At 57.0% G+C, this 68,929-nt stretch overlaps 1 protein-coding gene and 6 long non-coding RNA genes across 8 annotated transcripts in view; all 7 read right to left on the reverse strand.

The window, feature by feature from the left end:
* The window catches only part of LOC137454516 (uncharacterized), a 1,182-nt gene extending 209 nt beyond the window's left edge, over positions 1 to 973 (reverse strand). Inside the window, exons 1-2 of one of the 2 annotated variants that reach the window (XR_010990623.1) lie at positions 487 to 973; positions 1 to 82 (exon numbers count right to left, since the gene is read on the reverse strand). The exon at positions 1 to 82 is cut by the window's left edge and continues 209 nt beyond it. This is a non-coding gene — a long non-coding RNA (uncharacterized lncRNA). Of the gene's footprint in view, positions 107 to 486 lie in introns of both variants that reach the window. The other variant, XR_010990622.1, reaches the window with a different exon arrangement.
* A 22,199-nt stretch (positions 974 to 23,172) lies between these two features.
* Positions 23,173 to 25,900, reverse strand: LOC137454556 (uncharacterized). The gene is made up of 3 exons (XM_068164639.1): positions 25,859 to 25,900; positions 23,510 to 24,647; positions 23,173 to 23,213 (listed from the first exon to the last, which is right to left on the reverse strand). Exons 1-3 carry the CDS (start codon positions 25,898 to 25,900, stop codon positions 23,188 to 23,190), a joined length of 1,206 nt encoding a protein of 401 aa, XP_068020740.1. The 3' UTR covers positions 23,173 to 23,187.
* Positions 25,901 to 26,817: 917 nt separating this feature from the next.
* On the reverse strand, positions 26,818 to 33,012 carry LOC137454484 (uncharacterized). Its single transcript, XR_010990606.1, has 6 exons — positions 32,787 to 33,012; positions 32,615 to 32,693; positions 31,229 to 31,599; positions 30,526 to 30,627; positions 27,524 to 28,296; positions 26,818 to 27,000 (listed from the first exon to the last, which is right to left on the reverse strand). It is a non-coding gene; the product is annotated as an uncharacterized lncRNA (long non-coding RNA).
* A 3,871-nt stretch (positions 33,013 to 36,883) lies between these two features.
* Positions 36,884 to 42,257, reverse strand: LOC137454510 (uncharacterized). The gene is made up of 5 exons (XR_010990620.1): positions 42,032 to 42,257; positions 41,860 to 41,938; positions 40,474 to 40,844; positions 39,771 to 39,872; positions 36,884 to 37,541 (listed from the first exon to the last, which is right to left on the reverse strand). It is a non-coding gene; the product is annotated as an uncharacterized lncRNA (long non-coding RNA).
* A 3,891-nt stretch (positions 42,258 to 46,148) lies between these two features.
* Positions 46,149 to 50,127, reverse strand: LOC137454508 (uncharacterized). Its single transcript, XR_010990618.1, has 3 exons — positions 49,722 to 50,127; positions 49,019 to 49,120; positions 46,149 to 46,789 (listed from the first exon to the last, which is right to left on the reverse strand). It is a non-coding gene; the product is annotated as an uncharacterized lncRNA (long non-coding RNA).
* A 5,431-nt stretch (positions 50,128 to 55,558) lies between these two features.
* LOC137454511 (uncharacterized) lies at positions 55,559 to 60,932 on the reverse strand. The gene is made up of 5 exons (XR_010990621.1): positions 60,707 to 60,932; positions 60,535 to 60,613; positions 59,149 to 59,519; positions 58,446 to 58,547; positions 55,559 to 56,216 (listed from the first exon to the last, which is right to left on the reverse strand). It is a non-coding gene; the product is annotated as an uncharacterized lncRNA (long non-coding RNA).
* A 4,070-nt stretch (positions 60,933 to 65,002) lies between these two features.
* The window catches only part of LOC137454509 (uncharacterized), a 9,795-nt gene continuing 5,868 nt past the window's right edge, over positions 65,003 to 68,929 (reverse strand). The window contains exon 5 of the long non-coding RNA XR_010990619.1: positions 65,003 to 65,660. This is a non-coding gene — a long non-coding RNA (uncharacterized lncRNA). The remainder of the gene's footprint in view (positions 65,661 to 68,929) is intronic.

Below are 68,929 nucleotides of genomic sequence, written 5' to 3' on the forward strand. Positions count from 1 at the left end.
CTGTTTACTGCAGTCAGCTCTTCTTTATCATCAGACTGTTCTTCCGTCGTCAGCAGCCTGTTGTTCTTTCCTGTCCTGAAACCTTCCATACATACTTTCTGTTTTCCTTCAGGCAGAGTCCAAGGGCATGATATTGAACACATGCAAGTGCCAGGTTCTACACATTACCACAACAACCCCAGGCATTGCTACATGCTGGGGTCAGACTAGCTGGATAGGAACCAGGCTGGAAAGGGAGCGGTAAGGGAGTGGCAAAGGGCTGGGAGGGGCTCAGGAGAGTACTGGGAGGTACTGGGAGGCTGTGGAAGGACTCTGGGGGGGAGGGTTACTGGGGGGGAGTGAGGAGGCACTGGGAAAATTCTAAGGGTTAACTGGGAGGTACAGGGAAGGGCTCTGAATGGCACTGGGAAGAACTCAGAGACTGTGGAAAGACTCTGGGGCAGTGTGGAGGGGCTGAGGGGGGCACTTGGGGTTATGAGGAGATACAGTGCTCCCACTGCTCTCCCAGTTGTCTCCCAGTTGCTCCCAGTTGGGTTCCTGCTGCTTCCAGTTGTCTCCCAGGGCTCCAGAACTGACTCCAGCTGCTGCAGGTATGGCTCCCAGTCCCTCCCAGTGCCTCTCAGCCCCTACCAGCTTCCTCCCAGACTGGGAAAGGACTGGGAAGCACTGGGAGGGGTTCAGGACAGTACTGGAAGGTACTGGGAGGCTGTGGAAGACCTCTGGTGGGGGGAAGGTTATGGGGGGGAGACTAAGGGGACACTGGGAAAATTCTAAGGGTTAACTGGGAGGTACTGGGAAGGGCTCTACATGGCACTGGGAAGAACTCAGAGACTGTGGAAAGACTTTGGGGCGGTCTGGAGGGGCTCAGGGGGGCACTGGGGGTCATGGGGAGATACTCCCAGTGCTCTCCCAGTTGTCTCCCAGTTCCTCCCAGGGACCCCTAGTGCTCCCAGTTGGGTTCCCGCTGCTTCCAGTTGTGTCCCAGGGCTCCAGCAATGCCTCCAGCTGGTCCAGGTATGTCTCCCAGTGCCTCCTGGTCCCTACTGGTCTCCTCCCATACTGGGATAGGACTAGAAGGGATTGGGAGGTACTGGGAGGGACAGGAATAAACAGGGAGGGACTGGGAGGGGACTGGGAAGGGAGTGGGACAGTGTGGGAGGGGACTTGGAGGGACAGGGAGGGGACATAGTGGGAATGGACTGGGAGGCTGTAAAGGGCTGTGGGAGGGAAATGGGGGGCTGAGGGGGGGTACTGGGAATTCCTGGGTCATGCTCCCAGTGCTCCCAGTTGTCTCCCAGTGGGGATGCTACTGCTTCCAATTGTCCACCAGGGCTCTTGCCAGGTAGTGCAGGTATGACTGGGAGGGGACTGGAAAGGGATGGGGAAGGCACTGGTTGGGGACTGTGAAGGGACTGGGATGGAATGGGAGGAACTGGGATGGACTGGGAGGGGCTGGGATGGACTAAGGGGGCACTGGGAAGAGACTGGGATGGGAGTGGGAAAGGACAGGGAGCAACTGGGTGTAGTGGAATGGGAATGGGAGGGAACTGGGAGAGACTGGGAAGGACTGGGAGTGCACTGCGACGGGACTGGGAGGGGAGTGGGGAGCCAGTGGGAGGGGATTGGGAGGGAACTAAGAAGGGAATGGGAAAGGAAAAGAGTTGGAAGGGACTGGGAAGGGACAGGGAGGGGATTGGTAAGGGACTGGGATAGAGTGGGATGGATCAGGGAGGGAATTGGAAAACGACTGGGAGGGTACTGGAAAGGGCTCAGGACAATAGTGGGAAGGACTGGGAGGCTGTTAACAGCTCTGGAGGGGAATTGGGGGGGCAGTGGGAGGCTGTGGAAGGATCTGGGGTAGGGAGGGTTACGGGGGGGAGTGAGGGGGCACTGGGGAAGTCTAAGGGTTAACTGGGAGGTACTGGGAAGGGCTCTACATGGCACTGGGAAGAACTCAGAGACTGTGGAAAGACTTTGGGGCGGTCTGGAGGGGCTCAGGGGGGCACTGGGGGTCATGGGGAGATTCTCCCAGTTGTCTCCCAGTTCCTCCCAGGGACCCCTAGTGCTCCCAGTTGGGTTTCTGCTGCTTCCAGTTGTGTCCCAGGGCTCCAGCAATGCCTCCAGCTGGTCCAGGTATGCCTCCCAGTGCCTCCTGGTCCCTATTGGTCTCCTCCCATACTGGGATAGGACTAGAAGGGATTGGGAGGTACTGGGAGGGACAGAAATAAACAGGGAGGGACTGGGAGGGGACTGGGAAGGGAGTGGGACAGTGTGGGAGGGGACATAGTGGGAATGGACTGGGAGGCTGTAAAGGGCTGTGGAGGGAAATGGGGGGCTGAGGGGGGGTACTGGGAATTCCTGGGTCATGCTCCCAGTGCTCCCAGTTGTTTCCCAGTTGTCTCCCAGTGTTCCCAGTGGGGATGCTAGTGCTTCCAATTGTCCATCAGGGCTCTTGCCAGGTAGTGCATGTATGACTGGGAGGGAACTGGAAAGGGATGGGGAAGGGACTGGTTGGGGACTGTGAAGGGACTTGAAGAGGACTGGGAGGGGAGTGGGAAGGCCACTGGGCAGGACTGGGAGGGACTGGGGAGGAACTGGCAGGGACTGGCAAGGGACTGAGAAAGGATTGGGAGGAAATGGGTTGAATGGGAGGGGATTGGGAAGGACTGGGGAAAACTAGGAAGGGACTAGTAGGGGACATGGAAGGGACTGGGATGGAATGGGAGGAACTGGGATGGACTGGGAGGGGCTGGATTGGACTGGGGGGGCACTGAGAAGAGACTAGGATGGGAGTGGGAAAGGACAGGGAGGAACTGGGTGTACTGGGATGGGACTGGGAGGGAACTGGGAGAGACTGGGAAGGACTGGGAATGCAGTGCGACGGGACTGGGAGGGGAGTGGCAAGTGACTGGGAGGGGAGTGGGGAGCCAGTGGGAGGGAAATGGGAGGGAACTAAGAAGGGAATGGGAAGGGGAAAAAGTTGGAAGGGACTGGGAATGGAATGGGTAGGGAGTGTGAAGGGAGTGGGAAGGAACAGGGAGGGCACCGGGACAAACTGGGAGGGGACTGGCAATGGCACTGGGAGGACCTGAGTGAAATGGGAGGGGACTGAGAGGGAATGGGAGGAACTGGGAAGGATGGGGAGGGAACTATGAGGGGAATGGGAATGGACTGGGACAAACTGGGAGGGGACTGGTTGGGAACTGGATGAACTGTGAAGGGACTGGGAAGTGACAGTGAAGGGACAGGAAGGGACTGGGAAGGGACAGGAAGGGCACTGGGACAAACTGGGAAGGGACTGGGGGGGGGACTGGGAGGGGACTGCTTAGGCACTGGGATGGGAATGTAAAAGGGACAGGGAAAAGAGTTGGAAGGGACTGAGAAGGGACAGTGCGGGGAGTTTGAGGGACTGGGTGGACCAGGAGGGAATGGAAAGGACTGGGAGGGTACTGGGAAGGGTCTGGAAAAAGCCTGGGAGAAACTGGGAGGGGACTTGGAGGGAACTGGGAGTGGACTGGGAGGGAATGGGAGGGCACTGGGAAGGACTGGGCGGACTGGGAGGGGACCGGGAGGGAATGGGTGGAACTGGGATGGAGTGGGAGGGAACTGGGAGGGCCTGGGAAAGGACAAGGAAGGGGAGTGGGAAGAGATTGGCACAAACTGGGAGGGGACTGGGAGGGAACTGGGAAGGGAAAAGGAGGGCAGTGCAAAGGGACTGGGAAGGGACAGGAAGGGACTGGGACGGGACTGGGAAGGGCCTGGGACAAATTGGGAGGGGACTTGGAGGGAACTGGGAGGACCCAGGAAGGGACAGGGAGGGGAGTGGGAAGGGACAGGGACGGGACAAGGAAGGGACAGGGAGGGGAGTGAGAGGGAGTGGGAGGGAACTGAGAAGGGAATGGGACGGGCCTGGAACTAACTGGGAAGGGACTTGGAGGACCTGGGAGGGCACTTGGAAGGACTGGGAGGGCACCGGGAGGGAGTGGGAGGAAACTGGGAGTGCCTGGGAAGGGACTGGAAAGGGACTGGGACAAACTGGAGGGGACTGGGATGGAACTGGGAAGGGAAAAGGAAGGGACATGGAAGGGACAAGAAGGGTAGAAGGAGGGGACAAGGAGGGGACTGGGAGGGGAGTGGGAGGACAAGGAGGGTACTGAGAAGGGACAGGGACAAACTAGGAAGGGCCTGGAACGAAGTGGGAGGGGACTTGGAGGACCTGGGAGGGCACTTGGAAGGAATGGGAGGGGACCGGGAGGGAGTGGGAGGAAACTTGGAGGGCCTGGGAAGGGACTGGAAAGGGCCTGGGACAAACTGGGAGGGGACTGGGAGGGGACAAGGAGGGGACAAGGAGGGGACAAGGAGGGGACAAGGAGGGGAGTGAGAAGGGACTGGGAGGGGAGTGAGAAGGGACTGGGAGGGGAGTGAGAAGGGACTGGGAGGGGAGTGAGAAGGGACTGGGAGGGGAGTGAGAAGGGACTGGGACAAACTGGGAAGGGCCTGGAACTAAGTGGGAGGGGACTTGGAGGACCTGGGAGGGCACTTGGAAGGACTGGGAGGGGACCAGGAGGGAGTGGGAGGAAACTTGGAGGGCCTGGGAAGGGACTGGAAAGGGACTGGGAGGAAATGGGTGGACTGAGAGGGGACTGGGAGGGAACTGGGAAGGGACAGGGAAGGGGCAGGGAAGGGATTGGGAAGGGACAGGGACAAACTGGGAAGGGACTGGGAGGGAAGTGTGGGGGAACTAGAAGGGTAATGCAAAGGGACTGGGAGGGGAGTGGGAGAGTCTGGGTGGAGTGGGATGGACTGGGATGGAACTGAGTAGGCACTGGGATAAACTTTGAAGGGACTGGGAAGGGCCTGGAACTAACTGGGAGGGGACTTGGAGGGAACTGGGAAGCGACTGGGACAAACTGGGAAGGGACAGGAAGGGAACTGGGAAGGGACAAGGAATGGACAGGGAGGGGACTGGGACAAACTGGGAGGGGACTGGAAGGGAACTGGGAAGTAACAAGGAATGGACAGGGAGGGGAGTGGGAAGGGACTAGGACAAACTGGGAAGGGACTGGGACACACTGGGAGCGGACTTGGACGGAAGTGGGAGGACCCGAGTGAAATGGGAGGGCACTGAGAGGGACTGGGAGGGCACTGGAAAGGGAATGGGAAGAGACTGGGAGGGGCCTGGGAGGAACTGGGTGGACTGGGAGGAGACCGGGAGGGAATGGGAGGGACTGGTAGGAAACTGGGAGGACCAGAAAAGGGACTGGGACAAACTGGGAGGCGACTGGGTGGGCACTGGAAGGCTAATGGGAAGGGAGTGGGAGGGGAGTGGGAGGGTAATGGAAAGGGACTGGGAAGGGAGTGGGAGGGGAATGGGAGGGTAATGGAAAGGGACTGGGAAGGGAGTGGGGGGGAGTGGGAGGGAATGGGTGGACTGGGATGGACTGGGTCAAACTGGGAAGGGACTGGGAAGGGCCTGGAACTAAGTGGGAGGGGACTTGGAGGGAACTGGGAGGGAATGGGAGGAGTCTGGGAGGGCCTGGGAATGGACTGGAAGAAGTGGGTGGACTGGAGGGGAATGGGAGGGAATGGGATGGAGTGGGAGGACACTGGGAACGGCCTGGGAAGGGCCTGGAACTAAGGGGGAGGGGACTTGGAGGGAACTGGGAGGGAATGGGAGGGCCTGGGAAGGAACTGGAAAGGGCCTGGGAGGGACTGAGAAGGGACTGGGTAGGTCCTGGGACAAACTGGGAGGGAACTGGGAATGCACAAGGAAGGGCAGTGGGAAGGGACTGGGAGGGGATTGGGAGGGACCTGAGAAAGGACTGGGACAAACTGGGAAGGGACTGGGAAGGCCCTGGAACTAAGTGGGAGGGGACTTGGAGGGAACTGGGAGGGAATGGGAGGAGTCTGGGAGGGCCTGGGAATGGACTGGAAGAAGTGGGTGGACTGGAGGGGAATGGGAGGGAATGGGATGGAGTGGGAGGACACTGGGAACGGCCTGGGAAGGGCCTGGAACTAAGGGGGAGGGGACTTGGAGGGAACTGGGAGGGAATGGGAGGGCCTGGGAAGGAACTGGAAAGGGCCTGGGAGGGACTGAGAAGGGACTGGGTAGGTCCTGGGACAAACTGGGAGGGAACTGGGAATGCACAAGGAAGGGCAGTGGGAAGGGACTGGGAGGGGATTGGGAGGGACCTGAGAAGGGACTGGGACAAACTGGGAAGGGACTGGGAAGGGCCTGGAACTAACTGGGAGGAGACTTGGAGGGAACTGGGAGGACCTGGGAGGGCACTGGGAAGGACCGGGAAGGAATGGGAGGGGGTGGGATGGAGTGGGAGGAAACTTGGAAGGCCTGGGAAGGGACTGGAAGAAACTGGGTGGACTGGGAGGGGACTGGAAGGGGACTGGGAAGGTCCTGGGACAAACTGGGAGGGGACTGGGATGGAACAAGGAAGGGACACGGAGGCGACAAGGAGGCGACTAGAAAGGGACAAGGAGGCGACAATAAAGGGACAAGGAAGCGACACGGAGGCGACAGGGAAGGGACAGGGAGGGGAGTGGGAAGGGACAGGGAGGGGAGTGGGAAGGGACAGGGAGGGGAGTGGGAAGGAACTGAGAAGGGACAGGGAAGGGCCTGGAACTAAGTGGGAGGGGACTTGGAGGACCTGGGAGGGCACTTGGAAGAACTGGGAGGGGACCGGGAGGGAGTGGGAGGAAACTGGGAGGGCCTGGGAAGGGACTGGAAAGGGCCTAGGACAAACTGAGAGGGGACTGGGATTTAACTGGGAAGCGAAAAGGAAGAGACATGGAAAGGACAAGGAGAGGAGAAGGAGGAGACAAGGAGAACAAGGAGAGGACAAGGAGGGGAGTGGGAAGGGACTGGGAGGGGAGTGGGAAGGGACTGGGAGGGGAGTGGGAAGGGCCTGGAACTAAGTGGGAGGGTACTTGGAGGACCTGGGAGGGCACTTGAAAGGACTGGGAGGGGACCGGGAGGGCCTGGGAAGGGACTGGAAAGGGACTGGGAGGAAATGGGTGGACTGGGAGGGGACTGGGAAGGGACAAGGAGGGGACAAGGAGGGAATCGGGGAGGGACGGAGGGGAGTGGGAAGGGACTGGGAAGGGACAGGGAGGGGATTGGGATGGGACTGGGACAAACTGGAAGGGGACTGGGAGGGAAGTGGGAGGGAACTGGAAGGGTAATGCAAAGGGACTGGGAGGGGAGTGGGAGAGACTGGGTGGAGTGGGATGGACTGGGATGAAACTGAGAAGGCACTGGGATAAACTTTGAAGGGACTGGGAAGGGCCTGGAACTAACTGGGAGGGGACTTGGAGGGAACTGGGAAGACCTGGGAGGGAATGGGAGGGAACGGGAGGGACTGGGAAGGGACGGGAAAGGGCCTGGGAGGAACTGGGTGGACTGGAAGGGGACTGGGACAAACTGGGAGGGGACTGGAAGGGAACTGGGAAGTAACAAGGAATGGACAGGGAGGGGAGTGGGAAGGGACTGGGAGGGGATTGGGAAGGGACTGGGACAAACTGGGAAGGGACTGGGACACACTGGGAGCAGACTTGGAGTGAAGTGGGAGGACCCGAGTGAAATGGGAGGGCACTGGGAGGGACTGGGAGGGCACTGGGAAAGACTGGGTGGCCACTGGAAAGGGAATGGGAAGAGACTGGGAGGGGCCTGGGAGGAACTGGGTGGACTGGGAGGGGACCAGGAGGAAATGGGAGGGACTGGTAGGAAACTGGGAGGGCCAGGAAAGGGACTGGGACAAACTGGGAGGCGACTGGGAGGGCACTGGAAGGCTAATGGAAAGGGAGCGGGAGGGGAGTGAGAGGGTATTGGAAAGGGACTGGGAAGGGAGTGGGGGAGAGTGGGAGGGAATGGGTGGACTGGGATAGACTGGGTCAAACTGGGAAGGGACTGGGAAGGCCCTGGAACTAAGTGGGAGGGGACTTGGAGGGAACTGGGAGGGAATGGGAGGGCCTGGGAAGGAACTGGAAAGGGCCTGGGAGGGACTGAGAAGGTCCTGGGACAAACTGGGAGGGAACTGGGAATGCACAAGGAAGGGCAGTGGGAAGGGACTGGGAGGGGATTGGGATGGGACTGGAGTGACCTGAGAAGGGACTGGGACAAACTGGGAAGGGACTGGGAAGGGCCTGGAATTCACTGGGAGGGGACTTGGAGGGAACTGGGAGGACCTAGGAGGGCACTGGGAAGGACCGGGAAGGAATGGGAGGGGGTGGGATGGAGTGGGAGGAAACTTGGAAGGCCTGGGAAGGGACTGGAAAGGGACTGGGAGAAACTGGGTGGACTGGGAGGGGACTGGAAGGGGACTGGGAAGGTCCTGGGACAAACTGGGAGGGGACTGGGATGGAACAAGGAAGGGACAAGGAAGCAACACGGAGGCAACAAGGAGGCGACAAGAAAGGGAAAAGGAAGCGACACGGAGGCGACAAGGAAGGGACAGGGAGGGGAGTGGGAAGGGACAGGGAGGGGAGTGGGAAGGGACAGGGAGGGGAGTGGGAAGGGACAGGGAGGGGAGTGGGAAGGGACAGGGAGGGGAGTGGGAGGGAGCGGGAGGGAACTGAGAAGGGACAGGGAAGGGCCTGGAACTAAGTGGGAGGGGACTGGGATGGAACTGGGAAGGGAAAAGGAAGGGACATGGAAAGGACAAGGAGAGAAGAAGGAGGGAACAAGGAGAGGACAAGGAGGGGAGTGAGAAGGGACAGGGACAAACTGGGAAGTGCCAAGAACTAAGTGGGAGGGGACTTGGAGGACCTGGGAGGGCACTTGGAAGGACTGGGAGGGGACTGGGAGGGAGTGGGAGGAAACTTGGAGGGCCTGGGAAGGGACTGGGAGGAAATGGGTGGACTGGGAAGGGAACGGGAAGGGAACGGGAAGGGAGTGGGAGGGGACTGGGACAAACTGGAAGGGGACTGGGTGGGAAGTGGAAGGGAACTGGAAGGGTAATGCAAAGGGACTGAGAGGGGAGTGGGAGAGACTGGGTGGAGTGGGATGGACTGGGATGGAACTGAGTAGGCACTGGGATAAACTTTGAAGGGATTGGGAAGGGCCTGTGACAATCTGGGAGGGGACTTGGAGGGCACTGGCAGGGGACTGGGGGGGGACTGGAATGAGACAGAGAGAAACTGGGAGGGAACTCTGAAGGGACTGGGAACGGACAGTGAGGGCACTGGGACAAACTGGTAGGGGACCGGGAAGGCACTGGGAGGGGACTGGGATGGAACTAAGAAGGGACTGGGAAAGGCCTGGGACAGAGTGGGAGGAGACTGGGAGGGGATTGCGATGGGACTGGGAAGGAACTGGGAGGGGATGGCGTACTCTGCAAAGGGTATGGGAAGAGAGTGGGAGGGCCTGAGTAAAATGGGAGGGGATTGGGAAGGGACTGGGATGGATAGCGAGGGGCTTGTGGGGACTGGGAAGGACTGGGAAAGCACTGGGTGGGGAATGCGAAGGGACTGGCAGGGGACTGGGAAGGGCCTTGGAGGGCACTGGGAAGGGAATGGGAACAGACCAGGAGGGGACTGGGATGGACAGGGATGGGCTGGGATGGACAGGGAGGGGCTTGGAGGGACTGGAAGAGAATGGGAGGGGTCTGGAAGAGAATGGGAGGGGTCTGGAAGAGAATGGGAGGGGTCTGGGAGTGCACTGGGAAGGGACTGGGAGTGCACTGGGAAGGGACTGGGAAGGGACAGGGAGGAAAGTGAGAATGGACTGGTAAGGGCCTGGGACAAACTGGGAGGGAACTGGGAGGGGAGTGGGAGGGACTGGGTGGACTGGGAGGGAATTGGGAGGGACAGGGCAGGACTGGGAGCTTGCTGGGAGGGACTGGAAAGGGCCTGGGCGAAACTGGGAGGGAACTGTGAAGAGACTGGGAAGGTATGGGGAGGGCACTGGGACGGACTGGGAGGGAACTGAGAAGGGACAGTGAGGGGAGTGGGAGGGACTGGGTGGAACAGGAGGGAATGGGAGGGACTGGGATGGAGTGGGAGGGACTGGGAAGGGGCTGGGAAGGGACAGGGAGGGAAGTGGGACAAAGTGGGAGGGGACTGGGAGTGCACTGCGAGGACCAGAGTGAAATGGGAGGGGACGGGGAGGGAATGGGAGGGCACTGGGAATGGACCAGGAGGGGACTGAGAGGGAATGGGAGGAACTGGGAATGACTGGGAGGGCACTGGGCGGACTGGGAGGGGACGGGGAGGGAATGGGAGGGGCTGGGATGGACAGGAATGGGGGGGGAGAGACTGGGAAGGACTGGGACGGAATGGGAGGGAACTGGGAAGGGAATGGGAAGGGAATGGGAAGGGACTGGGAAGGGACTGGGAGGGCCCGGGATGGAGTGGGATGGACTGGGATAGGACGGAGAAGGGACTGGGTGGGAATGGGATGGACTGGAAAGGACCTGGAGGGGACTGGCAAGGGACTAAGAAGAATTGGGAGGTAGTGGGAGAAATTGGGAGGGACTGGAAGGGAACTGGGAAGGGACTTGGCTGGGAATGGGAGAGTACTGCGAAGGGACTGGGATGCAGTGGGAAAGGACTGGGAATGAAACTGGGAATGGACTGGGAAGGGACTGGGACAGTGAGGGAAGGGACTTGGTAGGGATAGCAAAGCGATTGTTACAGACTGGGACAAGCTGGGAGGGACAGGGACAAACTGGGAAGGGACTGGGAGAACACATTGCAGTACTGGGAGCCCTTGAGGGAGATCTTGGAGTTCCTGGGAGCACTGTTGTTGCTGCGAGGTCACCGAGAATGGGATCGGAGAGGTTTTACTGGCAGCACCGCGTGGGACAGGAGGTCACTCACTGCGTTCCTGGGAGGACTGGAGAGGGATTTTGCAGTTCCCGGGAGCACTGGCAGAGACTGGGAGGCGCTGGGTTCACCCTGGGATCGCTGGGCGAGTCTGGGGGCATTGGGGTCAGCCTGCAAGAGCTGGGAGAGACAGGAGAACAGCTCGTGAACTGGGAGCAGACTGCTCCCGACCGCGGCAAATCGACACCCACCCCCACCCCCCCCTCGCTGCTGCCCACCCCCTGACCCGTGGCAGAGTCCTGCAGCAGGGACAAAACAACTCCAGAGAGCAGCAGAGTCTACACTGAGATGATGCGGAGCGGAGAAAGCAGAGGGGACGAGGGTTACGCTGGCTAGGTCAGAGCCGAGGGGGCGAGGGCGGCGCCATCTTGGGAAGGGCAGGCGCCGTCACGGGGAGGGCGGCGCCATCTTGGGAAGGGCAGGCGCCGTCACGGGGAGGGCGGCGCCATCTTGGGAAGGGCAGGCGCCGTCACGGGGAGGGCGGCGCCATCTTGGGAAGGGCAGGCGCCGTCACGGGGAGGGCGGCGCCATCTTGGGAAGGGCAGGCGCCGTCACGGGGAGGGCGGCGCCATCTTGGGAAGGGCAGGCGCCGTCACGGGGAGGGCGGCGCCATCTTGGGAAGGGCAGGCGCCGAAGGGAGCCGAGCCGAGCCGAGGAGCCGAAGGGAGCCGAGCCGAGCCGAGGAGCCGAAGGGAGCCGAGCCGAGCCGAGGAGCCGAAGGGAGCCGAGCCGAGCCGAGGAGCCGAAGGGAGCCGAGCCGAGCCGAGGAGCCGAAGGGAGCCGAGCCGAGCCGAGGAGCCGAAGGGAGCCGAGCCGAGCCGAGGAGCCGAAGGGAGCCGAGCCGAGCCGAGGAGCCGAAGGGAGCCGAGCCGAGCCGAGGAGCCGAAGGGAGCCGAGCCGAGCCGAGGAGCCGAAGGGAGCCGAGCCGAGCCGAGGAGCCGAAGGGAGCCGAGCCGAGCCGAGGAGCCGAAGGGAGCCGAGCCCAGCCGAGGAGCCGAAGGGAGCCGAGCCCAGCCGAGGAGCCGAAGGGAGCCGAGCCCAGCCGAGGAGCCGAAGGGAGCCGAGCCCAGCCGAGGAGCCGAAGGGAGCCGAGCCCAGCCGAGGAGCCGAAGGGAGCCGAGCCCAGCCGAGGAGCCGAAGGGAGCCGAGCCCAGCCGAGGAGCCGAAGGGAGCCGAGCCCAGCCGAGGAGCCGAAGGGAGCCGAGCCCAGCCGAGGAGCCGAAGGGAGCCGAGCCCAGCCGAGGAGCCGAAGGGAGCCGAGCCCAGCCGAGCCGCCGAAGGGAGCCGAGCCCAGCCGAGCCGCCGAAGGGAGCCGAGCCCAGCCGAGCCGCCGAAGGGAGCCGAGCCCAGCCGAGCCGCCGAAGGGAGCCGAGCCCAGCCGAGCCGCCGAAGGGAGCCGAGCCCAGCCGAGCCGCCGAAGGGAGCCGAGCCCAGCCGAGCCGCCGAAGGGAGCCGAGCCCAGCCGAGCCGCCGAAGGGAGCCGAGCCCAGCCGAGCCGCCGAAGGGAGCCGAGCCCAGCCGAGCCGCCGAAGGGAGCCGAGCCCAGCCGAGCCGCCGAAGGGAGCCGAGCCCAGCCGAGCCGCCGAAGGGAGCCGAGCCCAGCCGAGCCGCCGAAGGGAGCCGAGCCCAGCCGAGCCGCCGAAGGGAGCCGAGCCCAGCCGAGCCGCCGAAGGGAGCCGAGCCCAGCCGAGCCGCCGAAGGGAGCCGAGCCCAGCCGAGCCGCCGAAGGGAGCCGAGCCCAGCCGAGCCGCCGAAGGTTATATAAAAGGTTAATCTTTTCCCATGTTAATTCTTATTTTATACAGAACGGTTAATTTTTCCTATCAGGCTCAGCCAGCCTCTGTTCAGAGGGTTTTCCATTCACATAAAAAACAACCAATCGACAACAAAATCGATACGTTTTAAAAAGCCACTCTTTGCATATGATAGATACACACTGCACATACCCCATTTCAAAGCCTCCCTTCTTACCAATTAACACTGTAGTATAGAGGTTTTACTTCGAGCAGTGCTTTCTGGGCCAGATGTAAGCAGCTGAAGACATTTATTACATTATACAGCAAAGTCATATAGTCTAATCAGAAGGCACACGTGGCACATCCCAAATGGGCATTTTCTGCTGGCATACGTGTAATTAAGGCATACAATAGGTTGCAATAAAACTATTTTAACACATCCAACCTGTTATAAAATATGCATTTTTTTTTTTTAATATATATAATGCTTCTCTTAAAACGATTTTGAATACAAAGAAACAAAAATCTCATTCTATAATATCCCTATATCAAACTCTTATCCTAACACCTTAGTACCTTAGTACAATCACTAATTACTTAATACTTATAAATACTAAATACTTACTATTCATTATGCTTACAGGTAAAACAACTATTAAAAACAAAAATAAATCTCTAAAACACATCACAATCAGAAATAATGAAATAATCATTGTTGCTTTAAATCAGAACACAACTTTCATAGACTAGAGAGGTTATCAGAACGGGGGGGAGAAAGGGGGGGGGGGGGGAGGCGGCCGGCTAGCAAAGGCACCATGAGGACAAAGAGGGGGGGGGCAAAAGGGGGGTGGGGAGGAAGCCACCGAATTCACACCAGCTGCCCTTCCAGGCAGCCTCCAGGTCAAATGTAGGATTCCCTGAAGGCATGGAGACTTCCATAGGAGGTAATAGCAGCAATTTTGAGCTACATTGATGTTTTTGAGCCTAAAACTCGAGGTGCTTGTAGCAGATGCCACTGTCTCTTCTCACTCCATATTGCTGGATGTCAGTGCATACAACTTACAGCAGCAGTTCCTAAAGTACACAAAAGTATCTGGCAATCAGTGTTTCTTACAGGCTTCTAGGACAGTCATCTTCTCCCAAGTCATGCTTTTTGCCTAAAGTGTCCCTTCTGTCCACAATTAAAACACATGGAAAAAACTTTTAAGAGTTAGTGGGGGGGTGTCCAGCAGCAGGGGGGGAGTGGGCTGCTGTTGCTATTGGCCAGGTGCCAGTGACTGCAGCTTCAGGGGTGCAGGTGAGCTTAGTGGCCATGGTGGGGGAGAGGGGCTGGGGGGCGTAGATGTCAAAGAAGAGCTTTGTTCTGGTGAAATGGCATTACTATTGTAACAGCTTTATAATGCTCTGCTAATTGATCTAAAGAATCTTTAATTAGTCCCTGTGTTGTAAGGGAAGATGTAACAATTTTGTTTACTTTTGTTGCCGCCATCCCTCCCCGCTCCCATGTCTTTTCATTCTACTTTTTTTTTCCCTCCAGGATGTAAGTAAATGACTCTGAGTATCAAGTTATCTTCTTTTGTTCTTTGATTACCCATACGTGCTCATCAACAGGAGGCACCGACCCTCAGTTTCCCCAGTCACTTACCTCTGTCCGGGGTGACCATTTGTTGTAGTATTGATGTTTTAATTACTTCGAGCAGTGCTTTCTGGACCAGATGTAAGCAGCTGAAGACATTTATTACATTATACAGCAAAGCTATATAGTCTAATCAGAAGGCACACGTGGCACATCTCAGTTGGGCATTTTCTACTGGCATACGTGTAATTAAGGCATACAGTAGGTCGTAACAACAAAACTATTTTAACACGTCCAACCAAACTCTGCCCAGTTTCTCTCCTTCAGTTCCAAAGTGTTTACATTACTCTCAGAGTCAAAGGCAAAACATAGCTTTCTCTGACTCGAGCAAAGGCAAATCTTCCCCATAGTCTTCCAAAGCTATCCCAAAACATCTTCCCACATAATACCATTCTTCTACATCCACTTAAACAGGAGAGCTTCTGGAATGTAAAAGCAAATTCTAGGGAGAGCAAAACAGGGTTTCAAAGCATAAATATAACATGTGTATCACATAAAAACAGTAGACCTTCCTTTTTGTCTGTCATGGGAGGGGGGGTTGCCCTTCTTTGTTTCTTTGGGGTTTTTTTCTTTTTGTTTCTTAGTTTTCAATACAAATGGAAAAACCTTCAAAGAGGGCCGCACTCAGCTGCTCCCCACACACAGGGGCAAGAGAAGCCCCTAACTGGTCAGTGTTGCCACCCCTCTTAAGGGGATCGGTTGGCACCTAAGGTGCACCTGGGGGTATCAAAGGGGAATTTGGGGGCACATAGAGGGATCAGGAGGGCCTCTGGAGAGTCTCCCAAATGATTAGTTGGATATTTAGGGTTATTTGGACCCCCGCCACAAAGGCCACTACTGCAAAGCTTTCCCCCCACCACCACAACTAACCCTAACCATCCGACTAAAATACCCACAGGAGACCTTCCATTGGTCCCCACATGCCTCTATATTCCCCTTGACTTCCCATTCAAATTAAGAAACTAAAAATAAAACCAGTGATGTTTCTTTTGTGTGTCTTGTGGGGTTTTTTAGTTTGCAAATAAGAGTAATTTCAAAGCCTTTTTGCATCCACATTACTATTGTTCTGCAATCTCTCGATTAAGAGCACAGCTTTTTCTCTGCTGGAATACCTCACACTAACACATTTTTTTCATGGTTTTCATCCCCTCTGAGAGCATTCAGGCAGCTTTTTTGGGCAGCATCCCCCGCCCCTCACTCACCTGCTCCTCTCCTGCATCATGACCCACCCCCATGTGGTATCATGGAAGGAAAGACAGACAGCTGAGGGGCTGCCCTGCTTTTTATCGCGCTGGGGGAGGCGGCGCCGCGCTGGGGGAGGCGGCGCCGCGCTGGGGGAGGCGGCGCCGCGCTGGGGGAGGCGGCGCCGCGCTGGGGGAGGCGGCGCCGCGCTGGGGGAGGCGGCGCCGCGCTGGGGGAGGCGGCGCCGCGCTGGGGGAGGCGGCGCCGCGCTGGGGGAGGCGGCGCCGCGCTGGGGGAGGCGGCGCCGCGCTGGGGGAGGCGGCGCCGCGCTGGGGGAGGCGGCGCCGCGCTGGGGGAGGCGGCGCCGCGCTGGGGGAGGCGGCGCCGCGCTGGGGGAGGCGGCGCCGCGCTGGGGGAGGCGGCGCCGCGCTGGGGGAGGCGGCGCCGCGCTGGGGGAGGCGGCGCCGCGCTGGGGGAGGCGGCGCCGCGCTGGGGGAGGCGGCGCCGCGCTGGGGGAGGCGGCGCCGCGCTGGGGGAGGCGGCGCCGCGCTGGGGGAGGCGGCGCCGCGCTGGGGGAGGCGGCGCCGCGCTGGGGGAGGCGGCGCCGCGCTGGGGGAGGCGGCGCCGCGCTGGGGGAGGCGGCGCCGCGCTGGGGGAGGCGGCGCCGCGCTGGGGGAGGCGGCGCCGCGCTGGGGGAGGCGGCGCCGCGCTGGGGGAGGCGGCGCCGCGCTGGGGGAGGCGGCGCCGCGCTGGGGGAGGCGGCGCCGCGCTGGGGGAGGCGGCGCCGCGCTGGGGGAGGCGGCGCCGCGCTGGGGGAGGCGGCGCCGCGCTGGGGGAGGCGGCGCCGCGCTGGGGGAGGCGGCGCCGCGCTGGGGGAGGCGGCGCCGCGCTGGGGGAGGCGGCGCCGCGCTGGGGGAGGCGGCGCCTGCTTTGTCACCTCACGCTCAGCTTTCCATGGGTTTTATTCCCCTCCAAGACAACACGTTGAGTTCTGAGCAGCTGAGGAGCCCTGGGGAACACCTGTACAGAAATGTTCCTCCAAGAGCTGTCAGAAAAACGTTCGTTCCGCCAGCAGGCAGCTCTGGCTTCAGAGCAAAAGCCTTCTGTGATCATTCTGTTTAGCTCAGCACCAGCTGCAGCCGTCAGTATTACCAAACTACACAGTAATGGCCTCCTCCCGGTGCCCTCCCGGTCCCAACAGTTTCCTCCCACCAAAGGACTGGCAGAGAACTGGAAGCGACTGGGAAGAAACTGGGAGGGACTGGGAGGGCACGAGGTGGAATCTGGGAGGGAAGGAGGAGGAAACTGTCAGAGACTGAAAGAAAACTGGGAGGAAACTGGTAGAGACTAAGAGGTAGTGGAGGCTCAAGTGGGAGGCACTGGGGAGAACTGTGAGAGAGCTCCGAAGGAACTGGAAGGGACTGGGAACAACTGGGAAAAAAAGTCCCAAAGAGGACCCTAAATGGGCCCAAATGGCCCCAAAGTAAACAGAGCCCAAACTGGGGTGATCTGGACCAATGGAGCCAGTGGAAGCACTTCCCACCTAAACTGTACTGACCAAAGAGAGCGCGGCTCTGCTTTCCCACTCCGGGAAATCTGCCACGCTGCAAGATGAGAAGGAGACTGGGAGGGATTGAGAGGAACTGGGAAAGGACTAGGAGAGACTGGGAGGGGACTGGGAGTGACTGGGATGGGACTGGGAGGAGACTGGGAGAGGATTGGGAGGGATGGGGATGGGGACAGGACTGAGAAGGGACTGGGAGAGACTGGGAAGGGACTGGAAGGAGATTGGGAAGGACCGGGAGAGGAATGGGAGGGACTGTGAGGAATTCCAAAGGGAATGGGAGGGAATGGAAAGGAAACGGGAGGAACTGGGATGGAAGTTGGAAGGACTAGGGGTGACTGAGAAGGACTGGGAAAGAACTGGGAGGGACTGGGATACCACTGGGACCCTCACAAGTCTATGGCACCAGATGGGATCCATCCCAGGGCAGAGAGCTCTGGCAGATGAGCTCCAAGCCACTGTCCAACATTTGCCACCAGTCCTGCATGACCACAGAGGTCCCAGGTGGCTGGAAGCTGCCAGTGTGATGCCATTCACGAGAAGGGCTGGAGGGAAGAACCTGGGAACTCCAGGCCTGTAAGCCTGACCTCAGTGCCTGGCAAGACTATGGAGCAGATCGTCCTGGGGGCAATCACAGCAAACCTGCAGGATGGGCAAGGGCTCAGGCCCAGCCAGCAAAGATTTGGTGGGAGGGGCAGGTCCTGCCTCACCAACCTGATCTCCTTCTATGCCCAGGTGACTGCCTGGTAGGTGTTGGGAAGGCTGTGGATGTAGTCTGCCCAGACTTCAGCAAGGCCTTTGACACTGTCTGCCACAACAACCACCTGGCTGAGCTGACAGCCCACATCCTGGACAGGAGCACTCTGTGCTGGGTTAGGAACTGGCTGGAGTCCTGGGCCCAGAGAGTGGTGGTGAATGGTGCCACATGCAGCTGGCAGCCGGGCACTAGTGGTGTCCCCCAGGGATCAGTGCTGGGTCCCATCCTGTTCAATATCTTTATTGATGATCTGGATGAGGGGATCGAGTCCATCATCAATAACTTTGCAGATGACACCAAGCTGGGGGCAGGAGTTGATCTGCTGGAAGGTAGGAGAGCTCAGCAGAGGGACCCTGACAGGCTGGACAGATGGGCAGAGTTTGGAAAGCATGCATGGACTCCCTGGTTGGTGAAGCAGCAATTGTTTAGTGGTACAGAACAAGCAGTGTATGTAGGAAAAATCAAGCAGGCTAAGCAATTCCCTGGCATTCTTGCACCACTGCTGCTAATTGAGTTTTCTCCTTTGATATGCAGCTCTCCATTATTATCTTCATCCCATATCAGGTTGAGCTTCTCCAGCACGGAGGCGAGCGTCCTTCTGTCTCGCGCTTCAGGCTGTTTACTGCAGTCAGCTCTTCTTTATCATCAGACCATTCTTCCGTCGTCAGCAGCCTGTTGTTCTTTCCTGTCCTGAAACCTTTCATACATACTTTCTGCTTTCCTCCAGGCAGAGTCCAAGGGCATGATATTGAACACATCCAAGTGCCAGGTTCTACACATTACCACAACAACCCCAGGCATTGCTACAGGCTGGGGTCAGACTAGCTGGAGAGGAACCAGGCAGAAAGGGACCTGAGGGTGCTGGTTGACACCAGCTGAACATGAGCCAGCAGTGTGCCCAGGTGGCCAAGAAGGCCAAATACATCCTGGCCTGCATCAGGAACAGTGTGGCCAGCAGGAGCAGGGAGGTCATTCTGCCCTGTGCTCAGCACTGGTCAGGCCACACCTTGAGTTCTGGGTCCAGTTCCTGGGCCCCTCAGTTTAGGAAAGATGTTGAGATGCTGGAAGGTGTCCAGAGAAGGGCAACAAAGCTGGGGAGGGGTCTGGAGCATAGCCCTGTGAGGCAAGGCTGAGGGAGCTGGGGTTGCTTAGCCTGGAGAAGAGGAGGCTCAGGGGAGACCTTCTTGCTCTCTACAACTACCTGAGGGCAGATTGTAGCCAGGTAGGGTTTGGTCTGTTCACCCAGGCACCCAGTACCAGAACAAGAGGACACAGTCTCAGGCTGTGCCAGGGAAGGTTTAAGCTAGAGGTGAGGACAAAGTTCATCCCAGAAAGAGGAACTGGCCATTGGAATGTGCTGCCCAGGGAGGTGGTGGAGTCCCCATCCCTGGAGGTGTTCCAAAAAAGAACTGGATGTGGCACCTGGAGCCATGGTTTAATTGTGAGGAGGGGATAGGGATGCAGACATAGGAGGGAATTGATGAGATCTGAGGTCTCTTCAAACCTGGTTGATTATGTGAGACTGGGAGGTACTAGGAGGAACTGGGGGTTACTGGGAAGTACTAGAAGGTACTGGGAGGCTGTGGAAGGACTCTGGGGGTGGAGAGTTACTGGGGGGGAGTGAGGGGGCACTGGAGAACTATAAGGGTTAACTGGGAGGTACTGGGAAGGGCTCTGAATGGCACTGGGAAAAACTCAGAGACTGTGGAGAGACTTTGGGGCAGTCTGCAGGGGGTGAAGGGGTCACTGGGGGTTATGGGGAGATACTCACAGTGCTCCCAGTGCTCTCCCAGTTGTCTCCCAGTTCCTCCCAGTGCTCCCAGTTAGGTTCCTGATCCTTCCAGTTGTATCCCAGGGCTCCAGAACTGACTCCAGGTGCTGCAGGTATGGCTCCCAGTCCCTCCCAGTCCCTCCCAGTGCCTCTCAGCCCCTGCCAGCCTCCTCCCAGACTGGGAAAGGACTGGGAGGCACTGGGAGGGGCTCAGGACAGTAGTGGGAAGGACTGGGAGACTGTGGAAGGACTCTGGGGGGGAATTGGGGATGCTCAGTGGGGTACAGAGGGTCACTGGGAGGCTGTGGAAGGACTTCCTCGGTGGAACTGGGAGGGCTCAGGGGGGCACTGGGGGTTACTGGAAGGTACTGGGAGGTAGTGGGGAGTACTGGGAGGCTGTGAAAGGACTCTGGGAGGGGAGGGTTACTGTGGGGGGAGTGAGGGGGCACTGGGGAAGTCTAAGGGTTAACTGGGAGGTACTGGGAAGGGCTCTGAATGGCACTGGGAAGAACTCAGACTGTGGAAAGACTTTGGGGCGGTCTGGAGGGGCTCAGGGGGGCACTGGGGGTCATGGGGAGATACTCCCAGTGCTCTCCCAGTTGTCTCCCAGTTCCTCCCAGGGACCCCTAGTGCTCCCAGTTGGGTTCCCGCTGCTTCCAGTTGTGTCCCAGGGCTCCAGCAATGCCTCCAGCTGGTCCAGGTATGTCTCCCAGTGCCTCCTGGTCCCTACTGGTCTCCTCCCATACTGGGATAGGACTAGAAGGGATTGGGAGGTACTGGGAGGGACAGGAATAAACAGGGAGGGACTGGAAGGGAGTGGGACAGTGTGGGAGGGGACGTGGAGGGACAGGGAGGGGACATAGTGGGAATGGACTGGCAGGGACTGGCAGGGACTGGGAGGGGACTTTCACAGCTGTCTCCCACTTTTGTCCCAGTTGGGTTCCTGCTGCTTCCAGTTGTCTCCCAGGGCTCCAGGTCTGACTCCAGGTGCTGCAGGTATGGCTCCCAGACTCTCCCAGAAACTTCCAGCCCCTACCAGTCTCCTCCCAGACTGGGAAATGTGTAGGAGAAAATGGGATGGACTGGGAGGCTGTAAAGGGCTGTGGGAGGGAAATGGGGGGCTGAGGGGGGTACTGGGAATTCCTGGGTCACGCTCCCAGTGCTCCCAGTTGTTTCCCAGTTGTCTCCCAGTGGGGATGCTACTGCTTCCAATTGTCCACCAGGGCTCTTGCCAGGTAGTGCAGGTAGAACTGGGAGGGGACTGGAAAGGGATGGGGAAGGGACTGGTTGGGGACTGTGAAGGGACTGGGATGGAATGGGAGGAACTGGGAGGGGCTGGGATGGACTAGGGGGGCACTGGGAAGAGACTGGGATGGGAGTGGGGAAGGACAGGGAGGAACTGGGTGTACTGGGATGGGAATGGGAGGGAACTGGGAGAGACTGGGAAGGACTGGGAGTGCACTGTGACGGGACTGGGAGGGGAGTGGGGAGCCAGTGGGAGGGGATTGGGAGGGAACTAAGAAGGGAATGGGAAGGGAAAAGAGTTGGAAGGGACTGGGATAGAGTGGGATGGATCAGGGAGGGAATTGGAAAGGGCTCAGGACAGTACTGTGAAGGACAGGGAGGCTGTTAAGGGCTCTGGGGGGGCACTGGGAGGTACTGGGAGGCTGTGAAAAGATCTGGGGGGGGAGGGTTACTGGGGGGAGTGAGGGGGCGCTGGAGAACTATAAGGGTTAACTGGGAGGTACTGGGAAGGGCTCTGAATGGCACTGGGAAGAACTCAGAGACTGTGGAATGACTCTGGAGGGGGTCTGGAGGAGCTCGGGGGCACTGGGGGTCATGAGGAGATACTCACAGTGCTCCCAGTGCTCTCCCAGTTCCTCCCAGTGCTCCCAGTTGAGTTCCTGCTGCTTCCAGTTGTCTCCCAGGGCTCCAAACTGACTCCAGGTGCTGCAGGTATGGCTCCCAGTCCTTCCCAGTGCCTCTCAGCCCCTGCCAGCTTCCTCCCAGACTGGGAAAGGACTGGGAGGCACTGGGAGGGTCTCAGGACAGTACTGGGAAGGACTGGGAGGCTGTGGAAGGTCTCTGGAAGGGAGTTGGGGGGGCACTGGGAGGCTGTGGAAGGATCTGGGGCAGGGAGGGTTACTGGGGGAGAGTGAGGGGGCACTGGGAAAATTCTAAGGGTCAACTGGGAGGTACTGGGAAGGGCTCTGAATGGCACTGGGAAGAACTCAGACTGTGGAAAGACTTTGGGGCGGTCTGGAGGGGCTCAGGGGGGCACTGGGGGTCATGGGGAGATACTCCCAGTGCTCTCCCAGTTGTCTCCCAGTTCCTCCCAGGGACCCCTAGTGCTCCCAGTTGGGTTCCCGCTGCTTCCAGTTGTGTCCCAGGGCTCCAGCAATGCCTCCAGCTGGTCCAGGTATGTCTCCCAGTGCCTCCTGGTCCCTACTGGTCTCCTCCCATACTGGGATAGGACTAGAAGGGATTGGGAGGTACTGGGAGGGACAGGAATAAACAGGGAGGGACTGGAAGGGAGTGGGACAGTGTGGGAGGGGACGTGGAGGGACAGGGAGGGGACATAGTGGGAATGGACTGGCAGGGACTGGCAGGGACTGGGAGGGGACTTTCACAGCTGTCTCCCACTTTTGTCCCAGTTGGGTTCCTGCTGCTTCCAGTTGTCTCCCAGGGCTCCAGGTCTGACTCCAGGTGCTGCAGGTATGGCTCCCAGACTCTCCCAGAAACTTCCAGCCCCTACCAGTCTCCTCCCAGACTGGGAAATGTGTAGGAGAAAATGGGATGGACTGGGAGGCTGTAAAGGGCTGTGGGAGGGAAATGGGGGGCTGAGGGGGGGTACTGGGAATTCCTGGGTCACGCTCCCAGTGCTCCCAGTTGTTTCCCAGTTGTCTCCCAGTGGGGATGCTACTGCTTCCAATTGTCCACCAGGGCTCTTGCCAGGTAGTGCAGGTAGAACTGGGAGGGGACTGGAAAGGGATGGGGAAGGGACTGGTTGGGGACTGTGAAGGGACTGGGATGGAATGGGAGGAACTGGGAGGGGCTGGGATGGACTAGGGGGGCACTGGGAAGAGACTGGGATGGGAGTGGGGAAGGACAGGGAGGAACTGGGTGTACTGGGATGGGAATGGGAGGGAACTGGGAGAGACTGGGAAGGACTGGGAGTGCACTGTGACGGGACTGGGAGGGGAGTGGGGAGCCAGTGGGAGGGGATTGGGAGGGAACTAAGAAGGGAATGGGAAGGGAAAAGAGTTGGAAGGGACTGGGATAGAGTGGGATGGATCAGGGAGGGAATTGGAAAGGGCTCAGGACAGTACTGTGAAGGACAGGGAGGCTGTTAAGGGCTCTGGGGGGGCACTGGGAGGTACTGGGAGGCTGTGAAAAGATCTGGGGGGGGAGGGTTACTGGGGGGAGTGAGGGGGCGCTGGAGAACTATAAGGGTTAACTGGGAGGTACTGGGAAGGGCTCTGAATGGCACTGGGAAGAACTCAGAGACTGTGGAATGACTCTGGAGGGGGTCTGGAGGAGCTCGGGGGCACTGGGGGTCATGAGGAGATACTCACAGTGCTCCCAGTGCTCTCCCAGTTCCTCCCAGTGCTCCCAGTTGAGTTCCTGCTGCTTCCAGTTGTCTCCCAGGGCTCCAAACTGACTCCAGGTGCTGCAGGTATGGCTCCCAGTCCTTCCCAGTGCCTCTCAGCCCCTGCCAGCTTCCTCCCAGACTGGGAAAGGACTGGGAGGCACTGGGAGGGTCTCAGGACAGTACTGGGAAGGACTGGGAGGCTGTGGAAGGTCTCTGGAAGGGAGTTGGGGGGGCACTGGGAGGCTGTGGAAGGATCTGGGGCAGGGAGGGTTACTGGGGGAGAGTGAGGGGGCACTGGGAAAATTCTAAGGGTCAACTGGGAGGTACTGGGAAGGGCTCTGAATGGCACTGGGAAGAACTCAGAGACTCTGGAAAGACTTTGGGGAGGTCTGGAGGGGCTGAGGGGGGCACTGGGGGTTATGTGGAGATACTCACAGTGCTCACAGTGCTCTCCCAGTTGTTCCCAGTGCTCCCAGTTGAGTTCCTGCTGCTTCCAGTTGTCTCCCAGGGCTCCAGCAATGCCTCCAGCTGGTCCAGGTATGTCTCCCAGTGCCTCCTGGTCCCTACTGGTCTCCTCCCATACTGGGATAGGATTAGAAGGGATTGGGAGGTACTGGGAGGGACAGGAATAAACAGGGAGGGACTGGGAGGGGACTGGGAAGGGAGTGGGACAGTATGGTAGGGGACTTGGAGGGACAGGGAGGGGACATAGTGGGAATGGACTGGGAGGGACTGGCAGGGACTGGGATGGAGTGGGATGGGACAGTAAGGGGATTGGGAAGGGACAGGGAAGGGACAGGGAGGGGATTGGGATGGGACTGAGTGAACTGGGAAGGGAATGAAAGGGACTGGGATGGACTGTTAGGGGCTTGGGTGGACTGGGATTGACAGGGAGGGCAGTGGTAGGGAATGGGAGGGATGGGAGGGGACTGGGAAGGAACTGGGAAGGGCCTGGGTCAAACTGGAAGGGGACTTGGAGGGAACTGGGAGGACCTGAGTGAAATTGGAGGGGACTGGGAGGGAGTGGGAGGAAACTGGGAGGGAATTGGTAGGGAACAGTGAAGGGACTAGGAGGGCACTGGAAGGGTAATGGAAAGGGAGTGGGAAAGGACAGGGAGGAACTGGGTGTAGTGGAATGGGAATGGGAGGGAACTGGGAGAGAATGCGAAGGACTGGGAGTGCACTGCGATGGGACTGGCTGGCCACGCCCCCTCCCAAATAAGGGAGGGAGAGTGAAACGGAGGAGGGCGGCTGGCCACACCCACAAAGGGAGGGCAGTGAAGAAGCGAGGTGGGGGGCTGGCCACGCCCCCCCCCAAATAAGGGAGGGAGGGAGTGAAGTGGAGGCGGGTGGCTGGCCATGCCCCCTCCCCCCACCAAGCTAAAAGGGGGAGGGAGCTTCTGGCGCGGTGCGGCCAATAGGAGGGAGGGGAAAGCGCAAAGGCGGGAAAGGGGTTAGGGGTGGGCGGCAAAAGGGGAGGGGAGGGCGGGAAAGGAATAAGGAAGGGGAAGGGAGGGGAGAGGAAGAGAGGGGGGACCAGTATGTACCAGTATGTACCAGTATGGAGCCAGGGCTAGACCAGTCTGGACCGGTTTGGACCAGTCTGGACTGGTTTGGACCAGTTTGGACCAGTCTGGACCAGTTTGGACCAGTCTGCACCAGTCTGGACCGTTTTGGACCAGTTTGGAACAGTATGAATCAGTTTGGACCAGTGTAGACTGGTTTGGACCGGTTTGGACCAGTCTGGAGTGTTTTGGACCGGTTTGGACCAGTCTGGACCAGTTTCAAGCAGTTTTGACCGGTCCGGACCGGTTTGGACCGGTTTGGACCGGTCCGGACCGGCTTGGACCGGTTTGGACCGGTCCAGACCGGCTTGGACCGGTTTGGACCGGTCTGGACCGGCTTGGACCGGTTTGGACCGGTCCAGACCGGCTTGGACCGGTTTGGACCGGTCCGGACCGGCTTGGACCGGTTTGGACCGGTCCAGACCGGCTTGGACCGGTTTGGACCGGTCTGGACCGGTCTGGACTGGCTTGGACCGGTTTGGACCGGCTTGGACCGGTCTGGACCGGTTTGGACCGGCTTGGACCGGTCTGGACCGGTTTGGACCGGTTTGGACCGGTCTGGACCGGTCTGGACCAGTCTGGACCGGTTTGGACCGGTCTGGACCGGCTTGGACCGGTTTGGACCAGTTTGGACCGGTCTGGACCGGCTTGGACCGGTCTGGACCGGTTTGGACCGGTTTGGACCGGTCTGGACCAGCTTGGACCGGTCTGGACCAGTTTGGACCGGTTTGGACCGGTCTGGACCGGTCTGGACCGGCTTGGACCGGCTTGGACCGGTTTGGACCGGTCTGGACCGGTCTGGACCGGTCTGGACCGGCTTGGACCGGTCTGGACCGGCTTGGACCGCTTTGGACCGGTTTGGACCGGTCTGGACCGGCTTGGACCGGCTTGGACCGGTTTGGACCGGTCCGGACTGGTCTGGACCGGTCTGGACCGGCTTGGACCGGTTTGGACCGGTCTGGACTGGCTTGGACCGGTCTGGACCGGTTTGGACCAGTCTGGACGAGTCTGGACCAGTATCGAGCTTGGGTGGCCACTAATGAGCTACGGTGGCCACTAATGACCCCCCCCCAGCCTCTCCCTCCCTCCCCTCCTCCTCCTCTCCCCTCCCGTTATCCCTTTCCCGCGCTCCCCGTGGCCCACGTGGCGCAGCCGGCCCCACTCCACTCTCTGACATCACCGCGCGGGGCAGCCCTGGTGCCCTCCTCCCCCCTCCCACCTGGGCGCTCCGCCCCCTTGCTCTGACGTAATCAGCAGCCATCGCCTCTCTGCCCCAGCTGCTCAGGCCACGCCCCCCGTGACATAGTCTGCGCTATTCCCCGCCCCCCCCATAGCCATCCTGCTGCCCTCCTCCAGCCCCGCCCCCTCCTATAGCCATCCAATTGTCGCCCTCCAGCCCCGCCTCCAGTCCTCCAGTCCCACCTCCTGCAACCTCCCTCAGCCCTTTCCCCGCCCCCTCCATAGCCATCCTATTTCACTCAAACCCCGCCCCCTTGTGACGCAGATGCCCTCTCGTTCCCGCCCCCTCCCTTAGCCATTCTATTGCCGCCCTCTAGCCCCGCCTCCAGTCCTCCAGCCCCGCCCCCCCATAGCCATCCTATTGCCTTCCTCAAGCCCCGCCTCCAGTGACGTAACCTGCGCGGTCTTCCCCGCTCCCCCTCCCCTCTAGCTCCCTTCCCACCCTTTCCCTTTCCTATCCCTCACAGCGCCGCCGCCGCTTTCTCTGCTCCCCGCCCCTCCTTTGCGTGGCCCCTAATCACGTGACGATCGCTGGGCGAATCTGGGTGCTGCGGGGTTCACCCTGGGATCGCTGGGCGAGTCTGGGGGCATTGGGGTCAGCCTGCAAGAGCTGGGAGAGACAGGAGAACAGCTCATGAACTGGGAGCAGACTGCTCCCGACCGCGGCAAATCGACACCCACCCCCCCTCGCTGCTGGTGTTTCTTGCCCCCCCCCCTCGCTGCTGCCCACCCCCAGACCCGTGGCAGAGTCCTGCAGCAGGGACAAAACAACTCCAGAGAGCAGCAGAGTCTACACTGAGCTGATGCGGAGCGGAGAAAGCAGAGGGGACGATAGTTACGCTGGCTAGGTCGAAGCCGAGAAGGCGAGGGCGGCGCCATCTTGGGAAGGGCAGGCGCTGTCACGGAGAGGGCGACGTCATCTTGGGAAGGGCAGGCGCTGTCACGGGGAGAGCGGTGCCGTCTTGGGAAGGGCAGGCGCTGTCACGGGGAGAGCGGTGCCGTCTTGATGCCCTCACTTCCGTCTACATGCCCCCAGACCTCCTTTCTCACCCTCTAAGGCCCTTGAGGTGCTCGCAGCTCGCCTTGAGATGCCGGGGGAGATGTGGCTGGGGGGTCCTGGGACTGCAGGACACCCAATACCGGAGTGAGACCACCCCAATCTTGCGGGACCCCAAACCCTGGAACCCCCCAGAGACCTCTAACACAACACCACCACTCCCCGCCCCCTCAGCTGCTTCAGGACCCTCCAGAGACCCCCCCGGAGACCCTCCAGAGGCCGCCAGACACCTCTCGATGCCCACAAAGCCCCTCTAGACGCCCCAGAATACCTCTCTGCGCCTCCCTTCAGAGGCCACTCACACCCTTGGCAGCAGGCGACAGCAAGCAGTACCTGGCCGTGCCCACAAGGTGGGAGCAGTGAGCAGAAGAGTCAGGGGCGCTAGGGACACCGAGACTCCAGCAATGCCACACAGCAACCCACACGCTGTGGGGACCTGACACAGAGACCCCGAAACCACACTGAGGCACAGACCCCCCCACTCCTCCGTGACCCTCCAGACATGACCCAGGAGCCCCTCCAGAGGTCCCCAGACACCTCTAGATGCTCCCAGAACCCTTCACATGCCCCCAAATTCCCCTTTCATACCCCCAAGCCCACTTCAGATGACAGCAGACCCTCCTTAACAGGCCCCCAACGCTCAGCAGGTCCGGTGCTGCTGTGCCTCGGGAGCAGATCAGCTGGTCTCCCTGCAGAGCTTTTTCCATTCAATGAAAAAACAGCACACCACACACACACATGAAAGACAATCCACTGTTTTAATTGAGAGACAGTTGCTATTTCTGTTTCAAACCACACCCCACACCCCCCCGTGGCTCTGCTCACGATGTGCTTTTCTCCTCTAGAAGCCTTTCTACAGAACAGAGGGGGGGCACGTCAAGGCCTTTCTGCACACAAATCACTGCCCTTCTGCAATCTCTCAATAAGCAGCACCGCTGTTCCTCGGCTGGAACACCTCACACTCACTCTTACACTTTCCCGGGGCTTTCCCTCCCCTCCAAGAACGTCCTGGCATTTCAAACATTTGGCATTTCAGGTCTGCAAGCAGCCTTTGTGGGAGGCTGCCCTCACCCCTCCCTCACTGCTCCTCTGCTGTATCCTCGCCCACCCCCCTGTGGCATCACAGAAGGAAAGACAGCCGAGCGGCTACGCTCCTGTTCTTTTTATCACCCCGAGCCGGGGACAGCCTTCTGGGCAAGGTTTGCAGCTTCAGCACACAGCTGAGCTTTGCTCTCACCCATTAAACCCTTTGGTGGTTTCAGCTTCCCGAGGATGTGTCGGCACAAGTCCTTGTCGGGGCACCGCAAACAGGGAGAGACAAAGCTCCGAGATCCAGGAAGAGGACGGCTGAGCAGACACTTCTAAAAGAGAGAAACTTCATCAGCTGAACCTCACACTTCTCCCAGCTTTGCAACAGCAAAGAACTTTGTGAACAACACAGTGGTGCTCCTAAGGAGGTCACCAGCTTGCAAGTTACAGGAGAAATAAAAACCTTTTTATTACAGAAGCACTGGCAAAAATTTACGGACAGGAACAGCAGACGAGGAAATTCTGCAATTGAGCTAACGATAGACATCAGGCCTAGGATCTGGCTACCCTGACAAAGGATGCCAACAGGACAGAGTGAGGCCTCAGCAGCACTCCCAAAAAGCCCCACAGAGAGCCACAGGCTCTGGCCCGTGCCCCACCTACGGGTCGGCCCTCCTGGCAGCAGCGCAACACCACCTCTTCAGGAGCCCAGGGACTGACCTCAGCCCCCTAAGGGCCAGGCAAGGTTGGTTCCTGTCAGCTGCCTAAAGCAGCCTCCCCAGCCCTGCTTACAGGGACCTTGGGCTGCTGCTGGGGACAGAAGGGGGAATGGAGGGCTCCACAACTCGTCACACAGACCCCGAGTACAGGGCTGTTAAGCTGACAGGGTGCCAAGGGAACAGGCTGCCATGAAGGCAGAGACCCAGGCCCTGAACTACAGGGTGGGTCACCTTGCCGCAGCAACACGACCCAGCGGCTTCGCTGTGTCTGACGAATAAAAGGAGGAAGTTCCACAGGAACAGAAGGGAAAACCTTTTCACTGTGTGTGCCAGAGCCCTGGAGCAGGCTGCCCAGAGAGTTAGTGGAGTCTCTGGAGACATTCAAAACCTGCCCCAGGTGATCCTGCACTGGCACAGGGGTTGGACCGGATGCTATTTTGGGGTCCCTTCCAACCCCTAACACTCAGTGATTCTGTGATTAGCTATGCTGGTGACAGAGTCTCACTGAGTGGTCTTTAAAATGTTTTTCTTTTCTTTCAGCCTAGGAGTTTCATATTTAAATAGACCTTCTGCTCTGTCTTCCCCCTTCCTTCTTCCATCTTGCGTCTAAAAACTAGGAGAGCTCGATGAGGTGTATCCTGGGCGTCCCAACGTAACACATCTCAATTGCATACATGGATTTTGTAATCTTTTGCCCCATTGCTTGCACAGGGTGGATTAAGTTCATTACTTAGAGCTTGTCAGGACAGCTGTTGAAGTGTCCTGTGCAATGCAGGAGGAGTTGAATCCCATAGGAAACCACATTACTGTGCTTTGTCAGCCTGGTTATGGTCAGAAACCTCCTTCATTTTTTTTTCTCTTAAACAGATATATCACATGAGTCCCCAGAATTAATTTGCCTCTTCTCATAATTATTTCTTTAAAACTGTCTTAGAAGTGTCACTGTCCTTCCCTCTCCCTCTCTCTAGATACTGGCCTCCTGAGCCCATGGCAGACTTGCACAGAGCTACTGCGAGCACCACTCTGCACGGCCTCTGGGGGGCTTTCAAGCACAGGCACCCCTGGAGAATCCAAACCTAACCTTGCAGCTGGCCTTAGAGCTCCTCTTTGGAAAACTGTCGCTGCCAGGGCCCACAAACCCAACATCCTCTGTCAGCAACCTGGATGTAAGAGCTGAAAAGTGTCAACAGAAATTGTACTTGGACAGCTCAGGAAGATCCTTCAATGAAAGAGCTGGCTCCTCCTGAAGGGCAAGTATGAATGGAGCTCTCAAAGTACCACACTTCAGAGCCTCCTGCTTGCTAGCACTAAGACAATTGTTCATGTAGAACGACTGGCCACTCACTTCAACAAACCCCACAGAACTGGCTCCTATCAACTCTCCAGAAGACACTGCTGCACTAGCTTGGCTGCCTGACCGGCTCAGTTCAGGTGGCTTAGGATCTCACAGAGGGTACCACAAGAACTGAGGGGACTGCAGTCTTTGCAGCTTCAGCTTTCCTTCTCTGCTACTTCTTTTTTCAGATGGATTTTTTTTCAAAGGGACTGCTGGACAGCAGAACAGGATGGATGGCCAGGCCCCAAGAGCGGTGGGGAACAGAGTTAAACCCAGCCGGTGGCCGGCCGGGCACAAGTGGTGTTCCCCAGGACACCCCTTGTGAGAGAGTGAGTCCAGAGAAGGGCCACAAAGCTGGTGAGGGGTCTGGATAACAAGTCTTATGAGGAGTGGCTGAAGGAACTGGGACTGTTTAATCTGCAGAAGAGGAAGCTAAGGGAATTATGGTGTGGTCTGGCTTCAGCTCTCAACTACTTCCACGTTGAACAAGGACAGCTTGTACTCACAGAAGGCACTGGCTGCTTGGGTTCAAGGTTCCTGTAGAGCTCAGGTCTCTGAGACTTCTGAACAGCTGTGCTTAGCCCAAAATCAGACAGTTTCACATCACCCTGGGAAAAAAAAAAATCCAAGAAAAGAATTCAGAAAGATTGTGCTTGAGCAAAAGAAAAGGTTTAACCGCTGCACAGCCTCCTGAGCCCATGGCAGGCTTGCAGAGCTACTGTGAGCACCACTCTGCGCGGCCTCTGGGGGGTTTCAAGCACAGGCACTCCAGGAGACTGCAGGCACTCCACAGAGACTCCAAAACCTCACTGAGAACCCCCCAACTCCTTCAGGACCCCCACAGATTCCCCAACTTAGATGCCCACAAAACCCCTTTGGAGGCACCCAAACCCCCCATCTGATACGCCCAGCTCCGTTTTAGGTACCCCCAGACGCTTCTAATGTCCCCAGACCCGCTGGTGGACCAGCCCAGAACCCCCTGACACTATCCCAGACCCTTTCAGGGGGCTCCACACCCCTTCTAGATGCCCACAAAACCCCTTCACACGCCAAAAGAAACCTTTACCTGCCTCCAAACCCCATTTGGGGCCCACTCAGACCCCTTAGCAGCGGGTGGCAGCAACCAAGTCTGTTGCTCTCACCAATTAAACCCTTTGGTGCTCTCAGCTCTCTGACCCTGTGTCAGTGCAAGTCCTTGTCGGCCGGTACCTTTGTCCTGATCCAGGCGGAGAGAGAACTGCCAGGAACACAGCTTCGCCGCTCCGCTTGCGGCACGCCTGCTGCCGAGGGCAGCCTCGTCCGCAGCCTGCCCGAGAGGAACACGGCCCCCGGGGCCGGGGGACAAACAAAAGCCTTCCACAAAGGAAACAAGGGAAGTCTCTTGGCCACTCTTCACGTGCCGAGTGCGATTGTCATGTGGAACACACCGCGGCATCTGGAATGAGTTTAAGTCCAGGTCTATGGCAGCACAGAGGTTCCTGGAATATCCCGGTACATCGATCCACAGGAGGTTGTCTTTCGGTCCCCAGTCTGATGCTTTGCAGCACAGCCATCACATCATTTCTCTCGAGTGCTTTGAACTGACAATTCATACAGGAGAATAAACCCAAACAGGAGTAAGCAGGTTGGAAAAGAACTTTGATCATCACCGGGCCCAGCAAGAGGACACAGTCTCAGGCTGCACCAGGGGAGGTTTAGGCTAGAGGTTAGGAAGAGGTTCTGCACAGAGAGAGTGATGGCCCATTGGAATGGGCTGCCCAGGGAGGTGGTGGAGTCACCATCTTTGGAGGTGTTCAGGAGGAGACTGGATAGGGTGCTTGGTTGCATGGTTTAGTTGATTAGGTGGTGTTGGATGATAGGTTGGACACGATGATCTTGAAGGTCTCTTCCAACTCGGTCTGGTCTATTCTTTTCTATTCCGTTCCATTCCATACCATTCCATTCCAACACCATCTAATCAACTAAACCATGGCACTGAGTGCCTCATCCAGTCTCTTTCTAAACACTTCCAGTGATGGTGACTCCCTGGGCACCACCTCACTGAGCAGCACATTCCAAAGGCCAATCTCTCTTTCAACCTGCTCTATTCTATTCTATGAAGACCTTCTTCCTAACATCCAGCCTAAACCTCCCCTGGCACAGCTTGAGACTGTGTCCTCTTGCTCTGGTGCTGCTTGCCTGGGAGAAGAGACCAACCCCCACCTGGCTACAACCAGAACTGAGGGGACTGCAGTCTTTGCAGCTTCAGCTTTCCTTCTCTGCTACTTCTTTTTTCAGATGGATTTTTTTTCAAAGGGACTGCTGGACAGCAGAACAGGATGGATGGCCAGGCCCCAAGAGCGGTGGGGAACAGAGTTAAACCCAGCCGGTGGCCGGCCGGGCACAAGTGGTGTTCCCCAGGACACCCCTTGTGAGAGAGTGAGTCCAGAGAAGGGCCACAAAGCTGGTGAGGGGTCTGGATAACAAGTCTTATGAGGAGTGGCTGAGGGAACTGGGACTGTTTAATCTGCAGAAGAGGAAGCTGAGGGAATTATGGTGTGGTCTGGCTTCAGCTCTCAACTACTTCCACGTTGAGCAAGGACAGCTTGTACTCACAGAAGGCACTGGCTGCTTGGGTTCAAGGTTCCTGCAGAGCTCAGGCTATCTCTCTCCATTAGTGAGGTCGTCCTGTCACCTAGGCAGAGAGATGAAAATGCAGCTATGAAATTAGACCACTGGAATCGTGAGAGTCGTTCTGTGTGCGACTCCAGGAGAATCCAAACCTAACCTTGGAGCTGCCCTGAAGAGCTCCTCTTTGGAAAGCTCTCGCTGCCGGGCCCCACAAACCCCACACCCTCTGTCAGCAAACCGGATGTACGAGCTGAAGGGTGTCGACAGAAACTGTACATGGACAGCTCAGGAAGATCCTGCCAGTCCCAGCACACCAGACCTGGAATGATCAAAGAAAGTCCGTTAACATCTCTCTGTGTGTCTGCTCATAGCTTGACGAGAACCCCCCAACTCCTTCAGGACCCCCCCAGATTCCCCAACTTAGATGCCCACAAAACCCCTTTGGAGGCACCCAAACCCCCCATCTCATACGCCCAGCTCCATTTTAGGTACCCCCAGACGCTTCTAATGTCCCCAGACCCGCTGGTAGACCAGCCCAGAACCCCCTGACACTATCCCAGACCCTTTCAGGGGGCTCCACACCCCTTCTAGATGCCCACAAAACCCCTTCACACGCCAAAAGAAACCTTTACCTGCCTCCAAACCCCATTTGGGGCCCACTCAGACCCCTTAGCAGCGGGTGGCAGCAACCAAGTCTGTTGCTCTCACCAATGAAACCAGGATGTTAGGAAGAAGGTCTTCATAGAATAGAATAGAGCAGGTTGAAAGAGAGATTGGCCTTTGGAATGTGCTGCCCAGGGAGGTGGTGGAGTCACCATCACTGGGAGTGTTTAGAAAGAGACTGGATGAGGCACTCAGTGCCATGGTTTAGTTGATTGGAATGGGATGGAATGGACCAGGTTGGAAGAGACCTTCAAGATCATCGTGTCCAAGCTATCATCCAACACCACCTAATCAACTAAACCATGCAACCAAGCACCCTATCCAGTCTCCTCCTGAACACCTCCAAAGATGGTGACTCCACCACCTCCCTGGGCAGCCCATCCCATTCCAATGGGCAATCACTCTCTCTGTGCAGAACCTCTTCCTAACCTCTAGCCTAAACCTCCCCTGGCACAGCTTGAGACTGTGTCCTCTTGTTCTGGTGCTGCTTGCCTGGAAGAAGAGACCAACCCCCACCTGGCTACAACCTCCCTTCAGGGAGTCGTAGAAAGCAAGAAGGTCTCCCCTGAGCCTCCTCTTCTCCAGGCTAAGCAACCCCAGCTCCCTCAGCCTCTCCTCACAGGCCTGTGCTCCAAACCCCTCCCCAGCTTTGTTGCCCTTCTCCGGACACCTTCCAGCAACTCAACGTCTTGCTTAAACGGAGGGGCCCAGAACTGGACACGGGACTCAAGGTGTGCCCTAACCAGTGCCAAGTGCAGGGGCAGAATGACCTCCCTGCTCCTGCTGGCCACTCTGATCCTGATATTGGCCAGGTTGCCAGTGGCCTTCTTGGCCACCCGTGCACGCTGCTGGTCACGACCAGAAGACAGGGATCGGAAGAGTCTTTGGCCAAGCTGTAAGCCTCTTCCTAACATCCAGCCTAAACCTCCCCTGGCACAGCTTGAGACTGTGTCCTCTTGTTCTGGTGCTGCTTGCCTGGGAGAAGAGACCAACCCCCACCCGGCTACAACCAGAACTGAGGGGACTGCAATCTTTGCAGCTTCAGCTTTCCTTCTCTGCTACTTCTTTTTTCAGATGGATTTTTTTTCCATAGCGACCACCGGGACGCTGCCCCCCTGGCGCGAGCAGAGCCGGGCTAGGGCGCAGGCGCCGGATCCATAGCGACCACCGGGACGCTGCCCCTGTGGCGCCAGCAGAGCCGGGCTAGGGCGCAGGCGCCGGATCCATAGCGACCACCGGGACGCTGCCCCTGTGGCGCCAGCAGAGCCGGGCTAGGGCGCAGGCGCCGGATCCATAGCGACACTCGAGTCAAGCTCTCCGCTCTCCGCTCTTCCCTTAAGAATTTTCGAGCATTCGGCGCAGTTAGGCTGCAGAAATTAGCTCCCACGGGGCGGCACACGCCGCGGCACGGCTGCACTGCGGCCCTTACACACAGGGTTGAGCACTGAGCTCCCACGGGGCGCTATACGCCGCGGTACGGCTGCACTGCCGGCCATTACACACCGGGTGGCAGCATTGAGCTCCCCCGGGGCGGCACACGCCGCGGCACGGCTGCACTGCCGGCCATTACACACAGGGTGGCAGCATTGAGCTCCCACGGGGCCTCTGGGTACGGTTGAGGCAGCAGCCGCCACCCCCGCAGAGCCCCACCGGTCAAGCCCGGACACGCCCCCCCCCCCCCCCCCCCCCCAAAAGCCCCGCGCTGCCCCGCCGGTGGCCACCCCCCCAAGCCCCGCGCACCTCCAGCGGCTGCTATAGAGAAACCCCACAAAGCAGCAGAGACTGGCACTGACCTGGGACACAGCAGAAGAGCTGCAACCTCTACCAGCCACAACCCTGAAAGCATCTGGCGCCATGTTGTTCAGGGCGGTGCCATGCTGGGGGGTGGGGTTCAGGCTGGGGGGCGGTGACACGCTGGAGGGGGGCGGTGACACGCTGGGCGGGGGCGGTGCCACGCTGGGGGGGCGGTGCCACGCTGGGGGGGCGGTGCCACGCGGGGGGGGCGGTGACACGCTGGAGGGGGGCGGTGACACGCTGGAGGGGGGCGGTGACACGCTGGAGGGGGGCGGTGACACGCTGGAGGGGGGCGGTGACACGCTGGAGGGGGGCGGTGACACGCTGGGGGGGCGGTGCCACGCTGGGGGGGCGGTGCCACGCTGGGGGAGGCGGTGACACGCTGGAGGGGGGCGGTGACACGCTGGAGGGGGGCGGTGACACGCTGGAGGGGGGCGGTGACACGCTGGAGGGGGGGCGGTGACACGCTGGGGGGGCGGTGCCACGCTGGGGGAGGCGGTGACACGCTGGAGGGGGGCGGTGACACGCTGGAGGGGGGGCGGTGACACGCTGGGGGGGCGGTGACACGCTGGGGGGGCGGTGACACGCTGGGAGGGGCGGTGACACGCTGGGGGGGCGGTGCCACGCTGGGGGAGGCGGTGACACGCTGGAGGGGGGCGGTGACACGCTGAGGGGGCGGTGCCACGCTGGGGGGGCGGTGCCACGCCGGGGGGGGCGTTGCCTGCGTTGTCACCTCACTCTCAGCTTTCCATTGGGTTTTATTCCCCTCCAAGACAACACGTTGAGTTCTGAGCAGCTGAGGAGCCCTGGGGAACACCTGTACAGAAATGTTCCTCCAAGAGCTGTCAGAAAAACGTTCGTTCCGCCAGCAGGCAGCTCTGGCTTCAGAGCAAAAGCCTTCTGTGATCATTCTGTTTAGCTCAGCACCAGCTGCAGCCGTCGGTATTACCAAACTACACAGTAATGGCCTCCTCCCGGTGCCCTCCCGGTCCCAACAGTTTCCCCCCACCAAAGGACTGGCAGAGAACTGGAAGCGACTGGGAAGCAGATCCGGGCTAGGGCGCAGGCGCCGGATCCATAGCGACGCTCGAGTCAAGCTCTCCGCTCTCCCCCTAAGAATTTTCGAGCATTCAGCGCAGTTAGGCTGCAGAAATTAGCTCCCCCGGGGCGGCACACGCCGCGGCACGGCTGCACTGCCGGCCGTTACACACCGGGTGGCAGCATTGAGCTCCCCCGGGGCGACACACGCCACGGCACGGCTGCACTGCCGGCCGTTACACACCGGGTGGCAGCACTGAGCACCTCCCTGGGCGTGGGCAGCAGCCGGGCCCCCACGTGGGTTTTATTTTCCAATGCTAAAAGCCTTTTAGAAGCAGAGAGGGCAGACAGGGGTCGTTTCCAAAGCTTTCTTACGCACCAGTCACTCCAAGCCCTCCCTCTCCAGCTGCAAACCAGAGGTTTGCCTCCGCCTCGCCTCACCCCAGTACTTACACTTTTAAAGATAGTGTGGTGCCCTCGGAGAATTTTCAGCACTTTAGGGGGGGGCCCCCAGCCCTCGCTCACCTGCTCCTCTGCTGCAGCAGCCCCCTGCCCCACGTGGCAGAACCAGCCCACCCACAATCCCCCCACTCCCTTTGATTCGCCCCCAGAAAGGCACAAAATAAAGCAAACTGCCCAGCCAGCACCTCCTGCCTTTCACAGCAAGGACTGAACATTGCAGCTTTGGCCAAGACTATCAGCCCAAAGGAAGGCCTGGCCCCTGAGGAGCTAAATGCAAGTGAACTGTCTGACACCACCACAGTCCTGTGAATGTTGCAAAGCAGTAGTGCATGCAGTATAATAATTCGAAAGTTAAGGGCTGCTCAAGCTTTACACAAAGTATCCTATTCAGTTTTGGGTTCCACTTAACACAAAGTACAAGTATAAAAGGTCAGAGGGAAAGCCAACTCTACCTCTGAACTACAGCAAGAAATACTGGAATCAAGGGGCCCTTTCTTCTGCTACTAATAGATGAAGAGAACATGAAAACTGATGGGCTAAACCAACAGGGCAAGATTAGAATAACTAGTAGAGAGAACGGAAGATACAAAGCTTCAACTACATCTGTTTAGCAACGACTCCTACCAGATAACTTCCATGCCATAACTTTACTGAATTCAAACAAGCCAGCTGGCGAAGCGTCTCGCTTACAGGCGGCCGACGAGGACACGCGCAGAAGGAAGAGGCGAGGGAACAAGTCCTGAGCTTTGCTGCAGGCTGTCCTGCGGCTTCCCCTACCGACTCTTTCCCGTACACCACCGCAGAATGAGTTGGGTGAATTTTGTCTCAAACCCATTAAACCCTTTGGTGGTTTCAGCTTCCCGAGGATGTGTCGGCACAAGTCCTTGTCGGGGCACCGCAAACAGGGAGAGACAAAGCTCCGAGATCCAGGAAGAGGACGGCTGAGCAGACACTTCTAAAAGAGAGAAACTTCATCAGCTGAACCTCACACTTCTCCCAGCTTTGCAACAGCAAAGAACTTTGTGAACAACACAGTGGTGCTCCTAAGGAGGTCACCAGCTTGCAAGTTACAGGAGAAATAAAAACCTTTTTATTACAGAAGCACTGGCAAAAATTTACGGACAGGAACAGCAGACGAGGAAATTCTGCAATTGAGCTAACGATAGACATCAGGCCTAGGATCTGGCTACCCTGACAAAGGATGCCAACAGGACAGAGTGAGGCCTCAGCAGCACTCCCAAAAAGCCCCACAGAGAGCCACAGGCTCTGGCCCGTGCCCCACCTACGGGTCGGCCCTCCTGGCAGCAGCGCAACACCACCTCTTCAGGAGCCCAGGGACTGACCTCAGCCCCCTAAGGGCCAGGCAAGGTTGGTTCCTGTCAGCTGCCTAAAGCAGCCTCCCCAGCCCTGCTTACAGGGACCTTGGGCTGCTGCTGGGGACAGAAGGGGGAATGGAGGGCTCCACAACTCGTCACACAGACCCCGAGTACAGGGCTGTTAAGCTGACAGGGTGCCAAGGGAACAGGCTGCCATGAAGGCAGAGACCCAGGCCCTGAACTACAGGGTGGGTCACCTTGCCGCAGCAACACGACCCAGCGGCTTCGCTGTGTCCGACGAATAAAAGGAGGAAGTTCCACAGGAACAGAAGGGAAAACCTTTTCACTGTGTGTGCCAGAGCCCTGGAGCAGGCTGCCCAGAGAGTTAGTGGAGTCTCTGGAGACATTCAAAACCTGCCCCAGGTGATCCTGCACTGGCACAGGGGTTGGACCGGATGCTATTTTGGGGTCCCTTCCAACCCCTAACACTCAGTGATTCTGTGATTAGCTATGCTGGTGACAGAGTCTCACTGAGTGGTCTTTAAAATGTTTTTCTTTTCTTTCAGCCTAGGAGTTTCATATTTAAATAGACCTTCTGCTCTGTCTTCCCCCTTCCTTCTTCCATCTTGCGTCTAAAAACTAGGAGAGCTCGATGAGGTGTATCCTGGGCGTCCCAACGTAACACATCTCAATTGCATACATGGATTTTGTAATCTTTTGCCCCATTGCTTGCACAGGGTGGATTAAGTTCATTACTTAGAGCTTGTCAGGACAGCTGTTGAAGTGTCCTGTGCAATGCAGGAGGAGTTGAATCCCATAGGAAACCACATTACTGTGCTTTGTCAGCCTGGTTATGGTCAGAAACCTCCTTCATTTTTTTTTCTCTTAAACAGATATATCACATGAGTCCCCAGAATTAATTTGCCTCTTCTCATAATTATTTCTTTAAAACTGTCTTAGAAGTGTCACTGTCCTTCCCTCTCCCTCTCTCTAGATACTGGCCTCCTGAGCCCATGGCAGACTTGCACAGAGCTACTGCGAGCACCACTCTGCACGGCCTCTGGGGGGCTTTCAAGCACAGGCACCCCTGGAGAATCCAAACCTAACCTTGCAGCTGGCCTTAGAGCTCCTCTTTGGAAAACTGTCGCTGCCAGGGCCCACAAACCCAACATCCTCTGTCAGCAACCTGGATGTAAGAGCTGAAAAGTGTCAACAGAAATTGTACTTGGACAGCTCAGGAAGATCCTTCAATGAAAGAGCTGGCTCCTCCTGAAGGGCAAGTATGAATGGAGCTCTCAAAGTACCACACTTCAGAGCCTCCTGCTTGCTAGCACTAAGACAATTGTTCATGTAGAACGACTGGCCACTCACTTCAACAAACCCCACAGAACTGGCTCCTATCAACTCTCCAGAAGACACTGCTGCACTAGCTTGGCTGCCTGACCGGCTCAGTTCAGGTGGCTTAGGATCTCACAGAGGGTACCACAAGAACTGAGGGGACTGCAGTCTTTGCAGCTTCAGCTTTCCTTCTCTGCTACTTCTTTTTTCAGATGGATTTTTTTTCAAAGGGACTGCTGGACAGCAGAACAGGATGGATGGCCAGGCCCCAAGAGCGGTGGGGAACAGAGTTAAACCCAGCCGGTGGCCGGCCGGGCACAAGTGGTGTTCCCCAGGACACCCCTTGTGAGAGAGTGAGTCCAGAGAAGGGCCACAAAGCTGGTGAGGGGTCTGGATAACAAGTCTTATGAGGAGTGGCTGAAGGAACTGGGACTGTTTAATCTGCAGAAGAGGAAGCTAAGGGAATTATGGTGTGGTCTGGCTTCAGCTCTCAACTACTTCCACGTTGAACAAGGACAGCTTGTACTCACAGAAGGCACTGGCTGCTTGGGTTCAAGGTTCCTGTAGAGCTCAGGTCTCTGAGACTTCTGAACAGCTGTGCTTAGCCCAAAATCAGACAGTTTCACATCACCCTGGGAAAAAAAAAAATCCAAGAAAAGAATTCAGAAAGATTGTGCTTGAGCAAAAGAAAAGGTTTAACCGCTGCACAGCCTCCTGAGCCCATGGCAGGCTTGCAGAGCTACTGTGAGCACCACTCTGCGCGGCCTCTGGGGGGTTTCAAGCACAGGCACTCCAGGAGACTGCAGGCACTCCACAGAGACTCCAAAACCTCACTGAGAACCCCCCAACTCCTTCAGGACCCCCACAGATTCCCCAACTTAGATGCCCACAAAACCCCTTTGGAGGCACCCAAACCCCCCATCTGATACGCCCAGCTCCGTTTTAGGTACCCCCAGACGCTTCTAATGTCCCCAGACCCGCTGGTGGACCAGCCCAGAACCCCCTGACACTATCCCAGACCCTTTCAGGGGGCTCCACACCCCTTCTAGATGCCCACAAAACCCCTTCACACGCCAAAAGAAACCTTTACCTGCCTCCAAACCCCATTTGGGGCCCACTCAGACCCCTTAGCAGCGGGTGGCAGCAACCAAGTCTGTTGCTCTCACCAATTAAACCCTTTGGTGCTCTCAGCTCTCTGACCCTGTGTCAGTGCAAGTCCTTGTCGGCCGGTACCTTTGTCCTGATCCAGGCGGAGAGAGAACTGCCAGGAACACAGCTTCGCCGCTCCGCTTGCGGCACGCCTGCTGCCGAGGGCAGCCTCGTCCGCAGCCTGCCCGAGAGGAACACGGCCCCCGGGGCCGGGGGACAAACAAAAGCCTTCCACAAAGGAAACAAGGGAAGTCTCTTGGCCACTCTTCACGTGCCGAGTGCGATTGTCATGTGGAACACACCGCGGCATCTGGAATGAGTTTAAGTCCAGGTCTATGGCAGCACAGAGGTTCCTGGAATATCCCGGTACATCGATCCACAGGAGGTTGTCTTTCGGTCCCCAGTCTGATGCTTTGCAGCACAGCCATCACATCATTTCTCTCGAGTGCTTTGAACTGACAATTCATACAGGAGAATAAACCCAAACAGGAGTAAGCAGGTTGGAAAAGAACTTTGATCATCACCGGGCCCAGCAAGAGGACACAGTCTCAGGCTGCACCAGGGGAGGTTTAGGCTAGAGGTTAGGAAGAGGTTCTGCACAGAGAGAGTGATGGCCCATTGGAATGGGCTGCCCAGGGAGGTGGTGGAGTCACCATCTTTGGAGGTGTTCAGGAGGAGACTGGATAGGGTGCTTGGTTGCATGGTTTAGTTGATTAGGTGGTGTTGGATGATAGGTTGGACACGATGATCTTGAAGGTCTCTTCCAACTCGGTCTGGTCTATTCTTTTCTATTCCGTTCCATTCCATACCATTCCATTCCAACACCATCTAATCAACTAAACCATGGCACTGAGTGCCTCATCCAGTCTCTTTCTAAACACTTCCAGTGATGGTGACTCCCTGGGCACCACCTCACTGAGCAGCACATTCCAAAGGCCAATCTCTCTTTCAACCTGCTCTATTCTATTCTATGAAGACCTTCTTCCTAACATCCAGCCTAAACCTCCCCTGGCACAGCTTGAGACTGTGTCCTCTTGCTCTGGTGCTGCTTGCCTGGGAGAAGAGACCAACCCCCACCTGGCTACAACCAGAACTGAGGGGACTGCAGTCTTTGCAGCTTCAGCTTTCCTTCTCTGCTACTTCTTTTTTCAGATGGATTTTTTTTCAAAGGGACTGCTGGACAGCAGAACAGGATGGATGGCCAGGCCCCAAGAGCGGTGGGGAACAGAGTTAAACCCAGCCGGTGGCCGGCCGGGCACAAGTGGTGTTCCCCAGGACACCCCTTGTGAGAGAGTGAGTCCAGAGAAGGGCCACAAAGCTGGTGAGGGGTCTGGATAACAAGTCTTATGAGGAGTGGCTGAGGGAACTGGGACTGTTTAATCTGCAGAAGAGGAAGCTGAGGGAATTATGGTGTGGTCTGGCTTCAGCTCTCAACTACTTCCACGTTGAGCAAGGACAGCTTGTACTCACAGAAGGCACTGGCTGCTTGGGTTCAAGGTTCCTGCAGAGCTCAGGCTATCTCTCTCCATTAGTGAGGTCGTCCTGTCACCTAGGCAGAGAGATGAAAATGCAGCTATGAAATTAGACCACTGGAATCGTGAGAGTCGTTCTGTGTGCGACTCCAGGAGAATCCAAACCTAACCTTGGAGCTGCCCTGAAGAGCTCCTCTTTGGAAAGCTCTCGCTGCCGGGCCCCACAAACCCCACACCCTCTGTCAGCAAACCGGATGTACGAGCTGAAGGGTGTCGACAGAAACTGTACATGGACAGCTCAGGAAGATCCTGCCAGTCCCAGCACACCAGACCTGGAATGATCAAAGAAAGTCCGTTAACATCTCTCTGTGTGTCTGCTCATAGCTTGACGAGAACCCCCCAACTCCTTCAGGACCCCCCCAGATTCCCCAACTTAGATGCCCACAAAACCCCTTTGGAGGCACCCAAACCCCCCATCTCATACGCCCAGCTCCATTTTAGGTACCCCCAGACGCTTCTAATGTCCCCAGACCCGCTGGTAGACCAGCCCAGAACCCCCTGACACTATCCCAGACCCTTTCAGGGGGCTCCACACCCCTTCTAGATGCCCACAAAACCCCTTCACACGCCAAAAGAAACCTTTACCTGCCTCCAAACCCCATTTGGGGCCCACTCAGACCCCTTAGCAGCGGGTGGCAGCAACCAAGTCTGTTGCTCTCACCAATGAAACCAGGATGTTAGGAAGAAGGTCTTCATAGAATAGAATAGAGCAGGTTGAAAGAGAGATTGGCCTTTGGAATGTGCTGCCCAGGGAGGTGGTGGAGTCACCATCACTGGGAGTGTTTAGAAAGAGACTGGATGAGGCACTCAGTGCCATGGTTTAGTTGATTGGAATGGGATGGAATGGACCAGGTTGGAAGAGACCTTCAAGATCATCGTGTCCAAGCTATCATCCAACACCACCTAATCAACTAAACCATGCAACCAAGCACCCTATCCAGTCTCCTCCTGAACACCTCCAAAGATGGTGACTCCACCACCTCCCTGGGCAGCCCATTCCAATGGGCAATCACTCTCTCTGTGCAGAACCTCTTCCTAACCTCTAGCCTAAACCTCCCCTGGCACAGCTTGAGACTGTGTCCTCTTGTTCTGGTGCTGCTTGCCTGGAAGAAGAGACCAACCCCCACCTGGCTACAACCTCCCTTCAGGGAGTCGTAGAAAGCAAGAAGGTCTCCCCTGAGCCTCCTCTTCTCCAGGCTAAGCAACCCCAGCTCCCTCAGCCTCTCCTCACAGGCCTGTGCTCCAAACCCCTCCCCAGCTTTGTTGCCCTTCTCCGGACACCTTCCAGCAACTCAACGTCTTGCTTAAACGGAGGGGCCCAGAACTGGACACGGGACTCAAGGTGTGCCCTAACCAGTGCCAAGTGCAGGGGCAGAATGACCTCCCTGCTCCTGCTGGCCACTCTGATCCTGATATTGGCCAGGTTGCCAGTGGCCTTCTTGGCCACCCGTGCACGCTGCTGGTCACGACCAGAAGACAGGGATCGGAAGAGTCTTTGGCCAAGCTGTAAGCCTCTTCCTAACATCCAGCCTAAACCTCCCCTGGCACAGCTTGAGACTGTGTCCTCTTGTTCTGGTGCTGCTTGCCTGGGAGAAGAGACCAACCCCCACCCGGCTACAACCAGAACTGAGGGGACTGCAATCTTTGCAGCTTCAGCTTTCCTTCTCTGCTACTTCTTTTTTCAGATGGATTTTTTTTCCATAGCGACCACCGGGACGCTGCCCCCCTGGCGCGAGCAGAGCCGGGCTAGGGCGCAGGCGCCGGATCCATAGCGACCACCGGGACGCTGCCCCTGTGGCGCCAGCAGAGCCGGGCTAGGGCGCAGGCGCCGGATCCATAGCGACCACCGGGACGCTGCCCCTGTGGCGCCAGCAGAGCCGGGCTAGGGCGCAGGCGCCGGATCCATAGCGACACTCGAGTCAAGCTCTCCGCTCTCCGCTCTTCCCTTAAGAATTTTCGAGCATTCGGCGCAGTTAGGCTGCAGAAATTAGCTCCCACGGGGCGGCACACGCCGCGGCACGGCTGCACTGCGGCCCTTACACACAGGGTTGAGCACTGAGCTCCCACGGGGCGCTATACGCCGCGGTACGGCTGCACTGCCGGCCATTACACACCGGGTGGCAGCATTGAGCTCCCCCGGGGCGGCACACGCCGCGGCACGGCTGCACTGCCGGCCATTACACACAGGGTGGCAGCATTGAGCTCCCACGGGGCCTCTGGGTACGGTTGAGGCAGCAGCCGCCACCCCCGCAGAGCCCCACCGGTCAAGCCCGGACACGCCCCCCCCCCCCCCCCCCCCCCCCCAAAAGCCCCGCGCTGCCCCGCCGGTGGCCACCCCCCCAAGCCCCGCGCACCTCCAGCGGCTGCTATAGAGAAACCCCACAAAGCAGCAGAGACTGGCACTGACCTGGGACACAGCAGAAGAGCTGCAACCTCTACCAGCCACAACCCTGAAAGCATCTGGCGCCATGTTGTTCAGGGCGGTGCCATGCTGGGGGGTGGGGTTCAGGCTGGGGGGCGGTGACACGCTGGAGGGGGGCGGTGACACGCTGGGCGGGGGCGGTGCCACGCTGGGGGGGCGGTGCCACGCTGGGGGGGCGGTGCCACGCGGGGGGGGGCGGTGACACGCTGGAGGGGGGCGGTGACACGCTGGAGGGGGGGCGGTGACACGCTGGAGGGGGGCGGTGACACGCTGGAGGGGGGCGGTGACACGCTGGAGGGGGGCGGTGACACGCTGGGGGGGCGGTGCCACGCTGGGGGGGCGGTGCCACGCTGGGGGAGGCGGTGACACGCTGGAGGGGGGCGGTGACACGCTGGAGGGGGGCGGTGACACGCTGGAGGGGGGCGGTGACACGCTGGAGGGGGGGCGGTGACACGCTGGGGGGGCGGTGCCACGCTGGGGGAGGCGGTGACACGCTGGAGGGGGGCGGTGACACGCTGGAGGGGGGGGCGGTGACACGCTGGGGGGGGCGGTGACACGCTGGGGGGGCGGTGACACGCTGGGAGGGGCGGTGACACGCTGGGGGGGCGGTGCCACGCTGGGGGAGGCGGTGACACGCTGGAGGGGGGCGGTGACACGCTGAGGGGGCGGTGCCACGCTGGGGGGGGCGGTGCCACGCCGGGGGGGGCGTTGCCTGCGTTGTCACCTCACTCTCAGCTTTCCATTGGGTTTTATTCCCCTCCAAGACAACACGTTGAGTTCTGAGCAGCTGAGGAGCCCTGGGGAACACCTGTACAGAAATGTTCCTCCAAGAGCTGTCAGAAAAACGTTCGTTCCGCCAGCAGGCAGCTCTGGCTTCAGAGCAAAAGCCTTCTGTGATCATTCTGTTTAGCTCAGCACCAGCTGCAGCCGTCGGTATTACCAAACTACACAGTAATGGCCTCCTCCCGGTGCCCTCCCGGTCCCAACAGTTTCCCCCCACCAAAGGACTGGCAGAGAACTGGAAGCGACTGGGAAGCAGATCCGGGCTAGGGCGCAGGCGCCGGATCCATAGCGACGCTCGAGTCAAGCTCTCCGCTCTCCCCCTAAGAATTTTCGAGCATTCAGCGCAGTTAGGCTGCAGAAATTAGCTCCCCCGGGGCGGCACACGCCGCGGCACGGCTGCACTGCCGGCCGTTACACACCGGGTGGCAGCATTGAGCTCCCCCGGGGCGACACACGCCACGGCACGGCTGCACTGCCGGCCGTTACACACCGGGTGGCAGCACTGAGCACCTCCCTGGGCGTGGGCAGCAGCCGGGCCCCCACGTGGGTTTTATTTTCCAATGCTAAAAGCCTTTTAGAAGCAGAGAGGGCAGACAGGGGTCGTTTCCAAAGCTTTCTTACGCACCAGTCACTCCAAGCCCTCCCTCTCCAGCTGCAAACCAGAGGTTTGCCTCCGCCTCGCCTCACCCCAGTACTTACACTTTTAAAGATAGTGTGGTGCCCTCGGAGAATTTTCAGCACTTTAGGGGGGGGCCCCCAGCCCTCGCTCACCTGCTCCTCTGCTGCAGCAGCCCCCTGCCCCACGTGGCAGAACCAGCCCACCCACAATCCCCCCACTCCCTTTGATTCGCCCCCAGAAAGGCACAAAATAAAGCAAACTGCCCAGCCAGCACCTCCTGCCTTTCACAGCAAGGACTGAACATTGCAGCTTTGGCCAAGACTATCAGCCCAAAGGAAGGCCTGGCCCCTGAGGAGCTAAATGCAAGTGAACTGTCTGACACCACCACAGTCCTGTGAATGTTGCAAAGCAGTAGTGCATGCAGTATAATAATTCGAAAGTTAAGGGCTGCTCAAGCTTTACACAAAGTATCCTATTCAGTTTTGGGTTCCACTTAACACAAAGTACAAGTATAAAAGGTCAGAGGGAAAGCCAACTCTACCTCTGAACTACAGCAAGAAATACTGGAATCAAGGGGCCCTTTCTTCTGCTACTAATAGATGAAGAGAACATGAAAACTGATGGGCTAAACCAACAGGGCAAGATTAGAATAACTAGTAGAGAGAACGGAAGATACAAAGCTTCAACTACATCTGTTTAGCAACGACTCCTACCAGATAACTTCCATGCCATAACTTTACTGAATTCAAACAAGCCAGCTGGCGAAGCGTCTCGCTTACAGGCGGCCGACGAGGACACGCGCAGAAGGAAGAGGCGAGGGAACAAGTCCTGAGCTTTGCTGCAGGCTGTCCTGCGGCTTCCCCTACCGACTCTTTCCCGTACACCACCGCAGAATGAGTTGGGTGAATTTTGTCTCAAACCCATTAAACCCTTTGGTGGTTTCAGCTTCCCGAGGATGTGTCGGCACAAGTCCTTGTCGGGGCACCGCAAACAGGGAGAGACAAAGCTCCGAGATCCAGGAAGAGGACGGCTGAGCAGACACTTCTAAAAGAGAGAAACTTCATCAGCTGAACCTCACACTTCTCCCAGCTTTGCAACAGCAAAGAACTTTGTGAACAACACAGTGGTGCTCCTAAGGAGGTCACCAGCTTGCAAGTTACAGGAGAAATAAAAACCTTTTTATTACAGAAGCACTGGCAAAAATTTACGGACAGGAACAGCAGACGAGGAAATTCTGCAATTGAGCTAACGATAGACATCAGGCCTAGGATCTGGCTACCCTGACAAAGGATGCCAACAGGACAGAGTGAGGCCTCAGCAGCACTCCCAAAAAGCCCCACAGAGAGCCACAGGCTCTGGCCCGTGCCCCACCTACGGGTCGGCCCTCCTGGCAGCAGCGCAACACCACCTCTTCAGGAGCCCAGGGACTGACCTCAGCCCCCTAAGGGCCAGGCAAGGTTGGTTCCTGTCAGCTGCCTAAAGCAGCCTCCCCAGCCCTGCTTACAGGGACCTTGGGCTGCTGCTGGGGACAGAAGGGGGAATGGAGGGCTCCACAACTCGTCACACAGACCCCGAGTACAGGGCTGTTAAGCTGACAGGGTGCCAAGGGAACAGGCTGCCATGAAGGCAGAGACCCAGGCCCTGAACTACAGGGTGGGTCACCTTGCCGCAGCAACACGACCCAGCGGCTTCGCTGTGTCCGACGAATAAAAGGAGGAAGTTCCACAGGAACAGAAGGGAAAACCTTTTCACTGTGTGTGCCAGAGCCCTGGAGCAGGCTGCCCAGAGAGTTAGTGGAGTCTCTGGAGACATTCAAAACCTGCCCCAGGTGATCCTGCACTGGCACAGGGGTTGGACCGGATGCTATTTTGGGGTCCCTTCCAACCCCTAACACTCAGTGATTCTGTGATTAGCTATGCTGGTGACAGAGTCTCACTGAGTGGTCTTTAAAATGTTTTTCTTTTCTTTCAGCCTAGGAGTTTCATATTTAAATAGACCTTCTGCTCTGTCTTCCCCCTTCCTTCTTCCATCTTGCGTCTAAAAACTAGGAGAGCTCGATGAGGTGTATCCTGGGCGTCCCAACGTAACACATCTCAATTGCATACATGGATTTTGTAATCTTTTGCCCCATTGCTTGCACAGGGTGGATTAAGTTCATTACTTAGAGCTTGTCAGGACAGCTGTTGAAGTGTCCTGTGCAATGCAGGAGGAGTTGAATCCCATAGGAAACCACATTACTGTGCTTTGTCAGCCTGGTTATGGTCAGAAACCTCCTTCATTTTTTTTTCTCTTAAACAGATATATCACATGAGTCCCCAGAATTAATTTGCCTCTTCTCATAATTATTTCTTTAAAACTGTCTTAGAAGTGTCACTGTCCTTCCCTCTCCCTCTCTCTAGATACTGGCCTCCTGAGCCCATGGCAGACTTGCACAGAGCTACTGCGAGCACCACTCTGCACGGCCTCTGGGGGGCTTTCAAGCACAGGCACCCCTGGAGAATCCAAACCTAACCTTGCAGCTGGCCTTAGAGCTCCTCTTTGGAAAACTGTCGCTGCCAGGGCCCACAAACCCAACATCCTCTGTCAGCAACCTGGATGTAAGAGCTGAAAAGTGTCAACAGAAATTGTACTTGGACAGCTCAGGAAGATCCTTCAATGAAAGAGCTGGCTCCTCCTGAAGGGCAAGTATGAATGGAGCTCTCAAAGTACCACACTTCAGAGCCTCCTGCTTGCTAGCACTAAGACAATTGTTCATGTAGAACGACTGGCCACTCACTTCAACAAACCCCACAGAACTGGCTCCTATCAACTCTCCAGAAGACACTGCTGCACTAGCTTGGCTGCCTGACCGGCTCAGTTCAGGTGGCTTAGGATCTCACAGAGGGTACCACAAGAACTGAGGGGACTGCAGTCTTTGCAGCTTCAGCTTTCCTTCTCTGCTACTTCTTTTTTCAGATGGATTTTTTTTCAAAGGGACTGCTGGACAGCAGAACAGGATGGATGGCCAGGCCCCAAGAGCGGTGGGGAACAGAGTTAAACCCAGCCGGTGGCCGGCCGGGCACAAGTGGTGTTCCCCAGGACACCCCTTGTGAGAGAGTGAGTCCAGAGAAGGGCCACAAAGCTGGTGAGGGGTCTGGATAACAAGTCTTATGAGGAGTGGCTGAAGGAACTGGGACTGTTTAATCTGCAGAAGAGGAAGCTAAGGGAATTATGGTGTGGTCTGGCTTCAGCTCTCAACTACTTCCACGTTGAACAAGGACAGCTTGTACTCACAGAAGGCACTGGCTGCTTGGGTTCAAGGTTCCTGTAGAGCTCAGGTCTCTGAGACTTCTGAACAGCTGTGCTTAGCCCAAAATCAGACAGTTTCACATCACCCTGGGAAAAAAAAAAATCCAAGAAAAGAATTCAGAAAGATTGTGCTTGAGCAAAAGAAAAGGTTTAACCGCTGCACAGCCTCCTGAGCCCATGGCAGGCTTGCAGAGCTACTGTGAGCACCACTCTGCGCGGCCTCTGGGGGGTTTCAAGCACAGGCACTCCAGGAGACTGCAGGCACTCCACAGAGACTCCAAAACCTCACTGAGAACCCCCCAACTCCTTCAGGACCCCCACAGATTCCCCAACTTAGATGCCCACAAAACCCCTTTGGAGGCACCCAAACCCCCCATCTGATACGCCCAGCTCCGTTTTAGGTACCCCCAGACGCTTCTAATGTCCCCAGACCCGCTGGTGGACCAGCCCAGAACCCCCTGACACTATCCCAGACCCTTTCAGGGGGCTCCACACCCCTTCTAGATGCCCACAAAACCCCTTCACACGCCAAAAGAAACCTTTACCTGCCTCCAAACCCCATTTGGGGCCCACTCAGACCCCTTAGCAGCGGGTGGCAGCAACCAAGTCTGTTGCTCTCACCAATTAAACCCTTTGGTGCTCTCAGCTCTCTGACCCTGTGTCAGTGCAAGTCCTTGTCGGCCGGTACCTTTGTCCTGATCCAGGCGGAGAGAGAACTGCCAGGAACACAGCTTCGCCGCTCCGCTTGCGGCACGCCTGCTGCCGAGGGCAGCCTCGTCCGCAGCCTGCCCGAGAGGAACACGGCCCCCGGGGCCGGGGGACAAACAAAAGCCTTCCACAAAGGAAACAAGGGAAGTCTCTTGGCCACTCTTCACGTGCCGAGTGCGATTGTCATGTGGAACACACCGCGGCATCTGGAATGAGTTTAAGTCCAGGTCTATGGCAGCACAGAGGTTCCTGGAATATCCCGGTACATCGATCCACAGGAGGTTGTCTTTCGGTCCCCAGTCTGATGCTTTGCAGCACAGCCATCACATCATTTCTCTCGAGTGCTTTGAACTGACAATTCATACAGGAGAATAAACCCAAACAGGAGTAAGCAGGTTGGAAAAGAACTTTGATCATCACCGGGCCCAGCAAGAGGACACAGTCTCAGGCTGCACCAGGGGAGGTTTAGGCTAGAGGTTAGGAAGAGGTTCTGCACAGAGAGAGTGATGGCCCATTGGAATGGGCTGCCCAGGGAGGTGGTGGAGTCACCATCTTTGGAGGTGTTCAGGAGGAGACTGGATAGGGTGCTTGGTTGCATGGTTTAGTTGATTAGGTGGTGTTGGATGATAGGTTGGACACGATGATCTTGAAGGTCTCTTCCAACTCGGTCTGGTCTATTCTTTTCTATTCCGTTCCATTCCATACCATTCCATTCCAACACCATCTAATCAACTAAACCATGGCACTGAGTGCCTCATCCAGTCTCTTTCTAAACACTTCCAGTGATGGTGACTCCCTGGGCACCACCTCACTGAGCAGCACATTCCAAAGGCCAATCTCTCTTTCAACCTGCTCTATTCTATTCTATGAAGACCTTCTTCCTAACATCCAGCCTAAACCTCCCCTGGCACAGCTTGAGACTGTGTCCTCTTGCTCTGGTGCTGCTTGCCTGGGAGAAGAGACCAACCCCCACCTGGCTACAACCAGAACTGAGGGGACTGCAGTCTTTGCAGCTTCAGCTTTCCTTCTCTGCTACTTCTTTTTTCAGATGGATTTTTTTTCAAAGGGACTGCTGGACAGCAGAACAGGATGGATGGCCAGGCCCCAAGAGCGGTGGGGAACAGAGTTAAACCCAGCCGGTGGCCGGCCGGGCACAAGTGGTGTTCCCCAGGACACCCCTTGTGAGAGAGTGAGTCCAGAGAAGGGCCACAAAGCTGGTGAGGGGTCTGGATAACAAGTCTTATGAGGAGTGGCTGAGGGAACTGGGACTGTTTAATCTGCAGAAGAGGAAGCTGAGGGAATTATGGTGTGGTCTGGCTTCAGCTCTCAACTACTTCCACGTTGAGCAAGGACAGCTTGTACTCACAGAAGGCACTGGCTGCTTGGGTTCAAGGTTCCTGCAGAGCTCAGGCTATCTCTCTTCATTAGTGAGGTCGTCCTGTCACCTAGGCAGAGAGATGAAAATGCAGCTATGAAATTAGACCACTGGAATCGTGAGAGTCGTTCTGTGTGCGACTCCAGGAGAATCCAAACCTAACCTTGGAGCTGCCCTGAAGAGCTCCTCTTTGGAAAGCTCTCGCTGCCGGGCCCCACAAACCCCACACCCTCTGTCAGCAAACCGGATGTACGAGCTGAAGGGTGTCGACAGAAACTGTACATGGACAGCTCAGGAAGATCCTGCCAGTCCCAGCACACCAGACCTGGAATGATCAAAGAAAGTCCGTTAACATCTCTCTGTGTGTCTGCTCATAGCTTGACGAGAACCCCCCAACTCCTTCAGGACCCCCCCAGATTCCCCAACTTAGATGCCCACAAAACCCCTTTGGAGGCACCCAAACCCCCCATCTCATACGCCCAGCTCCATTTTAGGTACCCCCAGACGCTTCTAATGTCCCCAGACCCGCTGGTAGACCAGCCCAGAACCCCCTGACACTATCCCAGACCCTTTCAGGGGGCTCCACACCCCTTCTAGATGCCCACAAAACCCCTTCACACGCCAAAAGAAACCTTTACCTGCCTCCAAACCCCATTTGGGGGCCACTCAGACCCCTTAGCAGCGGGTGGCAGCAACCAAGTCTGTTGCTCTCACCAATGAAACCAGGATGTTAGGAAGAAGGTCTTCATAGAATAGAATAGAGCAGGTTGAAAGAGAGATTGGCCTTTGGAATGTGCTGCCCAGGGAGGTGGTGGAGTCACCATCACTGGGAGTGTTTAGAAAGAGACTGGATGAGGCACTCAGTGCCATGGTTTAGTTGATTGGAATGGGATGGAATGGACCAGGTTGGAAGAGACCTTCAAGATCATCGTGTCCAAGCTATCATCCAACACCACCTAATCAACTAAACCATGCAACCAAGCACCCTATCCAGTCTCCTCCTGAACACCTCCAAAGATGGTGACTCCACCACCTCCCTGGGCAGCCCATTCCAATGGGCAATCACTCTCTCTGTGCAGAACCTCTTCCTAACCTCTAGCCTAAACCTCCCCTGGCACAGCTTGAGACTGTGTCCTCTTGTTCTGGTGCTGCTTGCCTGGAAGAAGAGACCAACCCCCACCTGGCTACAACCTCCCTTCAGGGAGTCGTAGAAAGCAAGAAGGTCTCCCCTGAGCCTCCTCTTCTCCAGGCTAAGCAACCCCAGCTCCCTCAGCCTCTCCTCACAGGCCTGTGCTCCAAACCCCTCCCCAGCTTTGTTGCCCTTCTCCGGACACCTTCCAGCAACTCAACGTCTTGCTTAAATGGAGGGGCCCAGAACTGGACACGGGACTCAAGGTGTGCCCTAACCAGTGCCAAGTGCAGGGGCAGAATGACCTCCCTGCTCCTGCTGGCCACTCTGATCCTGATATTGGCCAGGTTGCCAGTGGCCTTCTTGGCCACCCGTGCACGCTGCTGGTCACGACCAGAAGACAGGGATCGGAAGAGTCTTTGGCCAAGCTGTAAGCCTCTTCCTAACATCCAGCCTAAACCTCCCCTGGCACAGCTTGAGACTGTGTCCTCTTGTTCTGGTGCTGCTTGCCTGGGAGAAGAGACCAACCCCCACCCGGCTACAACCAGAACTGAGGGGACTGCAATCTTTGCAGCTTCAGCTTTCCTTCTCTGCTACTTCTTTTTTCAGATGGATTTTTTTTCCATAGCGACCACCGGGACGCTGCCCCCCTGGCGCGAGCAGAGCCGGGCTAGGGCGCAGGCGCCGGATCCATAGCGACCACCGGGACGCTGCCCCTGTGGCGCCAGCAGAGCCGGGCTAGGGCGCAGGCGCCGGATCCATAGCGACCACCGGGACGCTGCCCCTGTGGCGCCAGCAGAGCCGGGCTAGGGCGCAGGCGCCGGATCCATAGCGACACTCGAGTCAAGCTCTCCGCTCTCCGCTCTTCCCTTAAGAATTTTCGAGCATTCGGCGCAGTTAGGCTGCAGAAATTAGCTCCCACGGGGCGGCACACGCCGCGGCACGGCTGCACTGCGGCCCTTACACACAGGGTTGAGCACTGAGCTCCCACGGGGCGCTATACGCCGCGGTACGGCTGCACTGCCGGCCATTACACACCGGGTGGCAGCATTGAGCTCCCCCGGGGCGGCACACGCCGCGGCACGGCTGCACTGCCGGCCATTACACACAGGGTGGCAGCATTGAGCTCCCACGGGGCCTCTGGGTACGGTTGAGGCAGCAGCCGCCACCCCCGCAGAGCCCCACCGGTCAAGCCCGGACACGCCCCCCCCCCCCCCCCCCCCCAAAAGCCCCGCGCTGCCCCGCCGGTGGCCACCCCCCCAAGCCCCGCGCACCTCCAGCGGCTGCTATAGAGAAACCCCACAAAGCAGCAGAGACTGGCACTGACCTGGGACACAGCAGAAGAGCTGCAACCTCTACCAGCCACAACCCTGAAAGCATCTGGCGCCATGTTGTTCAGGGCGGTGCCATGCTGGGGGGTGGGGTTCAGGCTGGGGGGCGGTGACACGCTGGAGGGGGGCGGTGACACGCTGGGCGGGGGCGGTGCCACGCTGGGGGGGCGGTGCCACGCTGGGGGGGCGGTGCCACGCGGGGGGGGGGCGGTGACACGCTGGAGGGGGGCGGTGACACGCTGGAGGGGGGCGGTGACACGCTGGAGGGGGGCGGTGACACGCTGGAGGGGGGCGGTGACACGCTGGAGGGGGGCGGTGACACGCTGGGGGGGCGGTGCCACGCTGGGGGGGCGGTGCCACGCGGGGGGGGGGCGGTGACACGCTGGAGGGGGGCGGTGACACGCTGGAGGGGGGCGGTGACACGCTGGAGGGGGGCGGTGACACGCTGGAGGGGGGGCGGTGACACGCTGGGGGGGCGGTGCCACGCTGGGGGGGCGGTGCCACGCTGGGGGGGCGGTGCCACGCTGGGGGGGCGGTGCCACGCTGGGGGAGGCGGTGACACGCTGGAGGGGGGCGGTGACACGCTGGAGGGGGGCGGTGACACGCTGGAGGGGGGCGGTGACACGCTGGAGGGGGGGCGGTGACACGCTGGGGGGGCGGTGACACGCTGGAGGGGGGGCGGTGACACGCTGGAGGGGGGGCGGTGACACGCTGGAGGGGGGGCGGTGACACGCTGGGGGGGCGGTGACACGCTGGGGGGGCGGTGACACGCTGGGAGGGGCGGTGACACGCTGGGGGGGGCGGTGCCACGCTGGGGGAGGCGGTGACACGCTGGAGGGGGGCGGTGACACGCTGAGGGGGCGGTGCCACGCTGGGGGGGCGGTGCCACGCCGGGGGGGGCGTTGCCTGCGTTGTCACCTCACTCTCAGCTTTCCATTGGGTTTTATTCCCCTCCAAGACAACACGTTGAGTTCTGAGCAGCTGAGGAGCCCTGGGGAACACCTGTACAGAAATGTTCCTCCAAGAGCTGTCAGAAAAACGTTCGTTCCGCCAGCAGGCAGCTCTGGCTTCAGAGCAAAAGCCTTCTGTGATCATTCTGTTTAGCTCAGCACCAGCTGCAGCCGTCGGTATTACCAAACTACACAGTAATGGCCTCCTCCCGGTGCCCTCCCGGTCCCAACAGTTTCCCCCCACCAAAGGACTGGCAGAGAACTGGAAGCGACTGGGAAGCAGATCCGGGCTAGGGCGCAGGCGCCGGATCCATAGCGACGCTCGAGTCAAGCTCTCCGCTCTCCCCCTAAGAATTTTCGAGCATTCAGCGCAGTTAGGCTGCAGAAATTAGCTCCCCCGGGGCGGCACACGCCGCGGCACGGCTGCACTGCCGGCCGTTACACACCGGGTGGCAGCATTGAGCTCCCCCGGGGCGACACACGCCACGGCACGGCTGCACTGCCGGCCGTTACACACCGGGTGGCAGCACTGAGCACCTCCCTGGGCGTGGGCAGCAGCCGGGCCCCCACGTGGGTTTTATTTTCCAATGCTAAAAGCCTTTTAGAAGCAGAGAGGGCAGACAGGGGTCGTTTCCAAAGCTTTCTTACGCACCAGTCACTCCAAGCCCTCCCTCTCCAGCTGCAAACCAGAGGTTTGCCTCCGCCTCGCCTCACCCCAGTACTTACACTTTTAAAGATAGTGTGGTGCCCTCGGAGAATTTTCAGCACTTTAGGGGGGGGCCCCCAGCCCTCGCTCACCTGCTCCTCTGCTGCAGCAGCCCCCTGCCCCACGTGGCAGAACCAGCCCACCCACAATCCCCCCACTCCCTTTGATTCGCCCCCAGAAAGGCACAAAATAAAGCAAACTGCCCAGCCAGCACCTCCTGCCTTTCACAGCAAGGACTGAACATTGCAGCTTTGGCCAAGACTATCAGCCCAAAGGAAGGCCTGGCCCCTGAGGAGCTAAATGCAAGTGAACTGTCTGACACCACCACAGTCCTGTGAATGTTGCAAAGCAGTAGTGCATGCAGTATAATAATTCGAAAGTTAAGGGCTGCTCAAGCTTTACACAAAGTATCCTATTCAGTTTTGGGTTCCACTTAACACAAAGTACAAGTATAAAAGGTCAGAGGGAAAGCCAACTCTACCTCTGAACTACAGCAAGAAATACTGGAATCAAGGGGCCCTTTCTTCTGCTACTAATAGATGAAGAGAACATGAAAACTGATGGGCTAAACCAACAGGGCAAGATTAGAATAACTAGTAGAGAGAACGGAAGATACAAAGCTTCAACTACATCTGTTTAGCAACGACTCCTACCAGATAACTTCCATGCCATAACTTTACTGAATTCAAACAAGCCAGCTGGCGAAGCGTCTCGCTTACAGGCGGCCGACGAGGACACGCGCAGAAGGAAGAGGCGAGGGAACAAGTCCTGAGCTTTGCTGCAGGCTGTCCTGCGGCTTCCCCTACCGACTCTTTCCCGTACACCACCGCAGAATGAGTTGGGTGAATTTTGTCTCAAACCCATTAAACCCTTTGGTGGTTTCAGCTTCCCGAGGATGTGTCGGCACAAGTCCTTGTCGGGGCACCGCAAACAGGGAGAGACAAAGCTCCGAGATCCAGGAAGAGGACGGCTGAGCAGACACTTCTAAAAGAGAGAAACTTCATCAGCTGAACCTCACACTTCTCCCAGCTTTGCAACAGCAAAGAACTTTGTGAACAACACAGTGGTGCTCCTAAGGAGGTCACCAGCTTGCAAGTTACAGGAGAAATAAAAACCTTTTTATTACAGAAGCACTGGCAAAAATTTACGGACAGGAACAGCAGACGAGGAAATTCTGCAATTGAGCTAACGATAGACATCAGGCCTAGGATCTGGCTACCCTGACAAAGGATGCCAACAGGACAGAGTGAGGCCTCAGCAGCACTCCCAAAAAGCCCCACAGAGAGCCACAGGCTCTGGCCCGTGCCCCACCTACGGGTCGGCCCTCCTGGCAGCAGCGCAACACCACCTCTTCAGGAGCCCAGGGACTGACCTCAGCCCCCTAAGGGCCAGGCAAGGTTGGTTCCTGTCAGCTGCCTAAAGCAGCCTCCCCAGCCCTGCTTACAGGGACCTTGGGCTGCTGCTGGGGACAGAAGGGGGAATGGAGGGCTCCACAACTCGTCACACAGACCCCGAGTACAGGGCTGTTAAGCTGACAGGGTGCCAAGGGAACAGGCTGCCATGAAGGCAGAGACCCAGGCCCTGAACTACAGGGTGGGTCACCTTGCCGCAGCAACACGACCCAGCGGCTTCGCTGTGTCCGACGAATAAAAGGAGGAAGTTCCACAGGAACAGAAGGGAAAACCTTTTCACTGTGTGTGCCAGAGCCCTGGAGCAGGCTGCCCAGAGAGTTAGTGGAGTCTCTGGAGACATTCAAAACCTGCCCCAGGTGATCCTGCACTGGCACAGGGGTTGGACCGGATGCTATTTTGGGGTCCCTTCCAACCCCTAACACTCAGTGATTCTGTGATTAGCTATGCTGGTGACAGAGTCTCACTGAGTGGTCTTTAAAATGTTTTTCTTTTCTTTCAGCCTAGGAGTTTCATATTTAAATAGACCTTCTGCTCTGTCTTCCCCCTTCCTTCTTCCATCTTGCGTCTAAAAACTAGGAGAGCTCGATGAGGTGTATCCTGGGCGTCCCAACGTAACACATCTCAATTGCATACATGGATTTTGTAATCTTTTGCCCCATTGCTTGCACAGGGTGGATTAAGTTCATTACTTAGAGCTTGTCAGGACAGCTGTTGAAGTGTCCTGTGCAATGCAGGAGGAGTTGAATCCCATAGGAAACCACATTACTGTGCTTTGTCAGCCTGGTTATGGTCAGAAACCTCCTTCATTTTTTTTTCTCTTAAACAGATATATCACATGAGTCCCCAGAATTAATTTGCCTCTTCTCATAATTATTTCTTTAAAACTGTCTTAGAAGTGTCACTGTCCTTCCCTCTCCCTCTCTCTAGATACTGGCCTCCTGAGCCCATGGCAGACTTGCACAGAGCTACTGCGAGCACCACTCTGCACGGCCTCTGGGGGGCTTTCAAGCACAGGCACCCCTGGAGAATCCAAACCTAACCTTGCAGCTGGCCTTAGAGCTCCTCTTTGGAAAACTGTCGCTGCCAGGGCCCACAAACCCAACATCCTCTGTCAGCAACCTGGATGTAAGAGCTGAAAAGTGTCAACAGAAATTGTACTTGGACAGCTCAGGAAGATCCTTCAATGAAAGAGCTGGCTCCTCCTGAAGGGCAAGTATGAATGGAGCTCTCAAAGTACCACACTTCAGAGCCTCCTGCTTGCTAGCACTAAGACAATTGTTCATGTAGAACGACTGGCCACTCACTTCAACAAACCCCACAGAACTGGCTCCTATCAACTCTCCAGAAGACACTGCTGCACTAGCTTGGCTGCCTGACCGGCTCAGTTCAGGTGGCTTAGGATCTCACAGAGGGTACCACAAGAACTGAGGGGACTGCAGTCTTTGCAGCTTCAGCTTTCCTTCTCTGCTACTTCTTTTTTCAGATGGATTTTTTTTCAAAGGGACTGCTGGACAGCAGAACAGGATGGATGGCCAGGCCCCAAGAGCGGTGGGGAACAGAGTTAAACCCAGCCGGTGGCCGGCCGGGCACAAGTGGTGTTCCCCAGGACACCCCTTGTGAGAGAGTGAGTCCAGAGAAGGGCCACAAAGCTGGTGAGGGGTCTGGATAACAAGTCTTATGAGGAGTGGCTGAAGGAACTGGGACTGTTTAATCTGCAGAAGAGGAAGCTAAGGGAATTATGGTGTGGTCTGGCTTCAGCTCTCAACTACTTCCACGTTGAACAAGGACAGCTTGTACTCACAGAAGGCACTGGCTGCTTGGGTTCAAGGTTCCTGTAGAGCTCAGGTCTCTGAGACTTCTGAACAGCTGTGCTTAGCCCAAAATCAGACAGTTTCACATCACCCTGGGAAAAAAAAAAATCCAAGAAAAGAATTCAGAAAGATTGTGCTTGAGCAAAAGAAAAGGTTTAACCGCTGCACAGCCTCCTGAGCCCATGGCAGGCTTGCAGAGCTACTGTGAGCACCACTCTGCGCGGCCTCTGGGGGGTTTCAAGCACAGGCACTCCAGGAGACTGCAGGCACTCCACAGAGACTCCAAAACCTCACTGAGAACCCCCCAACTCCTTCAGGACCCCCACAGATTCCCCAACTTAGATGCCCACAAAACCCCTTTGGAGGCACCCAAACCCCCCATCTGATACGCCCAGCTCCGTTTTAGGTACCCCCAGACGCTTCTAATGTCCCCAGACCCGCTGGTGGACCAGCCCAGAACCCCCTGACACTATCCCAGACCCTTTCAGGGGGCTCCACACCCCTTCTAGATGCCCACAAAACCCCTTCACACGCCAAAAGAAACCTTTACCTGCCTCCAAACCCCATTTGGGGCCCACTCAGACCCCTTAGCAGCGGGTGGCAGCAACCAAGTCTGTTGCTCTCACCAATTAAACCCTTTGGTGCTCTCAGCTCTCTGACCCTGTGTCAGTGCAAGTCCTTGTCGGCCGGTACCTTTGTCCTGATCCAGGCGGAGAGAGAACTGCCAGGAACACAGCTTCGCCGCTCCGCTTGCGGCACGCCTGCTGCCGAGGGCAGCCTCGTCCGCAGCCTGCCCGAGAGGAACACGGCCCCCGGGGCCGGGGGACAAACAAAAGCCTTCCACAAAGGAAACAAGGGAAGTCTCTTGGCCACTCTTCACGTGCCGAGTGCGATTGTCATGTGGAACACACCGCGGCATCTGGAATGAGTTTAAGTCCAGGTCTATGGCAGCACAGAGGTTCCTGGAATATCCCGGTACATCGATCCACAGGAGGTTGTCTTTCGGTCCCCAGTCTGATGCTTTGCAGCACAGCCATCACATCATTTCTCTCGAGTGCTTTGAACTGACAATTCATACAGGAGAATAAACCCAAACAGGAGTAAGCAGGTTGGAAAAGAACTTTGATCATCACCGGGCCCAGCAAGAGGACACAGTCTCAGGCTGCACCAGGGGAGGTTTAGGCTAGAGGTTAGGAAGAGGTTCTGCACAGAGAGAGTGATGGCCCATTGGAATGGGCTGCCCAGGGAGGTGGTGGAGTCACCATCTTTGGAGGTGTTCAGGAGGAGACTGGATAGGGTGCTTGGTTGCATGGTTTAGTTGATTAGGTGGTGTTGGATGATAGGTTGGACACGATGATCTTGAAGGTCTCTTCCAACTCGGTCTGGTCTATTCTTTTCTATTCCGTTCCATTCCATACCATTCCATTCCAACACCATCTAATCAACTAAACCATGGCACTGAGTGCCTCATCCAGTCTCTTTCTAAACACTTCCAGTGATGGTGACTCCCTGGGCACCACCTCACTGAGCAGCACATTCCAAAGGCCAATCTCTCTTTCAACCTGCTCTATTCTATTCTATGAAGACCTTCTTCCTAACATCCAGCCTAAACCTCCCCTGGCACAGCTTGAGACTGTGTCCTCTTGCTCTGGTGCTGCTTGCCTGGGAGAAGAGACCAACCCCCACCTGGCTACAACCAGAACTGAGGGGACTGCAGTCTTTGCAGCTTCAGCTTTCCTTCTCTGCTACTTCTTTTTTCAGATGGATTTTTTTTCAAAGGGACTGCTGGACAGCAGAACAGGATGGATGGCCAGGCCCCAAGAGCGGTGGGGAACAGAGTTAAACCCAGCCGGTGGCCGGCCGGGCACAAGTGGTGTTCCCCAGGACACCCCTTGTGAGAGAGTGAGTCCAGAGAAGGGCCACAAAGCTGGTGAGGGGTCTGGATAACAAGTCTTATGAGGAGTGGCTGAGGGAACTGGGACTGTTTAATCTGCAGAAGAGGAAGCTGAGGGAATTATGGTGTGGTCTGGCTTCAGCTCTCAACTACTTCCACGTTGAGCAAGGACAGCTTGTACTCACAGAAGGCACTGGCTGCTTGGGTTCAAGGTTCCTGCAGAGCTCAGGCTATCTCTCTCCATTAGTGAGGTCGTCCTGTCACCTAGGCAGAGAGATGAAAATGCAGCTATGAAATTAGACCACTGGAATCGTGAGAGTCGTTCTGTGTGCGACTCCAGGAGAATCCAAACCTAACCTTGGAGCTGCCCTGAAGAGCTCCTCTTTGGAAAGCTCTCGCTGCCGGGCCCCACAAACCCCACACCCTCTGTCAGCAAACCGGATGTACGAGCTGAAGGGTGTCGACAGAAACTGTACATGGACAGCTCAGGAAGATCCTGCCAGTCCCAGCACACCAGACCTGGAATGATCAAAGAAAGTCCGTTAACATCTCTCTGTGTGTCTGCTCATAGCTTGACGAGAACCCCCCAACTCCTTCAGGACCCCCCCAGATTCCCCAACTTAGATGCCCACAAAACCCCTTTGGAGGCACCCAAACCCCCCATCTCATACGCCCAGCTCCATTTTAGGTACCCCCAGACGCTTCTAATGTCCCCAGACCCGCTGGTAGACCAGCCCAGAACCCCCTGACACTATCCCAGACCCTTTCAGGGGGCTCCACACCCCTTCTAGATGCCCACAAAACCCCTTCACACGCCAAAAGAAACCTTTACCTGCCTCCAAACCCCATTTGGGGGCCACTCAGACCCCTTAGCAGCGGGTGGCAGCAACCAAGTCTGTTGCTCTCACCAATGAAACCAGGATGTTAGGAAGAAGGTCTTCATAGAATAGAATAGAGCAGGTTGAAAGAGAGATTGGCCTTTGGAATGTGCTGCCCAGGGAGGTGGTGGAGTCACCATCACTGGGAGTGTTTAGAAAGAGACTGGATGAGGCACTCAGTGCCATGGTTTAGTTGATTGGAATGGGATGGAATGGACCAGGTTGGAAGAGACCTTCAAGATCATCGTGTCCAAGCTATCATCCAACACCACCTAATCAACTAAACCATGCAACCAAGCACCCTATCCAGTCTCCTCCTGAACACCTCCAAAGATGGTGACTCCACCACCTCCCTGGGCAGCCCATTCCAATGGGCAATCACTCTCTCTGTGCAGAACCTCTTCCTAACCTCTAGCCTAAACCTCCCCTGGCACAGCTTGAGACTGTGTCCTCTTGTTCTGGTGCTGCTTGCCTGGAAGAAGAGACCAACCCCCACCTGGCTACAACCTCCCTTCAGGGAGTCGTAGAAAGCAAGAAGGTCTCCCCTGAGCCTCCTCTTCTCCAGGCTAAGCAACCCCAGCTCCCTCAGCCTCTCCTCACAGGCCTGTGCTCCAAACCCCTCCCCAGCTTTGTTGCCCTTCTCCGGACACCTTCCAGCAACTCAACGTCTTGCTTAAACGGAGGGGCCCAGAACTGGACACGGGACTCAAGGTGTGCCCTAACCAGTGCCAAGTGCAGGGGCAGAATGACCTCCCTGCTCCTGCTGGCCACTCTGATCCTGATATTGGCCAGGTTGCCAGTGGCCTTCTTGGCCACCCGTGCACGCTGCTGGTCACGACCAGAAGACAGGGATCGGAAGAGTCTTTGGCCAAGCTGTAAGCCTCTTCCTAACATCCAGCCTAAACCTCCCCTGGCACAGCTTGAGACTGTGTCCTCTTGTTCTGGTGCTGCTTGCCTGGGAGAAGAGACCAACCCCCACCCGGCTACAACCAGAACTGAGGGGACTGCAATCTTTGCAGCTTCAGCTTTCCTTCTCTGCTACTTCTTTTTTCAGATGGATTTTTTTTCCATAGCGACCACCGGGACGCTGCCCCCCTGGCGCGAGCAGAGCCGGGCTAGGGCGCAGGCGCCGGATCCATAGCGACCACCGGGACGCTGCCCCTGTGGCGCCAGCAGAGCCGGGCTAGGGCGCAGGCGCCGGATCCATAGCGACACTCGAGTCAAGCTCTCCGCTCTCCGCTCTTCCCTTAAGAATTTTCGAGCATTCGGCGCAGTTAGGCTGCAGAAATTAGCTCCCACGGGGCGGCAAACGCCGCGGCACGGCTGCACTGCGGCCCTTACACACAGGGTTGAGCACTGAGCTCCCACGGGGCGCTATACGCCGCGGTACGGCTGCACTGCCGGCCATTACACACCGGGTGGCAGCATTGAGCTCCCCCGGGGCGGCACACGCCGCGGCACGGCTGCACTGCCGGCCATTACACACAGGGTGGCAGCATTGAGCTCCCACGGGGCCTCTGGGTACGGTTGAGGCAGCAGCCGCCACCCCCGCAGAGCCCCACCGGTCAAGCCCGGACACGCCCCCCCCCCCCCCCCCCCCCAAAAGCCCCGCGCTGCCCCGCCGGTGGCCACCCCCCCAAGCCCCGCGCACCTCCAGCGGCTGCTATAGAGAAACCCCACAAAGCAGCAGAGACTGGCACTGACCTGGGACACAGCAGAAGAGCTGCAACCTCTACCAGCCACAACCCTGAAAGCATCTGGCGCCATGTTGTTCAGGGCGGTGCCATGCTGGGGGGTGGGGTTCAGGCTGGGGGGCGGTGACACGCTGAAGGGGGGCGGTGACACGCTGGGCGGGGGCGGTGCCACGCTGGGGGGGGCGGTGCCACGCTGGGGGGGCGGTGCCACGCTGGGGGGGCGGTGCCACGCTGGGGGGGCGGTGCCACGCTGGGGGGGCGGTGACACGCTGGGGGGGCGGTGACACGCTGGGGGGGGCGGTGACACGCTGCGAGGGGCGGTGACACGCTGGGGGGGCGGTGCCACGCTGGGGGGGGCGGTGCCACGCTGGGGGAGGCGGTGACACGCTGGAGGGGGGCGGTGACACGCTGGAGGGGGGGCGGTGACACGCTGGAGGGGGGCGGCGACACGCTGGAGGGGGGCGGTGACACGCTGGAGGGGGGCGGTGACACGCTGGAGGGGGGCGGTGACACGCTGGAGGGGGGCGGTGACACGCTGGAGGGGGGCGGTGACACGCTGGAGGGGGGCGGTGACACGCTGGAGGGGGGGCGGTGACACGCTGGAGGGGGGCGGTGACACGCTGGAGGGGGGCGGTGACACGCTGGAGGGGGGCGGTGACACGCTGGAGGGGGGCGGTGACACGCTGGAGGGGGGGCGGTGACACGCTGGAGGGGGGCGGTGACACGCTGGAGGGGGGGCGGTGACACGCTGGAGGGGGGGCGGTGACACGCTGGAGGGGGGGGCGGTGACACGCTGGGGGGGCGGTGACACGCTGGGGGGGCGGTGACACGCTGGGGGGGCGGTGACACGCTGGGGGGGGCGGTGACACGCTGGGGGGGGCGGTGACACGCTGGGGGGGGCGGTGACACGCTGGGGGGGCGGTGACACGCTGGGGGAGGCGGTGACACGCTGGAGGGGGGCGGTGACACGCTGAGGGGGCGGTGACACGCTGGGGGGGGCGTTGCCTGCGTTGTCACCTCACTCTCAGCTTTCCTTTGGGTTTTATTCCCCTCCAAGACAACACGTTGAGTTCTGAGCAGCTGAGGAGCCCTGGGGAACACCTGTACAGAAATGTTCCTCCAAGAGCTGTCAGAAAAACGTTCGTTCCGCCAGCAGGCAGCTCTGGCTTCAGAGCAAAAGCCTTCTGTGATCATTCTGTTTAGCTCAGCACCAGCTGCAGCCGTCGGTATTACCAAACTACACAGTAATGGCCTCCTCCCGGTGCCCTCCCGGTCCCAACAGTTTCCCCCCACCAAAGGACTGGCAGAGAACTGGAAGCGACTGGGAAGCAGATCCGGGCTAGGGCGCAGGCGCCGGATCCATAGCGACGCTCGAGTCAAGCTCTCCGCTCTCCCCCTAAGAATTTTCGAGCATTCAGCGCAGTTAGGCTGCAGAAATTAGCTCCCCCGGGGCGGCACACGCCGCGGCACGGCTGCACTGCCGGCCGTTACACACCGGGTGGCAGCATTGAGCTCCCCCGGGGCGACACACGCCACGGCACGGCTGCACTGCCGGCCGTTACACACCGGGTGGCAGCACTGAGCACCTCCCTGGGCGTGGGCAGCAGCCGGGCCCCCACGTGGGTTTTATTTTCCAATGCTAAAAGCCTTTTAGAAGCAGAGAGGGCAGACAGGGGTCGTTTCCAAAGCTTTCTTACGCACCAGTCACTCCAAGCCCTCCCTCTCCAGCTGCAAACCAGAGGTTTGCCTCCGCCTCGCCTCACCCCAGTACTTACACTTTTAAAGATAGTGTGGTGCCCTCGGAGAATTTTCAGCACTTTAGGGGGGGGCCCCCAGCCCTCGCTCACCTGCTCCTCTGCTGCAGCAGCCCCCTGCCCCACGTGGCAGAACCAGCCCACCCACAATCCCCCCACTCCCTTTGATTCGCCCCCAGAAAGGCACAAAATAAAGCAAACTGCCCAGCCAGCACCTCCTGCCTTTCACAGCAAGGACTGAACATTGCAGCTTTGGCCAAGACTATCAGCCCAAAGGAAGGCCTGGCCCCTGAGGAGCTAAATGCAAGTGAACTGTCTGACACCACCACAGTCCTGTGAATGTTGCAAAGCAGTAGTGCATGCAGTATAATAATTCGAAAGTTAAGGGCTGCTCAAGCTTTACACAAAGTATCCTATTCAGTTTTGGGTTCCACTTAACACAAAGTACAAGTATAAAAGGTCAGAGGGAAAGCCAACTCTACCTCTGAACTACAGCAAGAAATACTGGAATCAAGGGGCCCTTTCTTCTGCTACTAATAGATGAAGAGAACATGAAAACTGATGGGCTAAACCAACAGGGCAAGATTAGAATAACTAGTAGAGAGAACGGAAGATACAAAGCTTCAACTACATCTGTTTAGCAACGACTCCTACCAGATAACTTCCATGCCATAACTTTACTGAATTCAAACAAGCCAGCTGGCGAAGCGTCTCGCTTACAGGCGGCCGACGAGGACACGCGCAGAAGGAAGAGGCGAGGGAACAAGTCCTGAGCTTTGCTGCAGGCTGTCCTGCGGCTTCCCCTACCGACTCTTTCCCGTACACCACCGCAGAATGAGTTGGGTGAATTTTGTCTCAAACCCATTAAACCCTTTGGTGGTTTCAGCTTCCCGAGGATGTGTCGGCACAAGTCCTTGTCGGGGCACCGCAAACAGGGAGAGACAAAGCTCCGAGATCCAGGAAGAGGACGGCTGAGCAGACACTTCTAAAAGAGAGAAACTTCATCAGCTGAACCTCACACTTCTCCCAGCTTTGCAACAGCAAAGAACTTTGTGAACAACACAGTGGTGCTCCTAAGGAGGTCACCAGCTTGCAAGTTACAGGAGAAATAAAAACCTTTTTATTACAGAAGCACTGGCAAAAATTTACGGACAGGAACAGCAGACGAGGAAATTCTGCAATTGAGCTAACGATAGACATCAGGCCTAGGATCTGGCTACCCTGACAAAGGATGCCAACAGGACAGAGTGAGGCCTCAGCAGCACTCCCAAAAAGCCCCACAGAGAGCCACAGGCTCTGGCCCGTGCCCCACCTACGGGTCGGCCCTCCTGGCAGCAGCGCAACACCACCTCTTCAGGAGCCCAGGGACTGACCTCAGCCCCCTAAGGGCCAGGCAAGGTTGGTTCCTGTCAGCTGCCTAAAGCAGCCTCCCCAGCCCTGCTTACAGGGACCTTGGGCTGCTGCTGGGGACAGAAGGGGGAATGGAGGGCTCCACAACTCGTCACACAGACCCCGAGTACAGGGCTGTTAAGCTGACAGGGTGCCAAGGGAACAGGCTGCCATGAAGGCAGAGACCCAGGCCCTGAACTACAGGGTGGGTCACCTTGCCGCAGCAACACGACCCAGCGGCTTCGCTGTGTCCGACGAATAAAAGGAGGAAGTTCCACAGGAACAGAAGGGAAAACCTTTTCACTGTGTGTGCCAGAGCCCTGGAGCAGGCTGCCCAGAGAGTTAGTGGAGTCTCTGGAGACATTCAAAACCTGCCCCAGGTGATCCTGCACTGGCACAGGGGTTGGACCGTGTTGCAAGAAGGGGCCGCTACAACGACCAATGTGATCAGCGGAATCCAACTTTATTGAGCATCAGACACATCTTATATACAGTTTACTATAACTATGCCTACTTGGTAACATACTATTGGTTACAGATTACATGTCAACCCCACCTCTTGCAGTTTTAACATCCTACTTCAGCAGGCCACACACATCTTGTTTGGATAAGCCCCCTGCTTGTTTTACGACCCTCACGATTACACGACTACAGTGCCCTTGTGACACTTCGTGATAATTCAGCTACATCCATCATGTTCTGTGGCATCCCTTATCTTGGCAGGGCACCAGGCAGTCCTGCAGGTATCCCTTATCTTATCAAAAGGCCAGATGATCCTGCAGGCCTCTTTCCTTTGCCCATTGTACCACAATTCCCCTGTTTTCTTTAACAACTAGAAAAGATTCAGTAAAATGATCAAACTGTTTCATTACACATCTAAATATTATTCGTGCAGCTATAATAATAATAATAATAATAATAATGATGATAAACAAAAAGCGCAATGCTTCCTTGGCCAACCCTTTCGTATTTGATGAAAGGTCATATGTGCTTCTCGGGCCTTTACTGAGGCTGAGACTGGTACAGATAAGGATACCAATTTATCTGCTCGAACGTTTCCTTCTCCCAGGCCAACATCAAACTTATGACTTCTAATATGCAAAATACAATATGATGCTGACCCACATCTTATGGCTTGTTGTAACCTCAACATCAACTCATATAATCTTATTTGTTACATCTTTAATCAGGGCATCCTCTATCCGTTGTACAACCCCTGTAACATACATGGAATCTGACACTATTATTAAGAGGTTGGCTCATCCAATGCTGTAATTCCCACAACACTGCCAACAATTCCAAAGTTTGAAGTGAGTCCTGTGGTTCTGCCTCTAACATCACATGTCTCCTCTGGCTAATACTCTTGTCTTGCCAAGTCACTGCAGCTTTTCGGGAACGCTTCCCTGCGTCTGTAAATACTGTCAGAGCACCCACAATTGGTTACTCCTTATATTTTGGTATACCAATCCACGATTGCTGCGACATCCAGCCTAAAATCTTATCTTGCAAAGGTGCAGTCTTAATGAGAGCACCTTCAAAAATTGTTTGAAAAATGGTATGTTGTGGTTGTAAGGATGGAAAGACCCATTCCAATACTCAGGTCTGTACACTCTCCTGACCTCTTTTCCCCCGTTTTCTTTAAAGCTTGAGTCAAGGACCCCGTAAGGTGTTTTGTTTCTGCTAAGGAAAGGTACTGGGTCCTATTAATGCTCACCATTGGCCTAATGCTGTTTCTTTTTATTTCAAGTTTCTCCTAGCTAAAACGTCCATAATTCTTACATCCTCTCTAAATTTTGTTAAATCACATATAAAATGAAAATTTGAGAACATAGTATGCTTTAACTATTCTTTCTTATAACATAATACCTGAATTCCCCTCTTTTGTTTTTATAACCTAACATTAAAATGTATTTTGTGCTATAATTGATTTTGACTTTTCCTATAACTATTTAAAATTACAACAAACTGATGAGTTAACATTTAAATCCATATAAACATTTTCTCTAATCATACAATCATTGAACAATTATGATATACAGCCCTAAGTATTAAACAATTCTTTAAACTAATCATTATTATCAATCTGCAAATGTGTTACTCTCTATTCCAGTTCTTGAACATGCTTATGCATTGAGACTAAGTGATCTAACAGATTCATACAACACAATTAAAACGATAATATAGGACATAAACCCTTTTGCTAGTTATGGCCTTGATTTCAACATGCGTCACAGCATGCTCCAACCGGTTGTCCATTAATCTTAATGGGACCTTTTACATCAGTTAAAATCTTTTGTGGTCTATTGTCCAACAAGGTACAAGGCTTAAGTTGAACTAATAACAATGTTTTAACAAAGCTGGCATAATACCTGGTCAAAGATAACAGACATTGTAAAAAGGAATTTAGATCTTAATAGTTTCGATCTTTGCATTTCACTCCTCTTATTAACAAAAAATACTTGATTATGCCTGAACACATTGCAAAGATTAAAACGTAAATGCAATCCTTAACACTGTTTTACAATCTGCTTTAGGGATATGTTGCATTTTTATTTTCTCTAGGATAGTCAAAAATCATAAATTGTTTAATAGTAGCAAGATTTCTTTAATCTGTAAAGGTAGATCTGGCCAGGCTCTAGCTTCACAGACAGAAAACTTGCAGGCAAACAGCAAGAGCAAAAGAGCTTCATTGCTTTGCCCAATAGCCTTTTTGCTCATCCTAATAATGCTAATCTCTTATTGATACCATTATATATATATAATCCTTAAAAAAAAAACTATTACAAATACAAAATAAGACCAAAAATCTCATTCCATAATATACCTATAACAAACCCTTAACTTATGCTAATACCAAAAATCCTT

Source organism: Melanerpes formicivorus, unplaced genomic scaffold (assembly GCF_026170545.1).
Source record: "Melanerpes formicivorus ecotype bairdi unplaced genomic scaffold, bMelFor1.0.p_v2 SCAF_81, whole genome shotgun sequence".
Taxonomy (NCBI): Eukaryota; Metazoa; Chordata; class Aves; order Piciformes; family Picidae; genus Melanerpes; species Melanerpes formicivorus.

Bases quoted from the DNA above. Each gene is read 5' to 3' on its own strand.
- LOC137454556 (XM_068164639.1), bottom strand. From the start codon at position 25,900: ATGGCTGCTGATTACGTCAGAGCAAGGGGGCGGAGCGCCCAG. The intron at 24,648-25,858 runs GTGGGAGGGGGG...AGACTGGTCTAG, and splicing joins CAAGGGGGCGGAGCGCCCAG to CCCTGGCTCCATACTGGTAC. The intron at 23,214-23,509 runs GTGAGTATCTCC...GTCCTTTCCCAG, and splicing joins GGGAGAGCACTGTGAGCACT to TCTGGGAGGAAGCTGGCAGG.